The sequence below is a fragment of the Anser brachyrhynchus genome (genome assembly GCF_964034855.1).
Source record: "Anser brachyrhynchus genome assembly, chromosome: 8".
Lineage (NCBI taxonomy): Eukaryota > Metazoa > Chordata > Aves > Anseriformes > Anatidae > Anser > Anser brachyrhynchus.
In genome coordinates, this window is record NC_137702.1 from 9,180,511 (window position 1) to 9,241,458 (window position 60,948).

Sequence of the window (60,948 nt, forward strand, 5' to 3'; positions counted from 1 at the left end):
CTAAATCCACAACTATAATATCCTAAATCACCACCACCCCAAAGAAAAATAAAAAATAAAATTCAAGGCAAATAAATCATTTCAAAACAAAGAAACAAGTCACTGTCCTTAAACATCCTCAATATTTCAAACTTAACTTTGTTTCGACATTCCTAAAACAGTGTTTTTTCCAACAATTAAACCATTAGTCTTTTTCAGATCCATTCAGGACTCTATGTAGATACATTTATCTGCCTGAGCTCAAAGCCAAGGAGCAAGCAGGCATTTCTTTTTCCTGCTCCTAAAAGACAATACTGTCACAGCACTCACTGCAACTTCCCTCCCAGGCTATGAATGCATTCAGACATTAGGCTTTCCTCACATTGCAACTCAGCCTAAAATACGATTCTCAGTTTTATCCCATGACATCATGCTCTGAAGATCCCCAAAAAACCCACCCATCTAACTAAAAATCACTCCTCGCTGAGGGCTGTGAGAAATTCTCTCTCCCAGGTTGCCCCAGAGAGGTCTCAGGAGCTGCTGTCACCAGCTCCCTGCTCAGCTGTAGATGGACACATCCGCTGCAGGACAGGAACAGTCCTCCCGGCCACCTGCTTTTCATCCTAATTTTAAGGTTAAACTGTTCTTGAAGTCTACAGGGTGATAGTCTGCCAGGCACCGGGATGCAGGGGCTGAGTTGGACGCACGCCTGTCTCTGTGCCCCTGGGCTTGGCGATGGTAACCTCTCCCACTGCCTCATCCCCGCTTGTCCATCAGAGCCCTTACTCATTCCACCGGCATCTTACGTGTAGGGGCGGCTCCTTCCTCGCCTCTCTTCATTTCTCCACTCTTCGTGAGTTTCGGCTGAACCAAGATCCCCTCTCCAACAAAGGCGCTGGAGCTCATCCTGATACACTGCAGCGGTAGGGAAGCTTTGGCCAAGGACCAATTCCCTTCCCTTTCCCCAAAGATGTCATCCCCATCGCAGAGCATAGCGTGATGGATGTTTTCACCGCTATCAACAAACGCAACACACAATGCAACACAAATGTGCTCACAGTTTAGAGAGCGTGTTCCTCCCCTCCCCTTCTGCCTTGCCTGCTGGAATTCAGAGATGGCCAACAACTATTAAACACATCAATATAAATGTTAGTAGATTGCTTCTAATAGGAAACAAAAATGTTTTGAGCAAAGCTAATTGCCGGGAAATAAGGTCGTTCCAATATTTCAGCGGGGGGTTATAAATCTCTTGGTTCCTGCCTCCTCCCAGCGTTAAGGTTTTACAGATGTTGCTGTCAGAAGGAGAAGAATGATTTCAGATGCTTGCTTCCACTTCACATTAAAAAAAAAATTTACATGCATGCAGTAAATTGCATGGCGAATTTTCTTTCTTCAAGGAAAACACTCAAATCACAGCAAACAAATTATAGAAAATCTGCATTGGGACTCCTAAAACCCTGTAATGGTACAAAATGCTCAACGCATCAACAACTGTCAAACTTTAACACATAATTCAACTCGGCCAGTCGCATTGACTAACAAAATGCTTCTTCCAGTCCTCTGCTTCTTCTCACCCCTCTCCCCCAGCAAGTCTGTGTGTGCTGGGGGCACAGAGGGACCCAGCCCCATGGAGAGGTTAGGAGCCAGTGCTGGTCCTTTCTGGGCTGGAAGAGGAGGAGAAGGCACTGGGCAGCCATGGAAGAGAGCTGTTTTTTTGCAAAACATCAATCTAGATCCACATCAAAACATTCAAGAGGACAGAGAGAAGGAAGAAGTCATGAGAGGAAGGTTAGGGAAGAAGAGAGCATCCATCTTTGCACAGGCTGCTCAGGGGAGCTAGCCATGTGCTTGGGAAAGAGTCACCTGTTGGCCCCATCCACCAAAGGGCTCACCCGGCACCCTTCCCCTCGCACAGAAAGGCCGCGGAGCTCCTGGGAGCCCCACAGAGCCCAAAGCAGGCACCAGTCAGACGAGGACCTGAGCAGGCCTCAGAGGCCTGCGCCCAGCACTGCCACGGCAGGAGCCATGTTGGCTCACGTTGTGGCAGAGACGTGCACATACGAACCCATCAATTTGCTTGGTTTCAGTTCCCTGAGGCTCATTTTGACGCTGCTGGTTGCCACCGCCACATGCTGCAGTACGATAATGTGGCCTTTATCCCAGCCCAGTGCAATCATTTCATTCTCCTTTAACTTCACTTACCTGGAACTCCTCAACGCCACCCGAAGGGCAGGAGGGCTCTGCCCCCTCCCCGTTCCCACCACCTGCCCTGGGGCTCAGGGGCATCTCTCTGAGGCACCAGGCTTGCCCCAAACACTTCTAACACAAGCCAAGGGGCCAGGACATCTCACAAGAGGCACACTTTATTTTTCCAACCCAGCAGAAGCCGTGCCTCCCCTGCTGAGATGCCTGGAGCCAGTTCTGAAGACCGTGGGCCTGTTCCAGATTTACACTATTTTTCCTCAAGCTCAGAGATCGCTGCTGAGCTATCTCTCATCCGGCTTTTGGCACCTTGTTATATTTTAAGCTGCAGTCATACCCTCCAAACCCCACATTCAGGGAAGGGAGCATCCAGTTCAGCTCCCTTTGCAATCTCAGGACAGCAGCACGACTTCCCCAACCACGGCGGGGTTACTGCTTGGATCCGATTTCAACAAAACCCACATGGCACCCTTAAAAAAAAAAGAAAAATAAACCAAGCCAGAAATAACTAGCTGGGACAGGAGAGCTGATGTCCAGCGTTTCTCTTATTTAAGCAGAGGGAATGAGCAGAGGGAATCGAGTCTCCCAGGAGACGAGCACGGGTGAAGGAGCAGGCCCGTGCCCACTTTATTGCTCCTGGCACAGGGCTGAGCTGTGGGGAGGCGGGGGTCACACGGGGCTGTATTCATGCAGCCCACGTAGCTGTGCTTCTCAGTCCCTGCCACACGGCTGGGGGCTGCCTTTCAGCCAGCTGCACCTGGGACCAAGAGCTGCGTTTGGAGAAGAGAAAAATGCCAGGACAGCCCGAGGCCAGACCGGCCCGTTCAAGGGCAGATGCCAGCACAGGGTCCCCACGAAGCAACTCAGCCCCCGGGAAGCCCAGGCCCCGTTCCAGGTCCCCACACAGAAACCACAGGGCTGCCAGGTGTGCACCCCGGGGTGCCCATTTTGGGACGGCTCCTCGGCCCCGACCATAAATACCAGCCCCGACCGCGCGGTCCCCAGCGGCTCGCTGCGTTCTTCCAGAGGCCGTGCCAAGACAAGCCGACGTGAGGCTCCGTAATCGGCGGTTTGTTGGTCCCCTGGGGCCAGTGAAAGCCCAGATTAGACTTTACAGCTGACTCAAATGCACAAGCAACCGGGATCTGCTCGGGCCACAAGCGACTATGGAATGATTTAGGAGATGGGCCCTTGGAGCTGCCAATTATTTATCTAGTTGATGACTCAGACAAGCAGTTTTACTGGCCAAGCCATGGGGAAAAACATATGGAACTAATCAGGTCGCGCTGAAAAGAAAAGATCAAATTAATATAAAGTAAATTGAACGACGCACACGATAGCAAACCTGATTTTCCTTCCAAATAGGCACCGTGTCTAAAGACTTTTTTGTTGCTTATTATTCCTTTTGCTTTTAAAAGGCAACACATGGCAGCAGAAGTCCTTTCCGCAAGCACAACAAAACATAATCTCTTCACAAAGAAAAACAATGGCTGTTTATTCAGCAGGTCCCTTCTAGTCATGACATCGCCATCTTAAAATAAGAATGTCATTGAGAGAAATAATATACCAACACATTTTTGTGATTACCCCGGAAATACACTAACTTCAGTGTTAAACCAATATAAATGTGTTGATGAGCAGGCTTTGCACTAACAGGTACCCTGAGCTGTTGCCTGTTAAAGAAGACTAAGGAGGAGATAGGGTGCTGCGGTAGTTTAAGGTTAACTGAGAGATTCGGGGTCCCCTCTCTTTCATGCCCCAGGACACCTGGGTGCCCTTGGGAAAGTCACTTCAGCTCAACCAGCAGGAGCCAGATGCCAAAGTCCTACAGAGATGCAATATTTGGGATCTTGTGGGCTTTGGGACCACCTCACTGCACAGCAAGGTCTGGAGCCCTCTGCTCACCCAGCCAAGTGAGCATATACAGTTAAAAAAAAAAAAAAAGTTTTTCTTAAAAGTCACAGGTTTTGCTGAAATTTCATTTTCTGACAGATATCACCACTCCTCGGGACACCGTCCTAGAGACTCCCACCCACATCGCTGCCTCCTCCTTGGCACACAGCCCCAGATAACATCAGGCCAAGGCTGCCCTGTTCTCCCCAGGCCAACAAACCAGATTTTCTGAGTGACCTGCCTAGGTCACCTCTCATCAGCCTCATTGCTCTTCCTCTCCGCAAGTCGCCAGGTATTGTCCGGAGCCAGACAGTCCCCCCCCCTTCACATTTTCACCCAAATCCTGACCACGGCAATACCGGAGCCATCTGTTTCACACACCCTCCAGGGATTTACCCCCCTCCTTATGGCATCAGCTCGCTCTGAAACCTGCTCTTCCATCCTGCCCTTCCTGTTTGTGTTTTCTTCCCCACCACTGCCCTTTGATTGATTTGTTTAAAGACATCAAATGGGCCATGGTCTGAGGCCGAAAAAGACCAGCACAGCTCAGCAGGTAGAGGTCCCAGCTGCAAGAGTTTATTTCGTCCCTGGCAGAGGACTTACCCCACCTGAGATGCACGGCTTGCATCACAGCAACCCAATGCTCTCGGACACGCCACTGCTGGTCCACCCCCATAATCTTCCTAGCAGCTGAGCTTTTATTACTTGTGATGTGTATTTCGAGCAGTTTCACAGCTGTGCTTCCTATCGGAGAGCAGCAAGAGACCACTTTCCACCACCATCCGGCCCGCGGCAATGAGGGGCGACCCTGGGGCTCCTCCTGTCCACGGAGCAAGAGGGGACCCGCAGCCACCCCAGTGCCCGTCGTCCCTCCCCTCCCTGCCAAACGGTGCCCATTTTAAGAGACTACAGTGGCCTCAACGGGCATATTCACAGACTTACAGCCTCTCCTTCCTCCCCTGCTTCCCCTACAACAACCCTCTTGTGAGGAAAGTGCCTTCACCTGAATCATAAAGCAGAGGAGACCAGGCCAATACTGAAGACAGTGGGAGAGAACACACCTTAAAATAGAGCAATGACCTCATGCAGATTCCCAGAGACTTTTTGCTTTTATTAAGCAAGAGAGACAAGCAGCATTCAGGCCGACTTAAAAGATTGAGCAGCATGATGACAGCTCCCATTTCAGGGGAGAAAGGCAGAGGGAGAGGGGATTTGGATCCAGACTAAATCCTTGCGGCGGGTACCCATCAGCACGCACCCAAAGGTCACACAGGGGAGGCAGCTCCTTTAAATAATAGGACAGCTTGGGGCTTTTTTCACCTTTGGAAACATTTTTTATTTATTTTGGCTGTGCTTCACCCCTGAAGACCTCATGGGATGCTTCTAGCATCACCCCTAAAGGAGCAGGTTGGGGGACTGCTGGTGTCTATACGTGCAGGCAGAGTTGTGCAGGGCCCAGAAGACGGTCCCACGTCCCCAGGGAACCTGTCCCCCAAACAGGGGCTCACCCCTACAATGCACAGCCCACTACTGCCAGTCCACCGGTGCCCTGTCCCCATGTTTACCCCTCCTTTCCCCTTGCTGTTCCTGCCTGCCACAGGCACCTTTGGGGGGACACCTAATGGTGTCCTGGGAAGCGTTCCCAGGTAGGGCACAGTGAGGGGGCCGGAGCTGGAGGGAGTCGGTTTGCTTTTGTGTTCTGCTGGTTTTGGATCCCCTCTCCCCGTTTACGTGAAGCTCCTAAAAACAAGAGATGACATGAAAATCTGAGTCTGCTTTAAAAATAATAATTAAAAAATAAAAAAAATAATAAAAAAACCCTTTTCTACTCCTTGTGGTTATTGGACAGAGACAAACAAACCAAAAAAAAAGGGGGCGGGGAGTAGGGAATCAGAAAGCAAAGACAAAACCAAGCCCCAACTGATTTCTAACCTAATTTTGTGTTCTCGCAGTGCCTGGCAGGCTTCTCAGTCACGCAGACTTTGTGGCACTGGAGTCCCCTCGAGTGCCACCAAGCTCCTCGGCCAGCTGGGGCCTTTGGGGCGCTCGCTGCGTGGGAAAGGGGAGCCCCAGGCAGCACAGGCAGCCCATACCCGCTGCAGATTTCTGCCCTAACGGACCCAAGTTTTATACTCCCACGACACCCAACAAAACGCAAGGAAAGAACTCGGCCATGCCTTTCTGGCACTGCGCACCCCCCCGAGTACCTTGCCTCTGCACAGCCCAGCAGCACCGAGAGCTTCACCCACGAGCAAAGCAAAGCAAAGCAGTGATAACCAAACCCAGAGTGCTCACCTCTGCTCCTTGCCTAGATCCCAAAGCACGGGCTACAGGAACAGTGCTGCCCTACCAGGACACCAAATCCTGGCCTCCCATTTGCAATTTCACACTACCTGCAGGGAACCCTGTTGCAAGTCCCTGTCCTCACCGCAGAGCCCTGGGCACCTGGGCTGGTTTCCCTGCTGGAAGCAATTACAGCAATTAGTAGCTCATCAGGGTTACCCTGCCTTTGCACCAAGGACAAACCTGTGGTCTTTTCCCAAAGATCTTACTCTTTTGGGGCCCTTCAGCATCTCCTTGGCTGTTTTGGGGGGGCTCTCACCTCCCCACTTTTATCCCTTTCTTTTCCCCAGAGCTCATAGTTTTATGGGACCGTGCAGTTCAGAGAGGGGACAGCAGGATAGATAAGGAAGGAGTTAATTAATTGCTCATGATGGAAAAGTGACAACAAAGCTAATTAAGGCTCTTAATATGCCTCCTGTCTACCGTGGTTAGCTGCTGTGGTGACCCCGTGCATACCCAGAAGGCAAAAACCTACCTGCTCTCCCCCCAGGACTCAGAATCTCCCTTCCCCTCAGTAATTTCTGTCACACTGACAGTTAATGGATGAGTCATTTTTCAACTAATTTTCAAAACGAAGGTTATCACCTTTTCTTATTATTATTAAGGTCATTTGTGCCTTATTTTAATTAAGTGATGTTCTTATTAACTTTTAAAAACACGTGTTATCTGAAGCACAATTATCTAGCTTTTCATTCTGCAGCAGAGCTGGACACAAGTACTGAGGGATGTCACATCCCACAAGGGGAAGGAGAATCCCAAGCTGGTTTTGGTTCTGACCCTGCCTGCAATTGTGTCAACTTGTTCTCGAGGCAATTCTCTTCCAACACGAAGCAGTGCCCTAAGACAACTGCACTGACGGGTCCTAAAGCACGGGTCCTAAAGCAGGCTCATCCTGAAACTGCGGCGTGGGGCAGCGATGGCAGGATGGTCAGCAGGTCCTGAGCTATTCCTTAAAGGAGCAAACTAGCCTGCACATCCCCATCAGAGCCCTTTGGAAGGAATGATAGAATGGAAGGGCATCTAGATTTTGCCAAGAACTACCAATCAACAGCCAAAACAGTGCAGGTTTGGGCTGTGTAGCTTGACATTTTGCTCTAAAGTTGCCCTGTGGAAGGGAACCAGGTGCTTAGCACTCGGCTTTCCCCAGCAGCTTCACCTCTGGTGCTTCCCATGCCAGCCCAGGCCAGCTCTCACCTTGGAGAGAAGTCTCTCCATCACCCCGGGATGGAGACACCAGGAACACACAGCTCCCGGGGCACCAGGTATGTGACTCCTTCCCTCACGGAAAGATCTCACCCAAGCCAAGCTCGAGAAGTTGCCTAGTTGGTTCAGGACTGGAATGACAAACCTATCACGAACGTAGTGGCACAGAACATCCGCAATAATTAAATTGGCACCACCTAGTTTTTCTCATTAGATGCAATTAAATAAACTGACAAAAAAGCCTGATGTTCATTGTTGCCAAGTTACCAATACAGCAGATCTCTCTGCAACAAAAAGATATCCCAAAATGTTTCCTTATGGGATTTTTTTTTAAGTTACGCTATTAGGGAAAAAAAAAAAAAAAAAAAGCTTTTTAATAAAACTAGATCTTTCCGTGCACGGGAAATACTGCGCAGCCTACGAACGACACTTGCAATCCGCGTCCTCTTCTTGGTGAACCTTGCACCCCTCCTTGTGGCACATTTAAGCAATTGCCTTGCGAGCAAAATCCTACCTCCAGGAGGCTGTGGGGCCGCTTCCCAAAAAAGCGAAGCTAAACGCCCGAGACAGGCTTTCAAGTCTGGCTCCAAGCATCTTCTTCTCCAGGTTGTGAATGTCTACGAGCTGGAGATATAAACAACTCTCCCTCTCACTAAGAGTCAAATATAAGCATGTTTCAAACATAATTAAACTGGAGGGTGTAGATGTGTGTGACACATTGGAACAGTTAAACTACCCAATCTTAATGTTTGTTTAAAGGTTACTTTTGGATGAAAGCTGGTTATAGAATAAATAACAGATGCTGAAGGCATCCATTATGTATTTTTGCAATTAGCAGAAAATCTTGGTACTTTTCTTAAAGAACATACATAATTTTGTGGGATGTTTATTGCTGGAAGCAATCTGCTCTTGCTGGCAGGAACAGCATCCAAGAGCCCAGGGAAGCTTCACAAGAAGTCGCACATGGTGAGCCAAATGCAGGGCTTGCTTCAGGAACAGCATTTCAAATGCCGAGCTCTGTGTCACAAGGAAGCGGTCAAATGCACTTTTCTTTCCGCAGAAAATTTTTAATGAAAAAGAATACGGTAAAATTATCCCTGTGTCTATTTTCCATGGACATTCTGATTAGCCAGCAAAAATGTGGCTGCTGATTACACTTTCATTTGAGAAATGCATCCAGGATGTTTCATGACATTGTTGTCTCCTGTGCCCAAGGGCTCCTCTAACGGTCCAGCAACCATCTCCCCTCTTGGGGTAGGGAGGTACTTTGCTGTTGGGAAAATTTATCCATCTAAGATGAGCAGCCTGGAAAGAAAAATGGAAGTAGACAAGCCACTACAACACCCAGAGAACATCTCCCTCCCAAAGGAAATGTGTGTGTGTGTGGAGTACGAGGTGGGGCCAGCAGCTGAACTTTGTTCTGTGCCAGTCCTCCCCTGAAAAAAAAGCACTGATGATTTCCATCATAGCAAACATAACCACAGGAGGTATTCAGATGACAAGAGGTATTTGGGTTAGAACATATCATTGGAATATTTGGTAATCACAGCGGGGGACTTCAGCTGGATCTCGCTTCGAAGACAACAGTGGCAATGCCCCAAGCAGCAACCTGAAGAGACAGCTCCACGAAGAGGCCACCACGCGTTAGATAGACCCTCCAAGTACCTTGATGGTTTCTGGTAGTCCCTGAAGACCCCCATGATAGATTGAGCTTCATTCCTAAAACCTGATCCAACTGAGAAGTTATCCCAAAATACCTTTTCACGCCTCGCAGCACTAAATGAAAATGTGTGCTGAGCACAGAAGTTTAGCTTTGTGCAAGCAGATCCGCTTCATCAGATACCATCTCCATATACCATCGTATATCATCATACTTACCCTGAGAGTTGCCCAGCAATCCCGCAGTCTTTGCTGTTTCTTACCATAAAGGAACTGCATTGTGCTAAAAAGCCCTCCAGAATAAAACAGATAATATCTTTTGGGATGGCGCCTTGCATTTTCCAAGAGTTGTCTCGCTGCAGCGGGCTATTACATGAAACTAAACCAAACCCTCCTATTTGTAAATTAGAAAGAAAAAGCACAACTCAAACTGTTATTTGGTTTAGTATTGAATGTTTTGCACAGTACTTAAGGAGCATTTTAGACAAAAGCAAGCTTTCTGCCAAATATTTGAGGGGGAAGAGAAAATTTCTCTTTTGCTGTCTGAATACAGTTATAAACCAGGATGACAAAATAGCCTGGCACCGCTGCTCGCAGTGAAATGAACTGTGCATCTAGCTCTTCACAAGAATGGCTCAGTTTGTCTTCATTCTGCCCATTTTAGCTTCTACAGCTTTACTCCGAGGGCAAATTCCTGCCCCTGTAACTCCTGAAATTCAAGGTGGCAGAGAACAAGCGGAGACAGCCAACTTCAAGGCAGCAAGTGCATTTGTATGAATTTCTATCCAGCATAATTGTGAAAAGATGAGCGAGAGTAAATCCAAGCATCGCTGCCGCGCAGAACAGATAGGTATCTAAAGCCAAAGTCTGATTAGTGAAGCAGAATTGACTGAGCTTCCTTAAGTATCTTTACTCCCCTCCTCAATCATCTCACTTGCTCCCATCGAAGCATGACAGGTCACTGCTGTTCAGTGTCTACTGATTGAGGTTTTTTTCATGCAACTGCTGCTAAGCACTGTGCTGAAGCAAGACGGGCACATCTGATCTCACAGGAGAAAAGAACACAGGTACTACAAAGATTTTCTATAGTTAAAAAATAGCACAACATGCTTTATTATCAGTTTTGTAACAGATTATGTACCAAGCTCACTGGCAGAAACAGCAGTAGGCTGACGGTACTTAAAGATTTTGCTTCTTTTGCAAGGAACAAAGATTGGCAAGAGCACCCTTTCGCCATCCCAAAGAGTATCTGCAATTCAGAAAGGTAAGGAAAAGACATTAAAAGGCAGAAAGCAAAGAGGATAGAGAATACTTCAGCTGCGCAGATTAACAGACTCAATAAAGACATCTATTGTTACCAACAAATACTCTACAGACCACAGGCTGAAAACCACCATCTTAAACTAAGCAATCCATGAAAAATAGCTGAGAGCAGCAGGATTAAATTCATCTATGCTCCCATATCTCTGCTGGAAGATTTGTAAAGGTCTGCAGATCAAAAGAGGGCGAGAGCTGCTGCTCTATGAAATCCAAAGTCTTAATATTTTTGTTGCTGTCTCCTTTGTTACCCGATTAGCTGAATCATCTTTGCATCGTCTTGCAGTTTTCACTATTAGCCAGCTGTTACTCCGGGGATCTCGGGACTTCAGCAAGCACACAGCCTCTAAGCGCTGCACCTCGAAGGAGTAATCTGCTGTGCTCTTCTTCACAGTGTCAGCCCCACCTGAGCAGAAGGCTAACCGAGCAGCCCCAGATCGCAGCTTTCAAAGACATCTGCTTCACAACAGGGACCGAACTGGTACTGAACTTCAAACTAAGCAGGAAAGTAACCCACTAAGCTGTAACTTTCCTAACTGCTGGCAGCTTCAAAACTGCCAACAGATAACGACAGTTGGCAGCTCCAGCCTGATTTTTTTTTTTCTCATTTTAACTCGCCCATTCTCCTCAACTCAGCCTGGGCAGCAGCACACGGCTTTCCCTGCTGTTTTGCATAAGATCTTGGAATTCCCTCACAAACCACCTCTTTTTATTAAGGACAAATGTTGTCAGTGGGGAACATCTTATACTGCGGCAATCCTCTACTCCATGCTTGCAGTCTTCTCTACACCAGTCTCTTCTGCCCCACTCCCCTGACAAATCAGCACCTTTCTGGCAGGGATTTTCAGTTCAACTCTCCTACCTATGGGAGAAGAAAGCTTGCTTTGGGACAAGCTACCAGAGTCTAACCCCTTGTCAGTCTGTCCCCTAGGAGACTCCACATCCTCAGAGTAAGCTTTCAGCAGCAGTTTTTAAAATAACATTTGGTTACACAGTTTTACCGGCAGAAAGATACCTACACCGCTGGAAAAATTCCCCGCTTTTCCCCTTCCTTTCAGGCCAGCTGTGCAAATCTTTCCAGAGTAAGGTTTCAAGTTCAACATGTTGTTTACTGGAAATCTACATGTGAATAAACAACTCATTTGTGACAAATTTCTCTGTGAAATATAAAGACCTAAATAAGCATGGCAACCTCTCAATTTTTTTTGTTTGTCTTCTAAAAAAACAGTATGCTGCGCCAATCCTGCTTCCACCGATATCCAAACCAGTTTTCAGTTTTGTCTGTCCTGAAGGGCAATCATGACCAGTGTCCAAAAGCAAGTTCTCAACTGATGCATCTAGACTAAAGTACCCTAAATGGAAGAAAAGCTCCTTTAAGAACACAGTCTCCAGCAAAGCACATAGACTTGTGAAGCAGAGGAGCAGAAAAGCATCCAAGAAGTCAGTGATTGAGCAAGGAAGCATGGGAAATCAAGAAATTTATCTCTAACAGTAGCTACACAATAGGATCATGTTTCCTGGTCCACTTCCCAAGTCCCATTTCTTTCACAGATGTTCCAAACAAATTACTACTGCAGAACTGTAAGAATAGAGTAACTTGACAAACCAATATAATCAAGAAAAGGTCAAGAAATCAAGAAAGATTAGGCAAATGCCTGCAGAGTTCTCATGTCTTCAGGACTTCTGTTTTGATGCTGAAGGTGAACCTTTATAGATGTATCTGTGTGTTTGTCCATGCAAGCTGTATGAAGTGTACACATATTTTAGCATTGTTATTTAGCATTGTTATAAGGGATGCTTTTCATAAATATGTACAGTGAAATTAAGCCAAGCACTCCTATTAAGCCACAGAACAAAGTTTATTCGATCTTCTCAAATTCTGTGTACAGTTTTGCTGCTAAGTGGGCACAACACATTGGCATATTACCTTTAATCTTCATTTCAATTTTAAATCCAACTTGAAAGATTTCGTAACATTTAATGGCATCTTCAATAAATAAAAGGACAAAAATATCTAGTCTTTGTACAGACACATTACAATCCACTCCAAATTCAGTATTGCCAAAACATTGTCTTTAAAAAAAGAACAAAAAAACAACTTGCTCTAAAGGGTTTTTTGTTTGTTTTAGCACTTAAATACATAGAAAAGTATATGATGAGAGAAAACAGATACTCTATCCTCAGCAGAACTTTTAAGAGCCAGTAACTTAGAAACAAAAGATAACTAAATCTCTAAGGAGATTAAAGAATCCTGCTTGAAGTCTTGAAAAAAGTCCTGATTTTAGCCTTCATATCAGAAGTGTAGTTTCACTGGTTCCTATCCTATGTCAGCATACTTATACAATAAGGATTACATTCCATGATTTACTTACTTATTTTAAAGGAAAATTCATAAAGCAAAAGCATTAGCCTCCCATACTAACAAAAGTAATCGTGGTCCATATATTCTGCAATAGTAAACACGTATTTGTGCTCAGTCCTTTGTTTGAACTACCACCATACTGGAAGAGATCCTGTAGTTTACCCTTTATTTCTGTATCCACCTCTTGCCCAGTCCAACAGTAGCAAGAACCTCAGTAAAATGAGCATTCATGCAAATACAAACCTGCCTGCACACATCAGATCACAGGATGAGGACCAACAAAACTGATTCTAATTAGAAGCTAGGCTTAATTTAAAGCTTTCTTTAAATATAGAAAGTCATCAGTAAAGAAAAGCTGAATCCCCAGATTTTCAAACTGCAATTCCCTGTAATTTGCAGCACATCACAAACCAATGACAATGTCAGTTAATGTAGCAAGAAGAATCCTATCACTAAAATTAGTTAAATCACCCATCCTCAAGCCTTCTTGGGGCTTCTTCAGTGAAAGCTTAGGGTGTGCAAGGAATGCATGGTTGGGCCCCTATGCATGCTAGTCTTATGGGGGGAGGTTACTTTAAACAAAAGGTAGAATTACACCACATCTGTACAAACACTTAAAATACCGTTTTTTCAGCTAGTTATCTGCTTCTCCCAACTATTATTGCTGCTGACTATACTAATGCAAGAGAATGTAATAAAGCAGGACCCAATCTGTTTAAGAGAATGGGACTTTTTCTGCAGATATTTTCCCTTCAGCTGACCATGTAATAACAAAAGTGCAATCATTTACAATCTTTTCAAAACAACAACTATTAAAATTATATAATTTTAGGGAAACAAATTCATAAGTTTAACCATAAAAATATTTCCCCAAGTAATAAACCTTAAAGCATTCAGTAACACAGTATTTCAGTAATTATAATACAGGAAATCCCTTCTACTTGTTACAAAAGACAGAACTATTGGAAGATTTTGCTTAATGTACACTATTTAAGAGTTTTGCACCTTGTGAAGGTCATGCCATAATTAAGAACTAAACTATCATTCAAAATAAATGAGAATGGAAAACTGATCTGACTTTGAAATGATATTCTCAACTTTTTGGAAACGAAGACAAGGCAAAGCCCAGGGCCGTGTCATCCAGACAGTCAAGAACTTACAAGACAGTTTACACCCAGAATCATAAGACAGCACCACTTTCCATAAACTACTCTGTATGTCTATTGCTGAACAGCATATTAAATAGTTTGGTGAGAACTGCTAAAACAGATTCTCATAACAACTGTAGTTTTACTTACAGAATACACGTTTGGGGGCAACAGGGAACTCTGTGACAAAAATACTCTGAAAAAATGTCTCCTCAAATTGGTCCAAGCATCCGAAATAAACAAGGGCACACAGGTCCCTCATTGCTAAATACTGCTGTTTAGTTGATCCTTAACAAAAATAGGTGCATGACAATAAGGAATAAGAAGGGCCGCCCATGACAGGCACAGAACTGTGACAGAATAGTCTCTTCAGAGATGTTTTAACTATGATTTTGCCACATGAGCAACTGAACTTATACTAATGGAGAACCCTGAAACTGATATACTATAGCCACAAGAAATTACTTCCTATTAAAAAAACAGATCCATTTGTAATTAACTGCTTCTTCAATCATCATTCAATATGTGAAAAACAATAAAAAACCTTTTAAAACAATTACAAAGAGTGGACTGCAGTAGCAGCTATTCAAGCAAGATTCAAGCACAAGTTTAAATGAACTTTCAAGCTGGGAATTAGCCTTCTTTGTCAAAAATTTGTACAACTTTCTCAAAAACCTAAAAAGAGAGAGATTAAAACATTATTAAGTTTATGAAGTGTTAGGTAAACAGTCACTTCAAGTTAATCCAGCACACAATAATTGATAGTATTTAAAGATGTTTTTCTTAGAATTTTCAGTGATTCTTCGATAGAAAAATTGGCATCAACTCCAGGAAAGTGGGACATAAGAACAATAATAAATAGTTCAGAAAAGCAAAATCTCATGAAAGTGCTAAAGACAAGAAACTGTTGAACACAGAAACAATGAAAATCATTTTAGTCCAGCTCATGTTCAAGCAGAACAAATTGATTTCTTAGTTATTCCTATCTCAATCAGTTCTTTACAAGTCAAAACGAAAGTTCCACAACCTCCTTCAGTAATAAACATCACTGCCTAATTAGCTTCACTAACCATACATACATCCAAGAAGAATGCCATAAATATGTAGCCTGCCACTGCCATCCCCATGTTTTCAGGCTTATATACTTACTTCATCAACAGATTTAGAGGCATCCACTTTTCTGACTTTTCCCATTCTCTCATATAAGTCTATTATAGGCTTAGTAGACTGCAGATATGTATGAATTCTAGGAGAAAGCAAAGAATGTATTTATTTACATAATAAAATTAAAACAGAAGAAAACTGAAAAGTTTGAATATAGTACCTTTTTTCCAGACTCTCCCGATTATCATCACTTCTACCACTGCTCTTGCCTCTTTCAAGACAGCGACCAATACATATCTACAAAAGATATCAAAAGGATGATCATAACTGTGAACACAATGTGCTTACCTGAAAAGCACGAGCAAAAAAATAAATAAATAAATCATGAATTAGTAACAAATCTAGATAGTCCAGACACAAAACACTGTCCAGATCTGATTATGTAAGCCAGACTTCACATAGGGAAGTAAGATTATTCCATAGAAAAAGGATGACAGCTTTACGCTTCACCAGTTTAAGATGGGAGTTCTTAAAATGGAATTAGGGTCAGTGGAAGCAAAAGCAACATCAAGTTCTGTGGTGTGACTAAGCCTCCAACTTGAGGCATTTAAAGAAAGTGATCTGATTTTCAAGGATGTGTTCTGATCTGAAAAGCACAGTGTCAAACTAGACTATGGATATACGCTTGTACTGAAAACTGTGTATTCTCTCAAGAATTTATGTAAGATGACACATTAATTTATTCAAAGTTATACTATTCTTATTTGGTATTTCCATAATAAGTTTTTTTAAAAAGCAATGTCTAAGTAAAAATTATAAAACTATACTTAAAAGCTGCCCGTTGAACTGTAAGTTTTGAAGCCTAAAGTTAAGTAAGCAATGCTGACACGTGTACACCTCATGAGTATATTTACCTTACGCATGCAAGAGGACAACAGTTAAGTGATTTGTTTTTTCCCCTACAAAGTACATCTATAGTAAAAATTAGAACCTCAAAATTAACACACCCCCAGTGAAAGTTTTCACTTAACCTTTTATTTTCTTTATTAAGCAGAAAAATAGACCCACACTTGTTGAGACTAAAAAACTTTGCAACTAAGAAAAAAATTAATAACATTTCTCAGAAAACTGGAGAAAAGGTGGGAAGCCAGATTAAGATGTTATTTTACTATCAGTTTTTATCCCTCAAGGGCACTGTCATATTAAAAAGACAGCATATCATGGCATTTGTTAAATTAATATAATGTATCATTGTCAAAATGCCCTTATAATCTAATGACTTGCTGAATAAAATTTTGATTATGAGGTATCCTACAGCACAGCTCACAACTATGAAAATTAAGACTTACGCTGTCGGCACTTTAGAATTAAAGCAAACATTGCTACCAAACAAGTAGTCTGAAATCTTTAAGAGTAAACAGAGCAATGTTTTCAGAACATGAATCAAATGATTGTTTAATATATTTAAAGCTTTTATAAACTCTCAAGAATGCAATTCTTTGAAGCGCTTCTTCAATAAAATTTATTTGCACACAATTATACTAAGTGTAATTATTCACTTGCTATTGCAAAAGCCTGCAGCTCGTCATCTGCAGAAAAAAGTTGCCAAAAAATGCTTGAAACTCACAAATCAAGTTTTCCTTCTACTCCAACACTAGTCCCTTAGTACTGACAGATTCACTACCCAACTGAGTTTTATCGTTCTTCTTCAGCGAACCTCGCAATATAGCAAGAAAAGAAGTTAGGCTAACACACTTCATTACCTCGTTGTCGCAATCAAAAAACAGAACAAAAGAAACATCCGCCTTTCCATCCATAGTCTTATTCCAGCCTTGAAGATTATCTTCATTTCTGGGAAACCCATCAATCAAGAACTTGTTCTTCTGGGAATTAGCAGCCATTGTTTGATCCATAGCCTGCCAGAAGAGAATTCAATTCAAGATCCCTCGCATGTGCAATTATTTTATCAACTTGCTCAACCATCCCCAAAGTGTTCATATGGCAAATTAATAAGTATTTCTCTTAGAATTATTGTAGATTTACAGAGTATGTTTTTTGTTCCACCTTCAATATGTTCTATTTATTTTGCTGATGCAACAATAGAGCCTCCTTTCAAACTGAATACACCAGTTCATAAAGCTCAAAATCTCAAACTTTTAAAGCTGGGCTTGTTTGTTATATTCTGCAATATTGTGTAACAGCACATACCAGTGTAAGATGCCAAACTGTCCCTGGTCTAGAATTAAGTCTAATGGAAAAACCTCCAGAGAAATTTAGTTGCATGAGCAACAGAAGCTTTTTCTGTCACAAAGGAGATACTCTGATTATTTTCCTGGACATCTAACAAGGATGAACACTGGAGCTTTTCCTTACACAGGAACACTAGCAGGTGCTCTTCTCCTTTCCTTCACCTGGCTGTCTATTTTGGTAAAACTTACAGAAACTTAATACCTTTAATGCCTTCACCCTACACTCTCATATGACTGATCTGACCAGTAAGTCCTAAAGCGTGCTAAGGGAAGTGAGAAATACAGATCTTCATTCGTTTCCCTAGAAGAACCCAAAAAGAAAATTTAAACTCTCACAGATCCCTAGGTATCAGAGGCTATCACCTCCTGCCGTCCAGCCAGCCAGCAGCACGAGTAATTGCTGAGAGAAGCACAGCACGCAATGGGCACCTGCATGTCTGCTATTCCATACTGCTCATACTACGCTGGAGAATGTGCAATTCTTTAAGAATACTGCCACTGCTTTGTCACTTAGCCTGCAAGAGCGAGCTAGAAAGGAAATAGCCCTTTCCTTACCCTCTTCAACAAGCTGATTGTTATTTCAACCGGTACGATTTCCCCCTCCTTAATGTAGTTCTCAATGAGTTCTCCATACTGTGAGCCCGGCCTTTTTCGTTCGTCTCGAAGGAGGTCGCCAGCAGAAAGGTGCGTGTAGCCGTATTTCTGAAACATGCAGAAAACAGGCAGGTTCCCTTGAATTAGTACACACGCAAAGTTACATCAGTCAACAGTATCAGCCACATTTATCCTTGTATTACAACAGAAAAATATCGGAAATAGCAGCTTGCTAGTGGCAGATCTATTCCGTCTTCAGGATGCACTGAAAGCACAGCAAGAGAGATTCTTGGGCTAAACGGTCAAGAGGGCCTTGGTCAGATATTCACATCCTGTTTTCAAAGGTAACGTCCCGTTTGGAAACGAGAAAGACTCAAAGTGCCCGAGGCACTTCTTGAAACATTACACTGTGCATGAGACATTTAACAAGCATGAGACTTGATAGAAGCTACACCCCATCCTACACAATTCCAGTACCTCACTTCTCCACTCAGTAAAGCCAGATCTGACCTACTGACTGATAGCCTCTTCAAAATTTTAGGACAGTGTCTTCCATTGCTAGGTTCACACAACAGGTAAAACAAAAAACAAACACATGAACCAATTCCTGCCTCTCTGCAGCTGCAGGCATGCTTTAAGCACAGCAGTGTCCTTATTTTCTAGCTGCAATTCTGACAGCAACTTCCTCTGCCTTGGTTGGACCACTTAGAAGTAACAGCGCAGGTGCACAGATCCCTTGAACCAACAGAAACCACTGCTGCAAGCAAACAGTCCTACCCACACGCTGCTCCAAACCCAGCCCTGCACACCTGCCCCGTGTTCATCTTTCCCCAGGAAGGAGGTGACCAAAACTCAGAGGGCTGCCCTTGGGGGAGGCTCAGACGCGGGCTGTGAGCAGATTCATCAATCCATGGGAGATCTTAGCAAAGAGAAACATGTTGTTATAAGGGAAAATTCATATCACAAAACAGTCATTTGCTCAGCTCATTTAACATCACAAGAAAACTAACCAAGTGTACTCCTTGAACAAATATCGTCCTTAAAAACAGATGTAAAGACATCTCCTTAATGAATACTTAAGCTAAACAGGCAATAAAGGCACCTCCTTGGCGATTACCTAAGCTATCTATACACCCAAGACAGAGTACACCTATACATACTTGCCCTGAAGTTTTTGCTACGAAACAAAAGCAGCAGCAAATTACTTCAGGGTTATCAGCTCGGCTGCAGCAACATCTGAAGCAAATTTCAAAAATGGTGCCTGAGCAGCATAATAATGTGACTAAATGCTTTCTCAGGCTGTGAACTTGGGATTTAAAAACTTGGCTACTGGACTAAGTACAACAGAAATATTACACAACCCACTAAGTGGCTTTAAAAACATTTCAGTTGCTTTCCAATTTCACCCACAAAAGCGTGGAAAGTTAGTTCTGCATAGTCATAATTTAAGAAGGGATATAATTACCTAAATCTCCAAAACTCTACACATCTGGAAAGAAAAGGAAACAAGATTTCGCTTTAAGTAACTGTGAAGAAAAACCTCCACAAATATCTTCTGTAAGCTCTCTGTACTCCTGCTTTCATGTGCATTGCATTTGGACATGCCTATTTAACTGCAAATCTACATATTAACTATGGACTACAGAAGCCGTAAACCCGAGTAAATCTTTTCTCTTAAGCAAGAAACCTTACTCTGCTGAACCCCAAATTAACATGCAGTTCTTGGTAAAGTTAAAGAAAGATGATGTTTTTCACATTAAATTTCTACGAAGAAGAAAACAGGAGGAAAAATATAATCCCTTCTGTTTTAGAGGATTACCAAACCATTTAATTTTCCTTGGCATGTCCCTTTTCATGCATGAAAAGAAACTCGAGTCAGACAATTTTTGGAATTCTCCGTCCTTTGCAGCAGCAAACTAAATTATTTTTTAACGGCTGAACAGGAAAGTAAAAGATAGAAGTGTTTTAAAGTGCTGTTGTATAAATAGAGTTGTTTTAGATAATGGTAAATTGTATTCTGGAGTAACCTTCAGAACGGATTAACCAGGCAATAAGGAAAACAAACTTCTCCTTCAGTGGCAAAACATCTATTTGTTAACTGCACCGAGAGCAAGAGCCAAAGACAACATGTCAGTTTAAACAACGCAAACAGGAACAGAGGAAGGCCTGACTGCGAGTCTATACACAGCAGGCTTCGGGGACGTGGTGCTCATGCTGCTCTTGCCAGTTTTAATTAAGCCATGTGCCCAGGACACAAAGTTTTCTTTCATCTTCGGCGAGACAAACCCTCAGCAAGCGTCCTGAAGCAGACAAAACCTGAACTTCCCCAAGAGCTCGCAAAAGAGGCTGTAATGTTACTGCACCACCGGGCTAAACGCTCTCACGCCTTGCAAGTTTGCCTTGTGCCAGCAGGACTTTCCAGCAGCGCCGAGTCCATCACGATGCAATCCCCAGGATGGAACCTGTTGCAACCACTTCTCTGAAATCAGAAAGAGGACTGTGACTTCCAAACAATGAAAAAGCAGTTCCTCCAATTCTCCCAAAAGAATGCATACATTCTTTGAGAATAGATCCATAACATTAGCTGATGGCTGAAAGGTCAACTTAAAATGTCAAACAGGTTAAACAAACAAAAAAAATAAATACCTGGATGCCATGCATCTAAGATCCAGACAGATTTCTAGACCGTGGAGTGCAAAAAAGAAGATATACAATTAACTATTCTAAAACATATTTCACAGATAGTTTTCCACCATGCTAGCTGACAGGCACGCTTTTCTAGAAGAAAATCAGCAAACAGCTACCGTACAAGTTGCTCTCATTGTTTTCAAAACTGTTTTCACATTTGGAGAACCACAATCCCAGTCTCCTAACAGAAAATCTGTTCTCAGTGTAGATATCTTCCTCCTTTGCTTTCAAAAAGCAAAGTGAAGTGGAAAGGCAAGTTCAAGTTTCTAGCAATCCCACGTGAGAGGTGTTACTTAGAACAGCTCTGGCTGTGCCACATCTCCGAATTAAACCCCAAGCCTGCCGCCTCTCCAGAACGCCCTTTTCTTCCCTGTACCACTGCCACTTGATCGTCCGTCTGCCAGCCAGGATCCGCAACTTCCGCCTGCAGACAGCACAAGCCTTACGTATTGTGTTTGCTGAAAGTAGATTCGCATGAACTGCAAACGAGAGCAGAGGACTCATATCCGTGCCACGCCTGAATACGGCCAAGTTCAGCCTGGCCGTTCCCTCAGCGCAGTAGGAAAGGACTGGCAGCGTGCATCAGCTGCTGCTGGGGCACGAGATTTGCTTCCGATTCAGCCCCGTGTGGTCCAGCAACACACCTCTCCGCTACGCAGTTTGAAAGTTCCTTGAGTACGCAGAAGCCAAGAAAAAAAGCAAGAGCAACACAACTTACTGCTTTGGCCTTGAATCCTATCTCAGCTTATCGTTGCTAATCTGCAAATGAAAGTCAAAGGGCTGAACAAATAAAATACAAGCTTTTATTGCCCTACTTCTGGCCTGTCAGATCTTCTAGCAACTTTCGGTTGCTTCGTAAGGTTGCTCATTTTCTCAGATACACTCTTCAAGAACTAGTAAAGAAATAAAAATAGAACCGCGTGAAGCATGCAGCCTTCATGGTCTGGGGTTTTGTGTTTGTTTTGTTTAAACCTAAAAAAGTTTTGTCTGCCCCGTTGGCAATTTGCACATAGAAACAGAACTTTGAGGTATAAATCATAATGCAGTAGCAGCCCTTCTGTCTGCATATTCCAGTAAAAAAAAAAAATTAAAATCCCTAGTTAGAGATATGTTCTTGCTTCTGGGGAAAACAAAACAAAGCACAAGGCAAAACAAAACAAGAAGCACAAAACCCACACTAACAAAACAAAACACACAAAGGAGATCCCACTGATAGCGCCTCCGGGGGAGCGGGGGGCAAACAGAACACCCCAGTGCTTCAGGAACGCAGAGCTTAACAAAAGACACCCAGGATGTCTGGGAAAGTCCTAAGTTCAGTGCCCAGCGAGCGAGCCTGGGTTCTGTAAAATGGAAGCATATAGGGAATAATTTATTATTTTTTTTTTGAGGGGGGTTAAACAATCTCTCACCATGTTTCACAACAGCGCCCCAATTCAGAAATATGAACTGACATTCCAGCAAACAATTATGAGAACTTAGAGCTAACTGGACTACCAGTACTTGGCACTCTTGGAAGAGATTTCAGAAACCGAGTTTAAAGCAAACAACTTTGAAAACACTTTTATTTCAAGAAAGTTAATGCCGTCTCTCAGCGGACTTCCAGAGGACAATTAACACATGACAGCAAAAACTAAATCTGCTGCTTCCAGAGGAGTGTTTATGATACATTGAGTTCTTTGCAGTTTTCTTCTCCCCAGAGAATCCCTACCATATATCCCAAAACAACTTAGCACCTTTTTCCTCTTGGATAGTAATTTAGGATCTTACAAAAAGAAGAGGCTCAGCATCCCACCTTGTGGGCTGAATTTTAAACACAAATATCCAGCTTAGGGCTGCGGTGGAAATTAATTACATTTTGCGCATGCAGGCAGGGATGTCTTGCATACCCCAAATCCCTGCGGAGTCACCTTGCCAAAAAAACAAAGAAACAACAACAAAAACGGCTGACGTCTTGCTTGAAATAAAGCAAGATTATTTAGTTATTCTTTTTTTCCCCCCCTCCCAAAAGATCTTTATGTTTCAGGCAAAGGTTGTAAAGATTTAAAGCTTAAGTTGATGAAATCATATTCTGTGCAGATTTGAGGATTGGGGTATTTTCCCTTGACTGTACCATAACCATTTCACTAGCAAAGTTCAAAAGTCAGTAATAAAGCATTCATTTTGGCCTATACCCACATAATAACCCCACAAAAGATAAACACTGTGGAAAGCGTGAAGGTTGTATCTCAAGAACGTGCACTCAGATGCCACCATCCAGCTACCTGCTCCAACATCCTGCCCCGCACAGAGAGCTCTGCAACGGCCCAGGCGATGCCGAACGCTACCTCACCCAGCCGTGGAAGGCTGCAGGAGTTAATCCGCACGGCGGGGAGAGAGCAGGAACTTAAGAGGGAATTCTGCTTCATCCCCTCCTACATAGAAGGAATCGGTCCAGAGCAGCATTTCTACCGAATTTACATTTCGGTGACAACTCTGCGAGCCTAGGGAATAGACACGCAACTCTTCCCTCCCTATCGGAGGAAACCAGCCTCGTTCAGCTGTCTCTTCAAACCTTATCTGCAAAGATAAAGAAACCTAATCACTTACCTGCTGTTCCCTTTTGTACACTGTGTCAATACCCATTTTCACTCGTTATTACAAATTCCTCCCTCAAATGACTTCCCCGTTTTAGTCCAAACTTGATACGAATACACGCCTCGTCCATAACGAGGGACTGCAACCTGAGCAGGCATGATTCAGGCTGGTACTTTGGAAATACGCATTTCACCTGCAATGACTGATGGCCATCTCCCTTCTCTGGGAAGGCAAAACAGTCAGCAAAACAATTACGACACTTTTTTGAGAAATCGTTCCCAGGTAGTACATAATGCCAGCTCCACAAACCACCTACAGTTGCTTGTGGTTTTGAATAAAGCCATTCGAAGCTAAAATCATACAGGGTCGCGCCTCAGCAAAGCGAGGCTTCTCCACGTGGCGTGCTCCGTCCCAGATCTCCAGCACATATAGCAACTGAGAAGTATTTATAGCTCATACTGACTTTTTGTTGAGCACAAACTTCAGGTTTAGAGCAAGATACGGGATCAGATTCATTCCTAGTGTAAACTAATATTAATCAGTCCATTTATACAAGGATGAATGAGGTTTATTATTACTTAGCTGCAGCCCCTTTTCTCTGCGGCAAGCTGCCAACGGGGTTTAAAATCCAAACAAAAACACACTTTCAACCTAAAGGCAGCACTGAGTGCATAAAGGCCATTCAACTGCCTGCGTTAGGGCTCTCTGGGGGGCTGTGAGGGCCAGGCCAAGGGTATGAGCTTAAAAAAAAATCTGGTGCTCAACAGTACCTCGATTGCGTTTCATCCATACTTCCCTGTTCACGCTCTCTCTTTCTGAAGTTTTCCAGCAGGCTCCCCCGAGCCCAGCCCTCACCGGAGCCACCTCAGACCTTCCCTCCCTCAAGGCTTAGCCAGCGACAGCCACAAAGTTGCTCAAGGGAGCGGGAGAGCCAGACACCGCTGTCAGCAGCCCCTCATGCTTCCTGCAGTCAGCCCACTGCAAGGCCGTCAGTAACTTCTTTCCATGCAGCAAACAGGACTAGCAGAATTAAAGCGAGTTCCCATTTATTAGCTTTTGGGCTTCTCTTTCTAGGCTTAGAAAGAAAATAAATACAGCACAATTAAATGTGCTGCAAATGTACAAGCAAAATTAATTTTCCATTTTAGCTGCAACTACAGTTAGAGTAGCAGTGATTCATTTGAATCCTTCCTCCTGAAGTGGTCTTTATCCAATTACGTTAGCCTACCAAGCCGAAGGCATTTATACTTCTGAACACAGGGCAGAAGCCACAGGAGGTTCTTCAGCCCTGAGGCTACGCTAATGGTTTGGCGAAAGCCATTAATGACAGCCTACAAAATTTCCCTACAGTTTAAGCTCATTTGTTTGCTGCGTACCAGGGACTGAATTTGACCTTACCAAAATGGCTTTATGAGCACTACGAACCTTTCATCCCACCGCTTAATTTAAGGAATAAGCCAGTTTGAAGGGCCTGTAATTTGAGGTTAAAATCCTTCAGAACTAAAGTCATAATGGCATTTTTCAGTCTGCACCAAATTTGCCTAACCGAGTTATATGCACCAAGGACTGGGATGTGATAGCAGCATGAAGAAACTGCAACAGCACTGCCAGGGCATCGTCAGAACTGAAGATGCATTAAATGTGCCTGCGCCAGGACTTGCGGTTGGGTGCTTTGTCCTTTTTCCCTCCCCAGTCAACAGATTCAGAAACATGGGCATTACTACAGTTCTCACTCATTTTTTTTTTCATTGGGGCACAGACAGACGTTGATCCTTCACGGCTTTCCGTGAAAAAAATAAAATGCAAGTGCTGAGGGAACAAAAATGTCTCACAGCCAACAGGCACACGTCCGGAAGCATTAACTACTTCTGTAATTACCCACCTGAACGCTACGCAATTACAATCTGATTGTTTGTTTTTTAGGAGGAGAATATTGCACTGTGCAAGAGTCACCCTTTCCTCTTCAGTATTTGCCCTACCTCAGAGGACTGTAAAAACCTATTTGGAAAAACAGAAACGTGCAGAGCAGAGCCGAACGCCTTGTCATCCCGTGCCACCAGCTTTGGGCTCTTTGAAATAAAAGGAGAACGAGGTTAACTTCTGGTGAGCCAGGACACGTTCTGACCTCTACTATAATGTAGCACTGAACAAAATTTCAGCCTAACGCTGTTCTTCGGGCGCTGCCGGAGGTGGCAGAGGGACACAAGGCCAACCCCCAGCCACGTCTCGCCGAGCCCAGCACCACAGCCCCGGCCTCAGCAGCCAGCCCAGCCCGCCCTCGGGGGTGGGGGGGCAACCTACAACCCCCAGCATGCCCCGCGGCCGAACCCGCAGGAGCCCCCCGCAGCCGCGCCCCGGGGCATGCTGGGAAGTGTAGTCCCCCCCCTCCCCCAGAGCCCACCGCCCTCACCTCCACGATGCGAGCGCACTGCGTCCCCTTGCCCGCCCCGGGCCCGCCGAGGACGAAGACGACGACGGGCTTCATGAGGAGAAGGAGGCGGCGGCGGCGGAGCAGCAGCAGGACAGCGGCGGCTGGGCAGCAACTGAGCAGAGAGCGGCGGCAGCCGGGACCGGGGGCGGCTGAGGGCGGGCTGCGGGCGGTGTGAGGCTGAGGCGGAGCCGGCGCTGAGGTGGCCCCGCCGCGGGGAAAACGCTTCCGGGCGCCTCACCGCGCCGCAGCACCCGGCGTGCCCCGCGCGGCCCGAGCTGCCGGTAGCCGCCGGTGGGGGCAGCAGGCCGCGCTCCGCTAGGCCCGGCCCCCAACATGGCGCCCACCCCTCGTCGCCGTGGCAACGCCGCCGCGCCGCACCGCGCATGCGCGCTCGCCCCGACCGTTTCTTAGCCCGTTTTTTAAATCCCCCCCTCCCTGCGCGCGCGCGCTGGCGGTTGGCTCCGCAGGGGGCGCGCCGCGATTGGGAGGGAGACGGCGCCGTCCCATTGGCTCGCTGAGGGCGGCGGGGGCGGGATTGCGGCCGGTTCTGCCTCCCGATTGGCTGGCGGCGGGGCGGGGCGGGCGCGGGGCGAGCGGCGGGAGCGGCGGCGTCTCCCCTCAGGCAGCGCCCTCAGGGCCGCCGGCGGACCCCGGCCCCCAGGTACCTCGGGGAGCCCCGCGGGGACGGGCCTCTGCGCCCCGCTCCCCCGGGAAAACAGCGGGGGGCTGCGGGGAAGCGCCCCCGTGGGAGGGCGGGAGGGTGTGTGCTGAGGGGCTGCCCTGGAGTAGGGAAGGCCACCCCCTGAGGAAGCCCTCGGCCGGGGCTTTTTTTCTGAATAATGCTTTTTTTTTTTTTCAGAAGCCTTCAAAGCTTAAACAGTTCGGGTGCTGACTTTAAACACTGAGCAAAGCAGTGTATTTGGAAGCTGATCTAGTGCTAAGTTTGCTAAAGTGTGCTACGGAAGTTTCTAACAGCTTACCCCTTTCCTTCCCTGCGCTATACCTACAGCAGATTTGTTTCCTGACCTTTATCTGCGAGCTCGTGTTTTGCCTACTTTCTGAGATTACACGAAGGAACTGTCCAACGGGAAACAAAAGTTCTGTGTTGACTTTGTAGTTCACATCCTTGATAACTTCCTAGGGCAAGGTTTGCACTCTGATTTGGGCTTGACAGAGAAAAAAAAAAAAGCTTACGTATCCGATTTGTTCTTTTTCTTAACGAGTTACTCATTTGCTCTGTCTGAAAAATACTGTTTGAAAATGGGGTTGAACTTGGTACTTTCCTTTTTGTCTTTGCCATCTTCTCAGCTTTGTCGCAGAAAGGATGGTCCCCTTCAGCTTCCCTCTGTCGAAGTACGCGCTTTGGGACCCGGTCCCCATGGGTGACACCATGGGTTCACATATTGCCTATTACAGGTATGAACAGGCCTTTTTAGGCGTCAGGTGGCTAACATAAGAATTATGTGATTCAAAGCTTCATCTTAGCTTCTGAGTCTAGCGTATAAAAGACACAAAGGAGAAAGAGACAATCAGTGTGTTTGTAATAAGCTTACAGGATTTTTCTTTGAAAAGATTTAAGTGTTTCTCTTTCTGTGGGGTAATTGCAGTCAGGTGGGTTGGAGGTACCTACGCCTAAACTAACCTACGATTGCTTTCTGTTCGCTTGCTACATGGAAAGGTGTAGAAGTAACTGCATACTTGTAGCTTTCCTTAACCTGCTTTTCCGTATCTCTAAATATCCAAAGGAAGGTATTTTTTGGCAAACCGAATGCAGATAGTATGCTTCAAGTAAAACTTGAAGCTAAGCGTTTTGCTTGCTTCAGAAATCAGGGTTCAAATACCAAAAGTTTTGATTCTTTTTTTTTTGGCTAAAATGAGTCTGGAGGCAAATCTGAAGCACTTGTGAATTTGTAGGGCAGGGTATTCCAAACCTGACTTTTAAATTTAACAGAGAGCAAAAATTGGTCTTTATTACCTAGGATAATTTTCATACAGATATATCTACACTAAGATTTTCAATATTCATGCAAGTATATGAAGATCATTGTGACCGGAGAAGGACATAAAACATTTACTTTATATATGGCTTATCTTGATAAAAAGGTGGGCAGCCCTTACACACAGGTCAGAGCAGCCTCCACATCTCCTTTCCACATAGTGCTTCATGAGTTTAAATTAAAATCCCCAAGTTTTAGCAAATTTTAAAATTAATTACTTTAATTTTTATGAAGGCACTTAACTTAGCTAATCTTGATAAGAGGATGTGAGTCATCTTCACAGTATTCACATAAATCAGTAGCTTCTCTTTGAACTTTCTCCAAGTCAATATCAGGTAAGCTATGATAAGTTAGAATAGTGTTGCTGTATTTACTAACCCAGATTCCAAACTTTTTACTGTTTTACCTTTTTTTAATAAATAGTGATTTTATGGTTACCTCATTCTTCTCCTTACATTGCTGTGTCTTCGAGCTCAGGCTGCTACTGCTTTTAGCATCCATGTCAAATACTGGGCTAAAAGGATAAGATGCCCTGTCAAAGTTAGTTAAACTATGTTGTTTATTTACTCTTTAAATTTATGAAACTTGAGTTCTGTGTTTTAGCCTTAACGTTTCTAACTTGTACACCTTATATTAAAATAATTAACTTGCATGCATCTTAGTCCTATAACAGTGTTGCTCTTCAGCTGAAAAGGCTCTTCTCTCTGCTTGTTATTTATTCTCCAGGGGAAAAAATTGTTTCCACTCTGACCTTAGCTTGCAGGATTAATCAAGCCAAAATATTTTTGTTAAGATAATCATATAAAGCATTCTGTGAATCTGCTCCAGTTAAAGTGTATTCTTGAACGTGAATTATTGGAGTGATGCACAGAACAAGAGATAAAATCCCATGAATATTTTATGTAATATTACTAACTTTTATCTTTTTGCTGTTTAGAGCTTTGGGCTGCTTCTGTATATTTCCTTTTTAAAGGAGGATAAAAGATCTGTAAGCTAGTGCAATAAAGCGCGTTAAAATAATTTGTGCCTTAAACTTGCTTGTTGTCTCTCTTTAGAAATCCAAAATTATTTCTGATAGAGAAAACCTTGCGACTTGCCTATCGCCATGCTAAGCAGAGTGAAAAGAAATTATTTGCCTGTTTTTTACTTGGGACTCTTGCAGTAGATGAAGGTAACTTTAAATATCAAGTAGACAGCCAATAGCAGTTGGTTGAATAAGCCTTTATCAAGGAGCCTGAGTTGTTGCTCTTGGACTCTAACTTTTTGTTTATTTTCAAGATGGGGAAGGCATAAAGCTAACAATAGACCGTTTTGACCCTGGCCGAGAAGTTGCTGGTGGATCGGGCAAAGTTCCAACTGCATCTCTTCCTGGAGACTTTTTGATTCGGTGCACAGTTAATGCCTGGGGACCTTCTTCAGACAGCATCATAGTCCATAGCGCTGAAGATATCAGCTTGGCTTTTAAGGTAGGCAGCTGCTGGCAGCTTTTGGATTCCTTAATAAACTGCCATCTAGGCAGGAGATTGGACTATGCACAGGGCTTAATTTCCAACCCCACCAATTTAAAATAAAACTGGAGAAGTATTGCCTGGAGGAAGACTACTTAGTTGGTGATGTTAAAAGAGCTACTTGAGTGTCATTGAAAAGCGCATTGAAAACTACTCAGAATCAGTGGTCTTCACAGAAGTTCAGGGATTATGCTCTCTTAATCTTCAACTAAAATCTTGCTGTCTCACCGTAAGTTTTCAGCTGGTCTGACCATGAAAAAGAGCAAGATGACTGTGATAGCAACACACTTGCTTAAACAAGAAAGAACAGCTTTTTCTTTCTAATCTGTCACGAGTGAGTTGCGGTATTTGCATTAAAGTTCATTAAAAGCATTGCTAAGCAAGTGACTTGAAAGAAAATCTGTAAAGTCTGCGTAGGCTGGTAGGTACAGCTGAAATGTGTAAACTATTCTGTATTCTGTGGATAGATAATCCAGCAAATACACCTTCCATTTCTGTAATCATTTGCCTGTAGTTATTGCAGTGATACATACATTCAACTATGTATTTTATCATACAAATAGTACTTTACATCAGTTTTCTCACAGTGATACATCCATGTGTTAAAATACAAATTTCTTGAATGCAAGTAGGAAAGCTTCAATGGTCCAATTTGAGCCTTCTAGTTGCTGTTAATTTATTAATTTTTATACAATTTAAGTAACCCCAGGTTTCTGAATATGTTATAAAGCAATGCTAGCAAATGCATTTAAGATGTGTTTAATTTCAAATATATTTTACATTATTATTCATTACGTTCAATATAGCCATGAGCTTTGGAGGCATGGCTTATCTTTTTTTATATGGTGCCTACTGCAGCACTAGCTGTGGTGAATAATTTGACTTCTTACTGCAGTAAAAATGGAATCATTGAAGTAATATGAAGACAACTTTGTGTACCTTAATTTTTTTTTCTTTCCCCTACTTGTAGGATCTGCAGCACAGCCTGTGCAGTAAAGATTCACTGGATCTGTCTAAACTGCTCACTATTAGAGCTCACATTGTTTTCACAGAAAACCTGGATAATCTAAATTTTAGTTTTCATTGGGCTTCTATTACTGCAGCAAATATCTTGGAATACACCCCTGTGAAGTCTGTCCCAATTATTCCCACAGCCCTAGCAAGAAATTTGAATGGTCCTATGAATATCGCACAAGTGCAAGGAACTTACAAATGCGGGTAAGTAAAGGATGATGCTCAAACTCCTTAAGTGGCCTGCCTGGTTGTTGTATGCCTTAAAACAGGGAGGTAGGAGACATCTTAGTGCTTTGCTTTTTAATAAAGTAACTGATGTGAAAAGAACATGATTTCTGGTACCTAGAAAAACAGTACATTAAAAACAAGCAGGGAATGGTATCGGGTAAAAACCTTAAGTTGTTCAAGTAGGAGTTCTTGCTTTTGACCTCAGTAGAAGCACCTTCCTGCTGAGGCAGGCTGAGGCATGTCTAGTCAACAAAACAGCTACAAACAGCATCCAGCTTGTGTAACGATGTCAGTGCTGGCCCTAGAACGCACATCAGATGAATGTGAACAAAAGCTCTTTGTGTTAACCATGCTTATAAAGATGGTGTTGGGGAATAGTCATTCTGGCTGGTAACTGCTTTAATAGGATGAATGAAGCACAGAACAGGAAAATAATCTGAAGCAACTGAATGCCATTTTATTTGGTGAGAGACCTTATGAATGCCTTTCTGAAAGTTACTCAGATTTAACATGACTTGCACTTCTAGATTCATTACCAGAATATTAAGCAAATGTGCTTGATAATTTTTTGATTGACACAGGGAATTAGTAAAAAGCAGTACGTATGGAGAATGGTTTATTTATTTATTTTTTTTCTCAGACTTCCTTCTTGCAACACTTTCTAAACTTTCATCATTCTTTTCAGGATTTTTCTGAAAGACTGACTTGCAAAATATTAATACTACTAATGGTGATGATAATAAAACAAACAACAACAACAAAAAACACAACTTCTGCTTTGTTTCAGCTACCTTACTATGGACCAGACAAGAAAACTACTTCTGCTGCTTGAGTCTGATCCGAAGGCATACGCTCTGCCATTAGTTGGAGTGTAAGTGTTGATTAATAAACATAGATGTGTATATATCTATTAACACACATCTATTAATATATTAATACACATAATGGTTTGGGAGGTATTTGAGGGAATACATAGCGGAAACTTGCTAGTGTAGCAGTCTCTAATCGGATATTTCTTCTTACTTTTAGTTGGCTGAGTGGAGTTACTCATATCGGTAGTCCTCAAGTTTGGGCATGCTGCCTGCGATATTTATTCAGTTCTTCAATTCAAGAAAGGCAAGTCACTTGTCTGCAAAACATAGAAACTATGGGCTGCCTAAAAATGTATCCCCCAGAAATGTGTGGTAAATCGGTTCAAGGATATTTGGGGGAATTCTGCGATGTGTGTGTTGTGTAGGAGGTGGGTCTGTCTGCTTTTGTTGTTCTTCCTGGTTTTGACTTCTGCCTCAAATCTCTTGAAAGCTATAACTGAAGCATTAGTGAGCTGGGCCAATATCCCAAAGAAAGAAGGTGGTAAATATTTACTGTCATTAAGGTCACTGCATTTTTCAGTTTAAATAAGATCTGGCAAGCAGGAAACACTTACATAAGGAGTGGTGTGTTTAGTTGTTGGGTTTTTTTTTTTGAACTTTTCTTATGGGCGCTTTTTGGCATGTGGTTTCTCCCCGCTTGTATCTAACCGACACATTGAAGCACACAGATTTGCAGCTAGTTCTGTCTTGTAATGACTTCCTGCTAAGTAGTCTATTTTTGTAGTTTTTTGCATTCTGATTTTTTCCAGTGTCAAGTTAGTAAATAATCATCCCTCATTTTCTAAATCTTCTCACCTGTAATATTTGCCAAGTTCTTTATATGGAAGCTGGAAGGAGGGAGTTCAGGTCTTTATAATTTTAAAATGCTCTTCTGGTAAATAAAATTTTAGAACAAGCAGTATATGTGTAAGAATTTCTTATGCTTTTATTCATAGTTGCTTTTAAATTACAAAATGAAAACACATTTGGTGAACAGATGTTTGTAATTACAGAATAGACTTCTTTTCCTTAAGCAATTTAAATACACACAAATGCAGATAAGACCCCAATTAGATTTGGTAGTCAAGTTGGATACTTGACTCTCATTAACTTTTACTGATTCTATCTTGGAAGTGGATTAGGTTGATTTGATGAACCATGCAAAGAGAATTAACCTCTGTAGGCTAACTGTTCAATCTGTACATCATATATTTTTAACTCTTAAGTTGAAAGAATCGTTTTAAAGTTGTATGTGAATGTGCTTTTTGAGCATCTTGTTCTTACTGCTTTCTCTGTCCCAGATAAAAGTGAAAAAAAGAATTGTTCTGAAAGCAGTAGTTCCTTTTCCTGGAAATGCACGTTGTTTTCTTTATCCTTAATCTTACTTCTGTGCTAATATTGACTGTTGTGTCTCACTGTTCCCTATCTATATAAAAACAAAAAAACACCTTCAGTATACCTTTTCTTCAAAAAATCTGTTTTTAATATTAATGAGCATTTTTGGAATTCTGAGGAATAATGCATGCTACATGTCTTTATAATCTCTTCTATTGAATTATGAAAAAAAATCACTATAATTTTTATGATGTTTTCTTCTATACTATTATTGAAGTCTTCTAGGAGTTTATTTAAAGTACTATGTGATCCTGAAGGGTTGAACTAGAAAGTAGAAAAATTATTCCCACTATTTCTGTACTTTGCTTTAATTCTTGCATATGGCATCAGTCATAAGTCCCTCTGTTCTGTCTGTGGCTCAGTATCACCCAAAATACAGTAAGTCACCACACTGGTTAATTGTTCAATTATTTGCCCAATATATTGAGAAACTAATGGTCGTCTTCCTGTTTTTTTTTTTTTTTTTTACATATGTACTTTTTTCTGTTTTAGGGTTTTCTCAGAATCTGGGAGGTTTCTTGTTGTGCTTTATTCATTGACACACAAAGACCCAGAGTTTTATGAGTGTGTTCCATGCCGCGGACAGACTGAATTAGGGTTTCAGCTCTTGACTTGCAGTGAAACCGTACACCTCTTTAAAGTAAGTGGCTTGGCTTCTTACTGCATCATGGTAGTTTAAAAAAATCAACTTTAGTGTAAGTACTTAAAGGAGGAGTCACTATAATGTGACCCAAATGAAACTGCAGTGTTTAAAAATGATGTAGCTGTTTAAAGTTGGATGTGTTTGTTTTTTTTTTTCAGTGATTTATTGTAATTTGTGTCTCAGAGTGAAAGCACCACCCAAGTCAGGAACTGCACACTTTTCCAGTGGCATTTAAGAGTCTGTCTTTTAAAACATAGCATGCTGTGTTGGAATTTGCTAGTGTTCTTTCTTATTATGATTCTGATTGCCTATAGCATTTGTTAATCTGGTATACTGTGCTGGATGCTTCCACTGACTGCTATGGGTGATGCATATTTGTATTTCCTTTCTGGAGAGCAAAGCTAGGAATGCAAAATGGAGTTCAGTGGCTGCTAACCTGCAGAGCTCTTCCTGTGATGCAGTAACAAAGCAGAAGCAATTCCATCTTTTTGCAAAGTAACTGTTTGAAAGAATGTGATACAGAGCCTGGGGGATATTTAAAAGGTTTGCAGAAATCCTAGGAATCTCATTTCTTTAAATGTTTTCCTGGGTGCATGCAGAACCTGAAGCCGAGTTGTTCATTTGCTCAGTATGTGCTTCTGGGTTCTGTTAGAGAAGCAGTTAATGTAACGTGTCCTGTGCTGTTCTACTGTGTGCTTTCTCCAGAAAAAGCTTTCTGCAGATGGCAAAGCTTTAGCAACACAGCCTTGCTTCTGTTGTCTCCAGGATTTTCCTAGCTGTATGTGAATAAGCATAGAGCAGTTACTGTTTCTTATGATGGTGAAGACTTGTGGAAGAGCATCTAAGCAGTTACAGCAAGGAAGCATCTGCTCATGGCTATAATTAGGCTAACTACTTTACAGAGTAGCAGGGGGAACAGTGTTAAACAGGAAGGGAAGCTGCCTGCCTCCTTGTAGTGGTAAAAGAATTGAGAAATGAAAGTAAAGGCCGAGCAACAAATAATCAGATATAAACTTCCTTAAAACTATGTCTTTGGGAATAATCAAAAGTTGGAATTTGCACGCTTCACAAATACATAAAATTCCATTTCAGAGTGTTGAACCTTCGGACAAGATCCCTATCCAGTTTGAGTTGAGTGCAGAAAACCAAAATGCAGAAACTGAGTTCTTCAGCAGAATCTGCAAGAAACTTCCTATTAGAAGGTAAATCTTTCAGATGTCAGCTATGCACAAAACTGAGATACTTTTCAGATGAGATTTTTTGATCTCTGCTGTGCAGGATGGCAGGCGAGCTCTGACTACAGTGATGATCTTGCATTAAAATCTGAATAGGCTTGTGTTTATTCCTAGAGTTCATGTTCAAGTAAGATGGTTAAGCTGACCCTATAGCCAGAGAAAAATACTAATAGTGCTACTCTTCTTACTAGTGGTTGTAATTAATACAGTGGATATTTCTACAAATGTTTCTTTACTGATGGAGCTTAGTATTTTCACTGTATTAAGTTTTCTGTGTCCTTTGATCCAAATCTCTAGCTGAAATCTACTTAAGTTGGTAAAAATTTGGTTTTGCTTCTGACTTTTCAGAGCTGAAACCTAGATATGTTGAAACTTAGATTTTTGGGAACCTGACGTATCCATCAAATTTTTGGTTATCTGTGGCTGATTGAAGACAGCCTTCAATCTCCTTTAAACAATCTTTGCTTTAGCACTTTCTATCTTTCTAACATAAATCAGTGCTTCACTGTTAGAATGTCACTTAAATACTGTGGAGAGATGTGGAGAGAGAGGATTAGTACCTTTTTTTATTGCCCAAAAGCAGCAGATGTATTTTCATTGCTTGGTCGCAGAGCTGTTTTCTGTTTTCCATATGAACTCCCTGGCTAACCAGGGAGGCGTAACTATTTCTAGGAAAAAATGTTGCTGATATTTCACTGTAGACTGCACAATGACAAATATGAAGATTCATATTAGTGCTGCCATATCAGACAAGCAAAGGTTTTCTGTTTGACTAATGGTGTTTGTTAGTCCTCCCCACAGTTGTTCACCCAGTAAGCTGTCAGCAAGTGATCATGACTCCGGTGTAGAAGATGAGGATTTATCCCCGAGACCCATTCCAAGTCCACACCCAGTGAGTCAACAGGTAACTAAGTAAACAATTGCTCTAGGCTTCTCAGATTTTAGATGTGATACTTCAAGCACTGAAGCTAGTTGTAAGGGGGTCAGAGAATGTAAAGCTTCTGCCTCAGATTGCTAGCAGGGGGAAAACAGAACTGAAGAAGTGGACTGAGATTCTTAGCTCTGTCTGTAGTCAACCTGCCTTTGTGCCAGGGCTAGAGATGCCAATTCCTGCATATGCTAGCATTTGGGAACGAAGATAGTAGGTTCTACTCAAGGAGTCTCTCTAATATTATATGGAATAGCCATGGTGTCTGAGGTAAAGAAGGGTGCTGCAAACTTCCTTTCTTGTATATTTCTGGGTAAAAAAACAAACAAAAAAAATTAACTCGAGTGTGTACAAATATAATGAAATACCTGCAACAGAACATGTCTGGTAATCCACAACTGTCATGTCCTTCTTGACCTCCTAGTGGGGGCTGTTATGTACCGAGTCTAACAATAATAAGAGGGAATATGTAGCCTATCTCTGGAAGGGGAAGGATTTATACTGCAGATTGATACAGAGCTTTTGTTTCATAGACACGGCTGTTATGCCATATGAAAGCAATACTGTTGTATGAAAATGATCCTGGATATCTTTCTTTTTTCTATATCTGGATTCTCTAATCTTTAAAAAGGTATTTCATATATAGTTGATTTGGAGCTAGTAACAGTCAAATACTGGTTCTAAATGGAAACACCATCTTGGAGAAACACTAGGAAAATTCTGCATGCGAAGAGCAGGAAGCTCACTTTAAAATGCTGTCTTAAACTTGCCTGTGTAATTGTCCTCAGGTTACCAGGATCTTTCCTTCAGTTCCTGAACTGTCCCTTGTTTTGGATGGGAGCTTCATGGAATCAGGACAGTTGCCTGAGCCTGTGGGGACTTCAAGTGCGAAAAGTCTACCTCGAGCGCTACATCAGCCTATTAAAAAGAAATGGTGCTTGGGATCTATGTATTACCCCACCCAGTACTCTGATGACAAACAAAACTTGCCTGATAATATAGGAGATCCCTCTTCGAGGCAATTACCAAACCATTTAAATCAGAAAATTCCACCTTCAAGGCCTTCCAGGGGAAAGCAAGCTCAGCTACAGCAGCAGTTGCACTGTAAGAATGCCTGTCCTCAATCAAGAAAAAGTTCTGGATCTTCTCCTTCAACCCCTTGTAGTGGGCCTTCCCCAGATGCATCTGAGCACCAACCCAGAAGGCCACCACAAAGGCTTGCGTTAAATGCCGATGGAGTTGCACAACAGGGAGAGCCTCCAGTTCGAAGAACCTCGGTGTCCAATTCCAGGCAACTTCCTGCTGTTACACAGCCAGTCCTCTACAATTCTGCTTTTCCGCCGCAGAGCTGCAGAAGACCACCAGAACTGCAGATGCCAGTTCAAGTTCCACCTTGCTGTCCGACCAGCGCGTGCAACTGTCAGTTTCCTGCTTCCATCCAGTATAATCCAATGAACTCATGGCAAGGAATTGGTAAAATGAGCCCCAAGCATGGAGCAGAAGTCCCGTCGGAGATGGCTCAGCAAAATCCATGTACAGTGCTCCATCAAAATATCATTTGTCCGAATATTTGCTGCAATCCAGGATATACCACAAGTAACCCCATAAGCGTGGGATATCATGGGAAAATGGGCAACTGTTCTCTTGAAAATAGCTTGTCACATGGGATAAGACCGCCTTCAAGTGCAAGCCCCTCTAGTCCACAGTTTTGTGGAGCCCACTCACCATGCCTACACCTGCCTGCTTCTAAAGCAGGATCAGATAATGGGATGATGGGATTATCTCCAGATGCTTACCGGGTTCTTACAGAACAAGACAGACAACTCAAATTACTTCAAGCTCAGGTTTGTTGAAATGGCTGCCTTCTCCTCTGCCCTTTTAGTGGTTATGCTTTGATAGTTCCCCTGCCAGAGGAATTAAACTAAATGTCCTCGTGAGGACGAGAAAGCTTGTCATACCGTGTCCAGTTTGGGGGTGGAATTAGCTCTGCTAATTGATGTCACTTAAAACAATGGAAAATTTTGACTTTGCTAATTAAGCTTTGTATTTATTTTTATCATAATTCCAAAATACGAAGGTTTGTTTTCCTTTCAGCAGACTTCTGTAATGCAAATGGATATGACTTCTATATAAATACTTTTATTTATATATATATATATGCTTTTCTATATTAAAAGTTTGTGTATATATGCGTGTGTGTATCCAGGCTAGAGACAGACTGTAGACTTTGGCATGAATGTAAGCATACAGGTAAAACAGAGAACATTGTCATATGTTACTTTACCCACCTTTCAAGCCTACAGCTTCCTGAGTTGTTGAGGCCCTTGATTAGAAAACTTTAATAGTCTGTTTGCAGCAAACTGGCAGGATTCATCAGGTGTTTGTTGCTGGGCTGGAAAATTGGGTTTTACTGAACTCACTAAATTTTGTTGTGATACCAAGTCAAGTTCCTTGAAAGTACCTACCTCGAGTTACACTTCTGCAGGGTGTGATTTAGGACTGAAGAGCCAATATTTGAATTCTGCTGGTGATGAATGATGGGAATAGTACAATTCTAGGCAATACGCATTTTTCCTGCTTAAACTAGAAAATTGAAACTGAAATCTGCTATGGGTATAGTTCCTGCTTGTAAAATCAAGCTCTCAAAGCATGGATTGTGCATGAGGGAGGGAAACCACTCCATATGGTATAAATGCCTTGGAGCTGTGAATTAATCAACAGGGTGGATAGAAATACTAGAGTAAAGATTGCCTGGGCAACCCTAATTTTATCATTTGAGTGCTCATATTTGTGATTTAATACAAAGCTGGTTTAACACAGTATAGGGACAGTTGGCATATTAAAAGCTTGGCTGGTAAGTGAGTAATAGGCTTTATATATGAATGAAGGGGACTGAAAATACTTCCAACAAGTGTGCTGTAAATAAGCTTTCCTCAAGTTTTCTTGGTGTAGGTCTGCCAGCATGCATAAAACCTCTTATTTGCTAGTGCTGCCAGTGTCAAAAATGATGTTTTGATTTATGCTGCACGCACGGCTGAGGACTGGGATGTTAATCAGACTTCTGTGGCAAGGCAGCCTGGATTTGAATCCAGACCTTAGAGGATCCAGGTTTAATAATTCATTTCTGCCACTTTATTATATTTTCCTGTACAAATGATACCATTCTGATAACTGTTACAGATCCAACGCTTATTGGAAGCACAGGCTCGTCAGGCTTGTTCCTCCAAAACAGCCGCGTCTAGCAATGCTCAGCAGCCTGAGAAGCAAGGGGAACTTGTTACTATGGAAACTCAGCCCTCACCAGGTTTGCCCATGAGAAAAAGTGTGAGCATTGCTGTGAGCACAGGTAACACTTTATTCCTTAAGAACAGACTGGCATTGCTTTTTCTGGATGTTTCTGTGATTTTTTCTGTGTACAAAGAAGGGAATGTATTGCGGAAATGTTGAACGTTGGCAAACATACACCTAGATACCAAAACCAGCCGAGTTTGTTTTGTTTTGTTTGTGTTTGTGAGTTTAGGCTGGAGTTACTTTAGTCTTTGGGCTGCAAAGACAGTGATTTCCATCACTGGAGGAGTTATTTTTCCAACAGCTTTAGCAAGGTCTTGTATTTTTAATTATGACTTGTTGTAAGAAAATATCCGCGTCTTTTTTTTTAATATTAATATACTATTCTGAAAAGTAGTAACTATTATCCTATCTGCTGTTCTATTAAATATAGTATTGATACCATGCTTTCTGTAACTCATGCAGGTCTACGCGTGGAGGGGAGACTGCATTCTTTTTAATTTTAGCAAATTACGCAGGTGTAACTGTAAGGTTACATATTAATGTATTGGTTCCAGTTTAATCCATAGAAAAAAAATTTGGTTATTGTGGTAATTTGGTAAATTTTCAAACAGGTTCAAGGGCAGTACATTAAAACACTTTAATACAACCATTTATTTTCTTCAAGTACGCTTTAGGAGCATACTTTGTAATGTAGCACTTGAACAATGCTTTGGCAACTCCTAGCTGTTCTAAACCTTAAATCACTTTTAAAATGGTGAAAAAAAATTCAATGTGAGCAAATGATTCCTCTAGCTTTACAAAACCAAACGGTTTCAAAAGATTGTAATGACTTTCCTAAATGGGTAAAAATCTTATTCTTCTCTTCTAGGTGCTAGCTTATTTTGGGATGCACCCTCAGAAAAACAGGATGACTCCATACCACAAGGAAAGAAAGAGGATGCAGAGATTTCTAAGGAAGACATAAACATTTCAATTAATGCTGAGCAAGATGCAAGTAACACAAGTATTGCTTCTTCTTTAAAGGTGGTTGACATGCCCAGCTTTGTAGACAGTATTCATCTTGTGGAAGAAGGAGCTAATCAGAATACTCTCCAGTAAGTAACCAGAAATATCTCATGTTCACATAAGCTGAACTACCTTGCAGAAGTTACTACTTTTTATATTTTTTCATAATTCTTTTGTGAGAATTATGAAAATGATCACCTGACTTCAGTTGTGTTCTTTACCTTCTTTGTTTTTTTAATTATGCTTTGAATTGTACAGCTTGCCGAAACAGTTGTCTGTAGAGTTTGCATTTATCAGTCATACACATTTAGCTGGCTTACCTATCAGCAAGAGCTGATGGCAAAAGCCTTTAGCTTGGAAAAGCACGTACGGTGCTGGCAGCGTTCCCTTTCTTACCTTAACTCCTGAGCAGAAAGGGGACACTGCTGTAGTTATTTGCTTTCCTACAGTGACTTTTCAGCATTCAGAACCATTTCAGTTCTGAGGGGCTTATATGACTGATTACGATATGTCCTCTGAATTTCTCTACATTTTGCAGCTAATTACATTGCGCATGCAAGTGCCACGTTCATTGATATTAACTACATTATTGTTAAGGTCAGATTCTTCAAGTAGCAATAACTAATCTCAGTCTAATTTGGAAAGAGATTTTAGAAATATTTTTGGTTATCTGTATGGATGTTACTTTTACACAGGGAACAGCTCAACAATTTGACACTTAATAATCTAACGTTCCCTGAGTATAAAAAGTCAAAGGAGGGGGAATATCCTTCCAGTTAAATTAGGCTTCTAAAATAATCGTATTGGGAAAGATGGATGATAATTAGGCCAAAATTTAAATATTCGTAGTCCTTGAATACAATATTATCTACAAATATGTAACACTACCAGTAATGTTACTGATTCGAATTGCTCTTTTGAATATCATATTTTAAAGAAATGCCATCTGAAGTTTCTCTTCAACTTGGATACATAAACCTGGGAAATTGTTGTGTAAGTGTCTTATAGTAAGAACACAGAGTGTCACTCAGATTTCTCTGAAGAGGAGGGGGACATTTTGGGGACTGACAAATAATTGTTAGTATAAGAGTAACTGATAACCTACATTGACTATCTAGTATGTCACGTGATTTAAATCTTATCGCTTTCAGCACAGGCAATGGATCGTTCGGGTTCTGAAATTCCATTATCTTACACCCGTCTCTTGAGGAGGGACGGGTAGAGGAAGGAGGGTCACTTAACGATCTCTTTGGGATGATAGTACTATTGAAGTGTCTGGTCTCAAACGGTTTGTGCAACGTACACACAGATAGCAGAGGATGCAGAGCATCGTTTAACTCATTTTAGAATATTTACCCTTTTTATCTGAAAACTTCAGGGCAGATTATGATTTCTTTCACATTTGTTATAGAGAAACATTTCAACTAGGGGGTTGTTTTCAGTTTGTGATATTTGGTCTGCATTCTGTATGTGTGTACTTGTAACCGTCTTTGAGAAATTCTTCCAGTGTGGTCTTCAAATTTCAACAGGACTTCTTTCTAAAACCAAGGTGAGTAAATGGTAACAAAAGATACCTTCTGAATAAGTCATGTTTCAGAACATATGGAAAATATGACTCATAACGGCTTTAAGTGTCCACAAAGATATTGAAAATGTAAGACTAACTCCAAAATTTTAGTGACTTATTTTATCTGCTTTAAGGTCAAGTCAGTGTCATTGAGTTTTACCAAATCCAGAGAAGCCAATGCTGTTTGCAAAATCATCATTTGAAAAGCTATTGAGGCTGTTGTAGTCTTACCCTGCAGGCTGTGTTTCTTCGGTCCTCAAAAGGCTTCTGCTCCTTTCTGCAGTCATTTTATTTCAAAGTCTCAGGCAGAAGACAACCAAGAAATGTTAGACTCGCTCTCCAGTGGTCTGTTTTCTCCTTTTCTGGTATTCATGGATAGGCACCAGTAGCGATGACTTTTGTTTTCCATTTCAAATAAATATATCTACTTATGTCAATGGTCTCTTTCAGAAATGAAAATGTTTCCCAAGCACTTGTTCACAATTCATCCTTACAAGAAAGCACTAGCATGTGCTTACAGGAAGAGCCAACAGAGGGAGCCAGCAACCATGTGGTGGTAACAAGTGAGCAAAACCTAGAGCCACCCACCTCCTTGTTGCCCCGGCATCCATCAGAGGATCAGAAGCTCTACCAGGACTTGCTGGTAATTCATTTAAATTTCATATTCAGATCTGAATGCAACAGTTGCAACAACACACTGCTGAAGTCATGACGTGGTATTGGCATGACTGAAAACCGCATGCAATTTTCAAGTTCAAATGATATGCTCTACAGAAAAGTTCCAAGTTTGCAGGTCTTCCTTTTAAGACCTAAATGGCTATTCCTCATTCTTCTGTGCATACATGGAGTACTGTCTACTGCCTAATATATAATTCTGTAGTTATAAGATGGTATCAGTTAACTTTCCCCAATTAGCACCCTTTAAAATAGCACAGCACTTTACCTTCAAGTCTCTTAAAGGATGGAGGCTTTAATCTTGAAGCAGAATGTCGTGTTTAAATTCAGTACGGACTCTCACAGAAAGCTTGAAATGTAAGGTAGCACAGTGTTCCTGTACACCGATGTGACTTTACGTGATTGCATCTGAACTGAATCTGAGTTTGGCTTGTCTGTCAGAACAAGCTGTTAACCCATCTAGTTGTATGGTAAGTTACAAAAGAACAAAACAATTTTCTTTCACGACAGCTCCAGCATGTCATGATAATTTTGGCAATGTGGTCCCTTCCCTGCTCCCTTTTTTCTCTAGGGCCAAGTCAACCATCTCTTAAAGTCCTCAGAAGAGCAAGGTCACTTGCCAGTAAAAACAGGATTTGTTAGCGATGGTCCTAAGTATCAGAGTGTTGATGATGCAACAGAACAGGACTCCGAGGCAGACATGGGAGCGGTGGATAAAGAGAGCGTGATTAGTGCTACGCTCAAGCAACTGAGGAGTCTTGGAGTGACAATTGAATCGCCCAGCAAAATGAAGAAAAACACACACAAAGTGGAGAATGCCAGGTAAAATACCAGTTATTTTGAGTAGTAGCTTCTAGATCCAACCACAAATGAAGATTGGCTTAGTGAGTGAAGAAGGGACTGTGTTCACTGCCAGTGGGGATTTGTTTGCAAGCTTGATCTGCATTTCCTGCACAAAGATGAAACACTAACCCATGCTATGGGTATTTCAGATAGCTTTAAGAGGTCTGTTAGCAAATTCAGTTTAGCTACGTGTAACTCAAGTAGCTCTAGCTGTGCATGCAGTAGCACACAATAGAGTATTACAGAGAGGCATTGGTTAAACTTGGGAGGCGGAATGGTTAGCAGCTATAGTTATTTTTTGTCACTACTTCTTAACCCTTGTCTTGAATTTCACCATTATAAGTTATGATAGCAATTTCACTTCCTTATATAATCAAAACTGGTTCTGTCCTAATCACTTTCGTAGGCACTTTGAATTGAAACAGAGGGAGGCTGCAGTGGCTGGCCAGGGAAACAGCCTTCGTGAAACAGGAGGAACAAAATGGAACAGAACAGAATAGTTTCAGTTACAACAGACCTTCCAAGATTGAGTCCAACGTCAGGGCTGACCCAAAGTTAAAACGTCATTAAGAACATTATTTCTGAAGAAGTGTGTTTGAGGCATGGATCTTGTTCATGTAGGGTAGGGCTGACTGCCTGATACGCCTTCAGTTTCATCCTTATTGTCTTCTTGATACTAGTATACAAGTGTTAGGTAAACCAAAACTGTCTCCTAATTAATCTTCTCTTCAGCTGTGTATCAAAAGCTATTTCCAGTCATAGAGTTTCTGAGCGCTTTTCTCTCATTATCACTTGAATTTCATCAGATGCTTCTCCAGAATTTCTGTGCTACCTTCTTGGCTGCAGAGTCTGTTGGTGTCCTTTTAATGTCAATAATATGCTGATACGTGAACCTGTAAGACAAAATGAGAATTCTTGAATTTTTGTCTTCAAAGTTGGGTCAGGGAGTGGGGTTCTTCTTTCTGCCATGTTGATGGCTGATAAGTAATTCTGAGGAAAGGTCTCCAGCTCAACAGAGAAAGAAACAACAGTGAAGCTCCATAGCCCGATTTGTGGTGGTGCATTTGGGTCAAGAATTTACTCTCCCTAAGCAAACTTCATAATTAGTGCTCAGTGAAATAGCAAGATTCTTTATGTGAGAAAAGTGGATATATTAACTTCCTCTATGAAGCATGTACTAAATGGAGTAGTTTATAACCACTACCAGTGTGCTAGAGCCTGTCCTGTCTTTAAACTAAACACTTAATGTGTATAAAGAATTATTGAAGCAAGTGGATGAATGAACGTGTCTCTTACTGAAGGATGTCTTCAAAAGCTAGAACCTTGTCGTGCTTTGGAAAAGACAAGATGTCCTTGGTGTCTCTGGTACTGGGCTTATCTTATATTGAGATAAAAACTTGGGGTTGGATGGGAGCATGTAGTCTTAGGGTCAGAGGCTTGTGATTTCTCATTCACTGGTGAAAGTTGACAATAGCTCAAATCTGCTTTAAAAAACAAAATCAGCTTTGAAATCAGCTAGAGGTTGGTTCTTCCTGGTAGCGGGGTTGTGGTCGGTATTGAATCAGAAGGGAATATCATCAGTTCTCCGAGACAGTGGCTGAACGCTGTCAGCGTGACTGGCTGGAGAGCTGCTCTGCAGGACGTGCAGAATGTCTGGCCTCAGCACTGAGCAGTCTGCTCAAGCTGTGTTGCCCAGGAGGAAGGAGAAATCAACGCAGAGAGCAAAATGAAATTATCAGGTTATACTGTGAAATGCATACTTCTTTCCCTGTAACGCTAAACTAACTTTTTGCTGCTTTATTTCAGCATCCTAGCATGCATAAATCCCGAAGCGGTGATTCCTGGACTAAATTACATGTCATTTGCCAACGTCAGCATGTATGGCTTAACTCCTAACGTGGTCGATCTGAGCATGGAAGCAAACGCTATAGCACTCAAGTATCTCAGTGAAAATCAGTTGTCTAGACTTTCTCTCAGTCGCTCAGGCCCAAATCCTCCTGCTGATTTCTCTTTCCAAGACGGCTCGCATTCAAATATGGACAAGAGTATGGTGGGCCTTAGCCTAATTTCACCAAACAACATGTCCTTTGCGACCAAGAAGTACATGAAACGATACGGACTGATACAGGGCAATGACAGTAGTGAAGATGAAGAGGAATTGCACATTCAAGGTGGCAGCTGTGGCGCTGACAAAAGTGAAAACGTGCTGCACAACAACTGTACCCCTGTGTTGGATGGCTTCAACCACTGGACTGAATTATCCAAAAGAATAGATGAAGGACTCCCTGCTCATCTGAGAAGTCGCAGCAGAGAGTTAACTGCTAATGCTCCTCTGCCAGAATTAAACAGTCCTATGTTAAGAAACATTACAAACGATTTTTTTCCTCCCAGAGCAGAACAAGCAAATGAAAACTCAGTTGAGATTTTGAAGGATTTAAAATCAAACCACAAATTGTTACCTGGGAAGGTTGAATTCACTGAACGACCTGGCAGGAAATATGAAGGAGATATTAAAGTTTTCCCTGGAAATCTGCATACTTCAGCCCTTGGAACATTAAACCAGTCACACAGCATGAACTCTGTTGGCACCATTCTTGATGTAAAACAACTCAGGCAACTGCCAAAGTTGTTCTGAACATCTCCAGAGATAACTGGCAGATGCTGTTTCAAATCTTAAGTGGGAACCCTCTGTAAAAGACTACAGGAAACCAAGGATTAAGCTATCTTTTATGAGGTCGCTTTGTTGTAGCAACATTAAAATGTGCAGAACTGAGCTTTCGGTCCAGTTTGAGAGCCACCTCTAGATGCCTGGTCAAGTCAGTGCTGGTCAGCGTTGAAGTATGTTTGCACTCGTGTTTACAGTTAAGCATAATTTTAAAGTATCCAGGAGGTGAATCGACTTGAAGCCTTAATGAAGCTTTAATAATGATGCTTATCTAAATGCTCGTTTGTCGAATTTTTTAAATACTGACTTTTACGTGTTTGTGCCGACTGTGAGCCATCGCTATGGTATGGCAGAGCAGGGGCAGCAGAGCTAAAGCACTAACTTCTAGAAGTCTGCTGAAACGTTCGGATTACTGTGTGGGGGTTGCGCTGGGTGGGAAGGGAAATATAACCATGGTTTTACTTTGCATAAAGTTCTTTTGAATTCAGGCAGGGAGGCACATGTAACAGACTCTGTATCATGAAATCTTATAAGGAAATTGGGGAGAAACTAGCACTTTCATAACTTTTGTGATTTTTTTTCTGAATGAATGTTTTCTATTTATTTAATAACTACATATTGTTCATAAAGGTCAAAGATTTCATTAAAAAAATAAAAAATCTCCCGTTGTTTGGTGTAGCCTTCATTTAAGACGTTTGCTAATTCTTAGTCACTGTTCAGAATGACTAACAAAGTATGAGGATGTCACCTGGTAATAACTCTTCAGGAATCCCAATATTGGATGGGAGGGTAAGCAAATAAATAAATAAATGTTCCTCATTAACACACAGATTAGTCTGAAAGCTGTACAGTGTATTATTGGGATTGCTATTATGGGACGATGGAAATTGAGGAGTTCAGCTATTGGTTTTCTGTTCAGACTTGGACTTTTGTACAAATTTTTAGGTGTAGTAGATGCTTCTGGGCTTGTGGTGTCGGTTGTGTTCCTACTGGTGCAGGAAGCCCCAGGTGCCCAGCGCTGGCTTTGACAGCTCGGCTTCCTCTGGCAAGTCCTAAGGACGTGGCTCCACCAGCGTCACTGCAGCGAAATGCAGCTCCCTTCTGACCTCCTGGTCTTGGAAACGAGGCCCTGGCGGTGGAAGTTGCAATTTATTCCAGTTCCCACCATCCGTAACGGGGAGGACGGAGCCGAATGACATAGTGCCATCTGTTTTCTCCCTGGCTGCGGTGCATCAACACGCTTCGGGCTTAATGGGAGTCTGAACAAACTTTGTTTTAATGATGGCATTGTCTCAACACAAGTTCAGCCCACGGTGCTGACCTCGTCTTTCCTGCTCAAAGGGTGTTAAAGCAGAAATTAAAGCAACCCCTGCCAAAGTCCCAGGCTTTTCCCTTTCAGAGCTGAAGGACTGGGGTGGCTCTGTTAGCTTACGGTATGTTTGATTATAGACTAACTGCTAATTAATTTATTACAGTAAGAGTTCCAGCATCTACCACCTCATGGGCCTTTGTGGGCTAAGAATCAGGCTTGAATAAAGCTACTATTTTTTTTTTTGGAGCAAAGCTGAGCTGCCTGGACCTAGAGAGGAAGGCGGCAGCTTCATGCTGTGTCAGAATTTCTCTCCTCGCAGCAGCCTCTTCCATCACCAAGAATATTCGCTTCCTTTCAGGAAAGCTGCTACTACTTTTCCGTGCCGGGAAGAAGAGAGGCTTTCCCACTCCGAAGTGCTAGCGGGTCGGGCACGAGCTTACAATCTGGCAGCCTGGTTTCTGCTGAAGTAGCCAAAAAATAGTTAATGTTTTTGGACATTCCACTGGGATGAATGAGGCAATTCATACCTCTGAGCTATTGTTGTAGGGTTTTGTTCTTTGTTTCCTATTGTAAAATGTCTGGAAACACAGGAAGATGACAGTTGTATTGGTTAATATTTTGAAGACTTTCTTCAAATGCTTGCGGGCTAGGAGCAATTTGAAAACAAAAGCCTAACTGCTTGCACGCAGCTCGGGACGAGGGTGTGGTATTAAATGAAGTTACGCAAATCATGCGTGATCCTGGACAGCGAGCCGAGCTATTGAAACGTTCAGTTACTGACCGAAAAAAATAAACCACCTTTCCCTAAAACCGCTTTTCCTTTCGTGGTGTAGGGCTGGGAGATTTGGGGATGCCTGATGCCTTCTTCCCAAAGCACCCGCTGCGGCTCCGGGGGTAAACGCCTGGAGAGTCGGGTCTGGGTTTGCTCTGAGCCTGGGGAGGTGCGGCGGGGAGGGGGCAGCCCCTCAGAGCTGCCTCGCTGGCCTTTCCCCTGTTGTTTCCAGCTCCCCTTCATCACAACGAAAGCAAAACCTCTGCAGCTCTTGCTCCGCGGCTCCCGGCCCTGCTCGGAGCTCGGCAGGTGCCGGGGGGCTCGGGGAAGGGGGGGGGGGACCGGGGGGGGGCTCCGCTCGCAGCCGGGCCGGGGGAGGGGATGGCCCCCCGGGTCTGGGGGCCCAGAAGATGCTCGGCTTCCTAATCTGCGCGGCCCAGCCCCGGCTGTTCTATCTTTAACACTTCCTGTTGGTTAGAGGAGCCGGCTTGCAAATGCTCGTGTTTCCTGGCTGGAGGCACGGCGGGCTCCCCGGCTGTCGTGACCGACCCTGCCCGGCCGCCTCACGCACCGTGCCGGCAGCGTGGCGGCTCCCCGTATCGTGACGGCTCCCCCGTATATCGTGACAGCTCCCCCCCCACACACACACACATATCGTGACGGCTGCCCCCGGGGGCCGCTACCCGAGCTCTTCCCGGGGGGGGGAGCCGGGGCGAAACCTCTCCCACGGCCGCATCCAGAGCGGGAGGCTGAGGGGAAGGAGTGAAAGGAAGAAAAACAGCCCCGCGATTTCCCGCACCCCCCCGGCCGGGGCCGTGCAGGTGGCGGGCACACAATAGCGACCCCGCCGCCCCCGGCCCCGCCGCCCCCTTCGCCGGCCGCCGGCAGGTGCGGCCGCTGCGGGCTCCGGCCCCGGGGTCCCCGCAGAAGGGATCGGGGCCCTTCCCGTTACGCCTCAGTCCCCGGTCCCGGCCCCCCCGTTCCTCATTTTCAGCGATTTCGTTGATTTTCCGCCGCCCGCCTCCCCCAGCGCACCGAGAGCCGCCCGTCCCCGACGGGGCGCGCTGCCGGTGCCGAGCCCCGCGCACCCCCAGGGCTCCTTTCCCCCTTCCCCGAGCCCGTCTCCTCCGGGCTTGGCACAACTCCCCGCCGCTCACATCCCAAATTTCCCAAGGCCGGGCTCCCCCCGGCTTCCCCGTCCCCTCCTCCCCAACATTAAGAAGGAGCCGGCCCCAATTTTTGCGAAGACACCGAGGGGAGGAAGGTGGGGACGGGGCCACTGCTCTCCAAAACATCGCCTCTCCGCGTGCTTTATTTACCTCCTCTCGTCCCAGAGCAGCCCACACCCCTTCCCTCTCTCTCTCAGCATCTCCAACAATTTATTTTGGCTCATTAAATTTAATTAAGAACGGAGTAGGTGTTCCATATTTAATCAAAAAAAAAAAATATGCAGGGGCATAATAACCTCCAAGAGGACTAAAATAAAGAATTGCTATTCAGATGCGGGCAGGCACAGTGCAATTTTTTATTACTCCTCTTTTTTTTTTTTTTTTTCCCAGTGTCTTTTTAAGAGCATCTAAGCACACACACATAAAAAGCTAGAAGGCATGCATTCCGGAGTTATTCCTATGCATATCCCTGCAATAATTTTCCGCTTTCCTTCGATAAAATTGCCAAATAATAATGAATCATTTCATAAATAATGGGTTTAGAAGCTTATCAGGGCAGGCGGGCCACTGCTGGGGTTTTATCTCTCTCGGCCACATTGCAGTAGTGTTCCGCTCTCCATACTAAATAGGAAACTGGACGTGATGTGGAATTAGAGCCTACCCAGCTGAAGCCACCCAACACTTACTACAAATATAGCCGCGACGCGTAGGCCACAAAATGGCTCCACTCACTTTTCCCAATGAAAAGCAAATGGTGAGTGGGGAGGGATCCGGCCCCACAGCGGGGCCGGGGCCGCTTGGGAAGGGTTGGGGTTTTGGGGGGGGGTTATTTTTTGGGGTGCTTGGGGGCTTCTGCGCCGTACCAAGGACGGGCGAGGGGGGAGGAAAAAAAAAAAAAGAAAAGCTCGGCTTTTCCGCGGTTGTGTGTAATTTTTTTTTATCGTTTTGTTCTTCTTTGATGCGGGTGGGTGAGGAGAGCAGCACGCCGTCCCTGTGAAATTGGGGTGCCAGCCCCCCGCGCCCCCCCGGGTGCCGCAGCAGGGAGCGGGGGCTCCGCACCCCCCGGGCCCACCGCCCCCGGCCTCTCGGGGGGGGGCCCGGCCGACGGATGGGGCCTTTCCCCTTCTCCCCCCCAGCCCGTTCCCTTTTCCCCCTCCGTTTTGGGGTGATTTCCCCCAAAGGGCAGAGGGAGAGGTGCGTCGCGGGGCTGGAAATTTCCTGCCGATCCGCGGCTGGAAAACAAAAGGAGTTTGAAGAGCAGAAACGAGCGGGCGGGGAATTAGTGCCCCCCCCCCCGCCCGGCTCCATTTTCTCGATGCAATTCCACCCAAACGAACGCAAAACACTGGATTTTTTTTACCGTTATTTTTATTTTTTATTTATTTATTGCTTTTTTTCCGATTTCGTTGTTAACGAAAACGGGAGGAGAGGCCACCGGGCTGGTTTTATTTCGTTGCTTAACGAAAGGAAAAGCTCCCTGCTCGCCATCCCGGTGCCGGGGGGGGGGGGAACGGCGCTCGCCTTCCTGTTGATCCGCAGCGGGGAACGGGGCCGGGCCGGGCGGGGAGCGCGGCCGCTCCCGGTCCCTATCCCGGTCCCTATCCCGGTCCTTATCCCCGTCCCTGTCCCCGTCCCGGTCCCTGTCCCTGTCCCCCCGCACCTGCCACCCGCCGCTCCTTGCGAGCCCACCGGCATAAAACCACCCCCGGCCCCCTTTGGGATTTCCTCCTGGGGAAAGCGGGCTCTCAACGTGTCCGAAAACCCACCCAATTCATCCCAAATATCGTGCTTATTTTTCCTCCCTTTTTATATTACATGTATTTTATTTCTTTTTAATTTCATTTCTTATTTTTCCCCGCCGAGGCCGGGTGCGGGTGCCCGCCCGGGGGTGCCGTCCCCTCCCTGCACCCCTCTCCCCGCCGGGCTCCGGCGCTCCCCCGACCCCACGAGATCCACCCTCTCCTCTTTTTCTCCCCCCCCCCCTTCCTTTCTCTTCCTCCCAGGATTTAGCAGTTTTATCCCGATGCGGGTGTCCTTCCTCTCTGTAAAGTCGTAAGTACCTTGAGGTGGGAGGAGTAAATTCAGCCTGACACCGAGAGCGCTTTTGTTGAAACAGGAGAGACTTGCGGTGTCCCTACTTAAATATGACACATGTGAGTAATCTCTTCCCATACAATATCGGAATAGGCAATTAGATTTTCTTTCGAGAGGGCTGGCGGGGAGGGGGCTGGAGGGAAGGCAGAAAGCTCGTGCTTTGCGTTGGTATTTATTTTTTTTATTTTTTTGGAGATGGAGAGATAGGGAGGGGAAAAAAAAAATAATGTTTTCTCTCTCAATTGGGGTTGAATCAGCCCAAAAGAAACGAAAAAATAATAATGCCCCACGCCAAAGCTGCAGGGAGGTCGGGGACGGGACGCGCGGTGCCGCAGCCCGGCGAAACCCGTTATTTATGGGGGAAAAAACCCAACGAGGAGGGTGTGTGGGGGGGAAGCAGCGCGGAACCGGTCGCGATATGGCTCCCCGCCCTCGGCTCGGGGTGCCCTGTCGCGATAGGAGTCGTTGGAGGGGCGGCAGCAGACAATGCCGGGGGGGGCGGGGGGGGAAGGCAGCGCCTCGCAGGGCGCCTGGCCCCTTCCTCCTTCCTGCCTCCCCGGCCAGGGGGGATTCGCTCCCCGCTGCCTGCCCTTAACCCGCTCCCCCCCAAATCGCCACGCCAGCTTTGTTTCCGTCTTCAAAATGAACGATTATTTTAAAAAAAAATAAAAAGAGACGGGGAAAAAAAAAAATAAATAAGGAGATGCCGCCGCGCAGGCCGGGCCGCGGTGTGTCCGGCCCTAGGGGCAGAGCCTGCGGGCAGAAATCCCCCCAAAAGGCAAAAATCCCCCCAAAATGGAGGGGCCGAGCCTCCCACCGCCCGGCTTGGCAGCGCAGCTCCCCAGCCCTGCGCCCCCCCCCCCCGGGCGGGGCCCCCTCGGCGCGGAGCGGCGCGGATCTGGGAGGCGGGGGGGAGGGGGGCGACGGGACCCGATTATGGGGTTTTTGGGGGGCAAAGGGGGGGTTCTGGGGTGCGTGCGGGGCCGGGGCGCCCCGTGACGTCAGAGCCGTGCATCGCTGCGTGGGGCCGGGGCGCTCCGTGACGTCAGAGCACAGCATCCTTGCGCGCCGTCGGGGCGGGATTGGGGTACCCCCCCTTTTCCCCTTGCCCCCCCCTTTTTCCCCTGTCCTCCCCCCTTTTCCCTTCCCTTTTCCCCTTGTGCTCCCCTTTCCCCTTTCCCCCCTCCATTTTTCCCTTGACCCTCCTTTTTTTTCCCTTGACTCCCCCTTTCCCCTTGCCCCTCCTTTTTCCCCAAGTCCCCCCCTATTTTCCTTTACCCCCCCCCCCCCGGGGCCGCTCTCACCGCCGCCTCTCCCCGCAGGACGATGGACAGGCCGCCCGCCCCGCCGCCCCCCAGTGACCCCCGCGATGCCCGCCCCCCCCGGCGGCACGACTCGGAAGCGGAGCCCACGAGCGAGCCCGACGGCAGCCGGGGGGGCATGGAGGCGCCGCCGGAGCCCCAGCTGCTGCTCAACGGGGCGGCCAAGGAGGCGGGCCGGCCCTCCCCCGGGCCCCCCGCCGCCGCCGCCGTGCCCGTCATCGAGCTGGTGCGCCGGGGGGGCTCCCTGGACATAAAAAGCCGGGAGGCGGCGGGGGAGGCGATGCAGAGAGCGCCGGGCTCCGAGCCGTGCCGAGCCGCCGAAGCCGCCTGCGAAGCCCGCATGGTGCAGCTGAGCCCCCCCGCGCTCCCGCTGCAGCCCCCCGGCAGGGCCATGCTCTACAACCTGGGGCAGCCGCTGGGAGCCATCGGCAGGTCCGTGCCCCCCCCTGCTTGCACCCCTATTTCCCCTCCGGGGGGGTCCCACGCAGCGGTTCCCCGAGGGGAGCCCCCCCCCCAGGGCCGTGGGGCTGGGGAGGGAGGGAGGGATGGAGAAAGGGAAGGGGGGGGGGCTCGGCTTAGTCATCGCGGGTTTGCATGTTGGTAACTTCGCAAGAAAGGGGGGAAAAAAAAATCTAAACGAAAAACTGTCGTTCCTAGAAAAGGAAAAAAAAAAAAATCCACGGCAGAAATACCGCAGGCAGAGCAGATATTCGAGGGGGGAGGAAAGGGGTCTGCCGCTGCTTTCAAGAGCTGGGGTGCCCCCCGGGGATAAATGCGGGGCACAGAGACCTGTCCCAGGGGTAGGGGGTCACGGGGGAGCCCCCTTTCCCCCCCCCGCCACCCGGCGACACGCGGGTGCGCCCCGACGGGGCGTACGGCCCCGGCTGCTGGGGGGCTCCGAGCAGCGAGCCCCCTGCCCGGCTGCGTGTCCCGGGGCCGTGCGGCTCTGTGCAGCCCCCTCCTGGCTCCTCACGCCCCGGGCTGGGCTTCGTGAGCCCCGGGCATCCCCCGGGGACAGGGAGCTGCTGGTTTTCTCCACCGCCTTCTCTGCCTCTCGTTTGCAGCGGATTTTTCGGCGAGCCGGACTCCTTCTCCATGTACGGCAGCAACCGGGTGAAGAGGAGGCCCTCGCCCTACGAGATGGAGATCACCGACGGTGAGCACCGGGGGGGCCGCTCCTGGCTGGGGGGAGCAGCGGCTGGACGGGGGGGGTCCCCACAGGGTGCCCCCTGCCCCGGGTAAGGCTCCGCGCAGAGCCCGGGGCTGGCGACCCGGCAGCAGCGTGTGCCGCGGGGGTTTCATTCAGCAGAGAGGTCCAGCCTGTGGTTAATTACCCTAGTTAATTACCCCCGTGCCCCGCAGGATCGCTTTGAGGCTCAATCCGAAGGGAGCCGCTGCGCTTGTCTTTGTGCGGGGGCTGGATCGGGCCATCGCAGTGCCGGGCTCTGCTCGCAAAGCCTTTCAGACACCAGCCTTCAAAAGGCAGAGCTCAGAGAGGTCTGAGCTGCCCCCAGACTGCCGGGGAGCAGAGGGGTAAGGGGCGCAGGGTCAGCACCGCATTTGTCCCGTAGCTGCCGGCACCGTGCTGCAGCCCGCTGCGGTCCCCTGCCCGGTCCTGGGTGGTCCCAAGGAGTGGGGATCCCCTTTGTGCTGGGGGGAAGGCAGCAGGGGAAAGGCAGGGCAGGATCTGGCCATCTGGGCTGGGCAGCCAGCGGGGCTTGCAGTAGCTCACGCGGAGCAGGAGGACGCACGCACACAAGGATGCTTGCGGAGGTTGACACGTCCACCTGCCTGCGGGTCGCCTTCTCTCTAGCAAATGTAAATGCTGCGTGCCAGCAGCCAGACAACTCCCTGTCCTTCCCTCCAGCTCCCTGTCCCCTTCTTCCCAATCCAAAATTAGATGTATAATCCACACCGCTCTGAAATAACACGGTGTGGAACGATGGGTTCGCTGCGTTATCTGCATTCGTCACTGTTTCTGTCCCCTTCCCACTTTCCTCTTCCATCTGTTCAGCACATTCAATCCGTCTGTCCAGGGACAGGGGCTGTGTCCCCAGGTGGGCGCTCGGCCCCGCACCACAACCTCGTTTTGTCGGGGTTTGGGCAGAGGCTGAATGCTTGCGGTGAGGTCCCTCACATCCTGGTGCCTGCTTCGCCCTTCGGTGCTGTTATTAAATTAGGTGTTAAGGGACTGCAGAGATGTTTGGTTGTAACCGAGTTGTTGGCTCTGTGCTCACCAGGTAACTCAGCTCTATAGTTTGGGCCCGATCCTGCAGGTTCTGGCTCGTTGATTTGCAGCGAGGAGGTTTTGGTGCTGAGCATGTGGGGAATGGGGACAGCAGTGTGCAGTGACCATGCCACTCTTACAAAATAGATCTACGCAGAGGCATAAATGTAAAAAAAAACCTATCTGCAAGAATATTCTGTAGCTTTGGAAGCTCATCTTTCTGCTATTTTTTCTCAGATTTGTAATTGCAATTAAAAAAAGCATCGATCGATCAATCAATTGGAACAAAATCCAAGCAGAAATTCTCAGCCAACTGCTTGGATTAATTACGAGGCAAGCTCCTTTATGATAAATGAATCTCTTCCTTATTATTACAGCTATGAGGCATTTTAAATTTCTGCACTGCTTGACACGCTTTGACCAAAGTCTGAGCTCTTTTTAAAATACGTGTTTAATTCAGTTACTGGCCTTGATGTGGGATCAAAAATTGTGGTGGTGTTAGAATTTCTGTTAGAGTCTCGAGCTTGTTCTGAGTGCCCCCCGATGAAAATGAACAGGTCTTCTGCCTCACTTCAAAATTTTATGAACAGAAGCCTCTTAGCAGGCAGCTTTCAGTGAATGAGATGCAGGTTTGATGCCTGTGAAGACTGAGATTTTTAGAAAATTAACAATACCATATTTTTTTTCTTATATTCTATGTGCCTAAAAATATTTTAAGCTGCATCTCCTTCTAGATCCAAGGCTGTTTGCTTGGTTTTGTCTGGGAAGAGCGTTGAAGTCTAGGCGTTGTTGCGTCACGGTAGGAGATGGCAGCAAGTCGAGCCGGGTGCTGCAGGTGGTCAAGGTCCCCTCGCTCCCCACCACCTTCCCCATCACCCTGGGGCACAGAGGGCAAGAGACTTCTCCCTTCCCTGAGCTCTTGCATGTTAATTCATTTGAAAATCATTTATGTGCTGCTCGAGAGGGGAAAATTGGCTTTACTAAGGCATGAGACCAGGATCTGAGTGGCTGGAGACGAGTTTCTTCCTGCCGCCTGCCTCTGCAGTCTGTGGGGACTTCCCTGCTCCTCCTGAGCAGGCAGCAAGGAGAAGGGAGTCCTTTGGGTGCCTGCACGTTGGAGAAGCTGACAGATTTAGCCTCCTTGGATGAGTGTCCCCATGCAAACCCTATGGCCAGGAGCATTTCATGTGACCGGAGGGGAGCAGCTGGACAAATGTCTCAAAGGGCTACGGGGCAGAGACCTTAGGGCACGGCCATCGATGGGTTGTTTGCAAGCCTTTGCTTCATACTTTGCGATGATTTTCTTTGTCTGTCATGCTTCCTACTCCGACAGTGGCTTCTGCCATGGTCTTTCTTCCATAGTTTGTAGAGATTGCTGTGTTCTTCCACTGTCAGCGTGCCCTGGAGGTGAGGATGGAGACGGATTATGGTTGTTTCTCCTTATATGTGCTAGTTTATGTGTACCCAAGGATCTGCAGTCCTGAGTTATGGCGTTGCTACTCCTGTAGCACCGTACTGTTGGGCTGATTTTTGCTTTGGGTTTCCCCTAGCGTGGAGGCAATGCCTAGGTCATGCCAGCAGGAATTACCCTGATGAGCTGAAAGGAGAATTGACGTTTTGTGCATCCATCCTGTGTTACACGTTCCCTCAGCAATATGGCAGTGAAATTCACATGTAACCGAGCCAAATGGAGACCCCTGGCAATTGAGGGTCCCTTCTCCAATTAGTGTCTGATAGGGAGCCCTCGCCCTGTGGTGCAGCTGTACAGAGACAGCAGGTGGTCCTCGGGTCAGCTGTAAAACTCTTCGTCTTCCACCATTGCATCACCCTTGCAGCAAGGGCACTGCTTTCACTGTGTGACATTGGGTCGAATCCTGCCACCCCACCGCACGAACCAACCGGAGGGCTGGTGGCATCTCCATGGTCTCTGCCAGCCCTGGGTCCTGGTGGTATCAGGGGCAGGAGGGGAATCTCTGGATCTTAGTCCCGTTAAAGCTTCTGCTCCTGCTGATCCCTCTGTCCCACCAGCATGTCCTTAAGAGACTTTTGAGATGGAAAATAAAACCATATGGTGACTTAGCCTTTTAATAGGGCTTTTGTTGCTGAAATACCCTGAAAATATGCCAGCTTTCTGCGCAGGTCATGGCGTGAGCCTTTCTCCTTGGAGAGCTAAATTTAGGCTTCTCAGAAGGCATCTAAAAAGATGCGACTCAACTTTTCCCTTCCACTGGACCGAACAAAGTTATGGCTATTGTGCCTCCTCAGGTAGCTGCCAGTTAGCTGGAAACTCCCACCTTGCTGCCTTGCTGATGTGACTAAAATAAATTGGTTAATTTGGGAAACAGCAACTTATTCACTGAAGTATTTAATGACTTGGTAAGGGTCAATCCTAATTCTGCACCGTTGCGATTGCAGGTCCTCACACGAAAGTGGTTCGCCGCATCTTTACCAACAGCCGGGAGAGGTGGAGACAGCAGAACGTGAACGGAGCCTTCGCCGAGCTTCGCAAGCTCATCCCCACTCACCCGCCCGACAAAAAACTGAGCAAGAACGAAATTCTGCGCCTGGCCATGAAATACATCAACTTCCTGGCCAAGCTGCTCAACGACCAGGAGGAAGAAGGAAACCAAAGGGGCAAAGGGAACAAAGACTCGGGGATAGTCCAGGAAGACCTCCTGCAGGATATGTTGTCTCCTAACTCCAGCTGTGGAAGTTCTTTAGATGGCGCGGCGAGCCCGGACAGCTTCACGGAAGAGCACGAGGCGCTGGACTCGAAGCACGCGCGGGGCCTGCACCACGCCATCCTCCCCGTAGAAGGCAACGCGCAGCGGTGATGACCCCCACGGCGCTCCCCGAGCGCGAAGGGGGAGGCGAGACCCGGGCGGGTGGGATTCGGGACGCTCTGCCCCGGGGCTCGGGCTCCCCGTCCTCCCGGCCCAGGACGGGGTGGGCGGCGCGTTGGCCGAGAGCAAGACCCAACGGGACGGATGCTCGGCGTTTAGGTACGGGACCGTACAAAGAAGCAAAGCATTGAAGTCGTCTTCGTTGTACATATCGCTCGTGGCGTGACTCTGAGGAGGGGAGGGCGACGCGGCCAGTGCCTCTCCAGCACTTCGAGGGTTTTTCAGATCGCTTGATGGCCACTTAAGCAGTCACCCAGCTGGGACAGGAGACACCGAACTCCTCTTTCTCTCCAGCCGAGGCCACGGACGTGGCTCCGGAGGCCACAGGGAGCTGCGGGCACTGCCGCCTTTCCCCAGGAGCGCATGCGGCTTCTCGGAGCCGGGGCCACGGGGGCCTCTTGTCCGAGAGCTTTGACTGTACCTTTTTAAAGAGGTGAAAAATGCCCTCAGCAAAAGAACTATTAAAAGGATTGAGACTTTTTATTTTTCTCCTCTTCTTCTTTTTATTTTTTTTTTCTCTTCCTTTCCCTTCTGCCCAACTCTGGATTGTTTGGGGTGTTGTATTTATGACGTGGGATTACTTCTGTTTAATGCCGCCACGCAGTATCCACTGAACAAAAGGTACATAGGTGTTCTCTGCTCTCCACCGCCCTCCACGTCCCCGATCCCTGTGCTGGTAACGCAGCAGGCGAGGTCCCGAGGTGGTCTCCTTGAGCTTCCCTGGCGCTTTTTGTAGGGCAGAGCTCCTCTCGAGGAAGATGAATTTCAGGACTGGTAAGGAGAGAAAACATCCCATTGAACCAGGGACTTTTTTGAATTGAAAAAAGCCGAGGGAATCAACGATGCACCAGCAGCGTGCATGTACATAGGGTTGTAAAAGGGTTTTGGTGGTATGGTATGCTTTGAATTTTTTGGTTTTGTTGTGTGAAAGTGATGGTCGTGCACCCGTGCCGGTGCCCGCAGGCTGGGCGCAAGGAGGCATTAGGAGGCCCTTGCCTGGGTGAGGCTGTTAGGAGGCCGCAGCCTCCCCAAATTTCCTTGCATAGGGTGAGTGCTAACAGCACCGTTGGGGTTAGGCTACATCCCAAGAGCTTAGGTGGCTGCAGAACTGAGGGTCGTGATGGACCCGATCCTCTGATCCCTGCCCCGGGTGGGTACTTGGGAAGCAGAGGCCAGGCACTGGTGCTGCGGGGTGCCCCCCTCTCAGCCCAATCTCTCCCTGTGCTCCAAGGCCCAGAAATTGCCACGTTACAGTAAAACAAACACACACATCCTCTGTAAGGGAAACAGCCCTTTGAGCAGGGATGCTTTCCATCACACTAATTCCTTCTCAGAGGCGCTGAGGTACAAGGGAACACAGGATTTGTGCGTGTGCCTGCCAGCATGCTCACATCGTAGCCTGGTTGTTTCTATCCCTGCTTGTTTTTAGGGTTTCTTTGTAAATAATAAGCATCGGGCTGACTTTTCCCAGCGTGGGGCAAGCACGTTAGTTGGGATGTGTTCCCCACCAAGGGCTCCAAGCTCAAAAAGAGGTTTCCAGCATAGCCCCAAATCCTCAGAAACTGGCAGTTTCCCACCTCTTATATTGGGGGAAAAGGAGGAAAATGCCCTCCTGTGTCCAGACCACCCATGTCAGGGGGTGCTGGAGTGATGCTGAGCAGTTACCGGTGTCCCTGGTACTGGGGCAGGAGAGGAGGGCAGCGGGGATGGACAGGGGACCCAGGGGCTGGCAAAGGTCCCCTGGGGCACCGCCACCAGCACCGGCCCCCTGGGAAGGGAGAGGGATGCTGTCACACGGGTCAAGCAGTTGTTCTCAGTTTTCAGCCTTTAAAATAACCCTGGGTCTTACTTTTTCTTGAACTGTTACAAGAAAAATCACCGACGCACCGAAATTTTTCATTCCCCACAATTTTGTTTTATTTTTTTTCCCTTTTCGGTAGCCGAACAGTTGACAAAATGGTACAACCTCCTCGACACCCGCACACACACCCACCCGCACGCACGCCTGCCTCCAGCCTCGTAGCAGGGCGCGCCGTAGTCCTCCCGGGGTATGTACAGTCGTACTTTAATTGTGATTTGAATGGTACATTTCCTCCACCCATCTCCCCTCCTGCCTGCTTCATGTCTTGGTGTGTGGAACATCGCCACGTTTCTGTTTGAGACGGCACTTTCGGTCAATGTCGTACCGTGTGATTGAATTCTCTCCTTACCATGATTTTTCTTCCAGCCCCGTCCCTCTCTCTGCCGCCCTCCCCTTGGGTTTCTGCATTTTTGCTGCAGAAACGAAGTGACCAGACCTGGTACCCTGATTCTCAACCCACTGTGGATGTGCTATTTAGAAAACACATTTGTTGTAATGTGTCTGTATATATAAATATATATATATAATGAATATATCGAGAATATTTCTAAATAAAGTTTTACAAAGCAGCCTCCACTCGCTCTCCTCTCTCCCCACTCCTTGCTCTCACCCACCGGTATTTCAGCTCCGTGCGTTACAGGACAGCCCATGCCCGGCCACCAAAAGCCATCTGTGGCCAGCGAAGCACTTGCAAAACAATTTACCCGTCCCAACAGGGCGGGAGGCCGGGGCGGGCGGCAGGAAGGAAGACGCGCTGTGGAGCAATCCCCTGCCGCGGGCCGAGCAGGCACACTGGGACTGCTGCGAGTTATTTGCAGGTCCCCGAAAGTCCCCAGCTGGTGGCCTTGTCCCTCTTTTGGGGCTGGGGCTGCTGGGGGCAACGCTGATTTTTCAGCCCCCAGCAGTGTTTGGCCATGTCTTTAATAGGTGGTGACAGCAATTCCTCTTTTTCAAAGAAACAAACAAAAACAAAACAGAAAACAAGAAGTGCTTGTCACAGCCATGTGCAGAAATGCTAAAAAACTGGTGAGCTGGTGACATTAACAATATATATATATATATAATATTTATAGGGCTACCTGGTGCATTGAAGATGCATGTGCAGCTGCAGCACGCCGTGACCAGCACAGCTCCTGTGACAAGGAGCAGGTGAACAAAACCAGTTCTGGTATTTCTTGGCTTTAATTTCCATGACTTCTGGAGTCACAAACTATTTCCACGTGCTCTTTTAGTGCATCCCTCACTTTTTCAAAGCATCCCCCGGAGCCGAGCTGCTACAAAGCCCGGCAGGCTCAGCACAGCCCCTTGGTGGGCGCGGGGCCGGGCGTTGGGCTGCAGCAGGGTGTTTATCTGCAGTCGTCCCATCACCGCTGCACACATGTGTTAACCCCCGTCCCGAAAGGAGCCGATAGCCCTCACGCCGTTTATCTCTCCCTCCCACGTCCCAGCCTGCTCCCTCCCTCCTGCCGCCAGGACAGGTCTCCCTCCACCTCCGCCTTCTGCTTATTTTTTTTAATGAAAACAGCCTGCTGGGTCACGCAGCCCTCGCCGGCAGCACGCTGTTTAGCTCAGGATGCACACACTCAAGGTGAGGGTTTAAAACCACCCCTTGCACACATACATTTAATATAGGGCTCTACAAAAAGGGCTGGGGGGGGGCCGATGCCGCCCACTCACCAACGTGTGTTGCTCCTGAC

The 60,948-nt window shown here is 45.6% G+C and overlaps 3 protein-coding genes across 9 annotated transcripts; 2 read left to right on the plus strand and 1 right to left on the minus strand.

The window, feature by feature from the left end:
- Window positions 1–12,436: 12,436 nt before the first annotated feature.
- CMPK1 (cytidine/uridine monophosphate kinase 1) lies at window positions 12,437–26,146 on the minus strand. Of its 2 annotated transcripts, XM_080602742.1 has the most exons (7): window positions 25,726–26,146; window positions 18,863–18,972; window positions 18,015–18,161; window positions 16,974–17,126; window positions 15,431–15,507; window positions 15,256–15,352; window positions 12,437–14,781 (listed from the first exon to the last, which is right to left on the minus strand). In XM_080602742.1, the coding sequence occupies exons 1-7, from the start codon at window positions 26,129–26,131 to the stop codon at window positions 14,740–14,742; spliced, it is 1,032 nt and encodes a 343-aa protein (XP_080458868.1). In that variant the 5' UTR covers window positions 26,132–26,146; the 3' UTR covers window positions 12,437–14,739. The 2 variants fall into 2 exon arrangements, with proteins under 2 accessions (XP_080458868.1, XP_080458869.1); XM_080602743.1 differs by lacking the exon at window positions 18,863–18,972 and having other exon boundaries at window positions 25,726–26,092.
- A 112-nt stretch (window positions 26,147–26,258) lies between these two features.
- On the plus strand, window positions 26,259–46,252 carry STIL (STIL centriolar assembly protein). Of its 3 annotated transcripts, none has more exons than XM_080602713.1 (16): window positions 26,259–26,407; window positions 27,055–27,162; window positions 28,799–28,914; window positions 29,022–29,209; window positions 30,222–30,469; window positions 31,281–31,364; window positions 31,523–31,609; window positions 33,232–33,379; window positions 34,475–34,584; window positions 35,419–35,521; window positions 36,334–37,389; window positions 38,726–38,891; window positions 39,705–39,930; window positions 41,859–42,051; window positions 42,655–42,905; window positions 44,733–46,252. In XM_080602713.1, the coding sequence occupies exons 2-16, from the start codon at window positions 27,071–27,073 to the stop codon at window positions 45,559–45,561; spliced, it is 3,897 nt and encodes a 1,298-aa protein (XP_080458839.1). In that variant the 5' UTR covers window positions 26,259–26,407; window positions 27,055–27,070; the 3' UTR covers window positions 45,562–46,252. The 3 variants fall into 3 exon arrangements, with proteins under 3 accessions (XP_080458839.1, XP_080458837.1, XP_080458838.1); XM_080602711.1 differs by having other exon boundaries at window positions 26,260–26,407; window positions 35,407–35,521; XM_080602712.1 differs by lacking the exon at window positions 26,259–26,407 and adding an exon at window positions 26,491–26,893 and having other exon boundaries at window positions 35,407–35,521.
- A 3,149-nt stretch (window positions 46,253–49,401) lies between these two features.
- TAL1 (TAL bHLH transcription factor 1, erythroid differentiation factor) lies at window positions 49,402–59,820 on the plus strand. 4 transcript variants are annotated; one of them, XR_013954407.1, is made up of 7 exons: window positions 49,402–49,598; window positions 50,848–50,997; window positions 52,261–52,692; window positions 53,325–53,416; window positions 56,903–58,164; window positions 59,331–59,438; window positions 59,618–59,820. XR_013954407.1 is itself a non-coding variant. In XM_080602747.1 (5 exons), coding segments are annotated over exons 2-5 (945 nt in total). In that variant the 5' UTR covers window positions 49,402–49,598; window positions 50,848–50,995; the 3' UTR covers window positions 57,322–59,820. The 4 variants fall into 4 exon arrangements, 2 of the variants coding, with proteins under 2 accessions (XP_080458873.1, XP_080458872.1); XM_080602747.1 differs by having other exon boundaries at window positions 56,903–59,820; XR_013954408.1 differs by lacking the exon at window positions 50,848–50,997 and having other exon boundaries at window positions 49,475–49,598; window positions 59,331–59,820.
- The last annotated feature ends 1,128 nt before the right edge of the window (window positions 59,821–60,948 follow it).

What these genes read in the sequence shown, in the direction of transcription:
- TAL1 (XM_080602746.1), top strand. An exon ending in CCGCTGGGAGCCATCGGCAG is followed by an intron (nt 52,693 to 53,324) that starts GTCCGTGCCCCC and finishes TCTCGTTTGCAG; the next exon opens with CGGATTTTTCGGCGAGCCGG. An exon ending in CGAGATGGAGATCACCGACG is followed by an intron (nt 53,417 to 56,902) that starts GTGAGCACCGGG and finishes TTGCGATTGCAG; the next exon opens with GTCCTCACACGAAAGTGGTT.
- CMPK1 (XM_080602742.1), bottom strand. Translation starts at nt 26,131, where the DNA reads ATGCGCGGTGCGGCGCGGCGGCGTTGCCACGGCGACGAGGGGTGGGCG. An exon ending in GAAAGATGAACACGGGGCAG is followed by an intron (nt 18,162 to 18,862) that starts GTGTGCAGGGCT and finishes TGCATGTTTCAG; the next exon opens with AAATACGGCTACACGCACCT. An exon ending in TTTTTGATTGCGACAACGAG is followed by an intron (nt 15,508 to 16,973) that starts GTAATGAAGTGT and finishes TATCTTTTGTAG; the next exon opens with ATATGTATTGGTCGCTGTCT.
- STIL (XM_080602711.1), top strand. Translation starts at nt 27,071, where the DNA reads ATGGTCCCCTTCAGCTTCCCTCTGTCGAAGTACGCGCTTTGGGACCCG. An exon ending in CACACCCAGTGAGTCAACAG is followed by an intron (nt 35,522 to 36,333) that starts GTAACTAAGTAA and finishes AATTGTCCTCAG; the next exon opens with GTTACCAGGATCTTTCCTTC. An exon ending in TCAAATTACTTCAAGCTCAG is followed by an intron (nt 37,390 to 38,725) that starts GTTTGTTGAAAT and finishes TAACTGTTACAG; the next exon opens with ATCCAACGCTTATTGGAAGC.